General features: G+C 39.3%; 1 protein-coding gene across 1 annotated transcript; it reads right to left on the bottom strand.

The window, feature by feature from the left end:
* Positions 1-61,738: 61,738 nt before the first annotated feature.
* Positions 61,739-66,777, bottom strand: LOC122801390 (C-C motif chemokine 20-like). The gene is made up of 4 exons (XM_044070914.1): positions 66,416-66,777; positions 65,841-65,955; positions 63,063-63,140; positions 61,739-62,266 (listed from the first exon to the last, which is right to left on the bottom strand). The coding sequence occupies exons 1-4, from the start codon at positions 66,498-66,500 to the stop codon at positions 62,209-62,211; spliced, it is 336 nt and encodes a 111-aa protein (XP_043926849.1). The 5' UTR covers positions 66,501-66,777; the 3' UTR covers positions 61,739-62,208.
* Positions 66,778-72,089: the final 5,312 nt, after the last annotated feature.

Genomic DNA, 72,089 nt, shown 5'->3' with positions numbered 1-72,089 from the left:
GACTGCATTCACGTTGGCCGGATGCTGTAACCACTATACTTTTGGTGTTCTGACTCATTTATATGCATACCCATAGTACATAGCTATATTAACATATGCCTGACCGCTTCACTTACGACACAGGCATCCATTCTCCTGTTGGGAAAAAATGCAGTACTACATGTTACACATTCCCTATTCCCTACTGCTCTGGACCCAAGCTGCATATTTAATCACTGCAGGGATATTCAGAACCCCAAGGCTTATAGTCCTGACACATACAGGTCTTTAATTGTCTGGGTGTTCATGTGGTGATCTGGGTTTAGGCTTGTCCGCCTGGTGAACGGAACTGCCCTGACCGTGTTCAAATGTCAGACAAAACACATGGACAGGGTTTGTCCATTTTGAACATTTTATCTGTGTTTACAGACACAGATGTTTGGGCACCTGTCAGCAGCTTTTAATGCTGGCAATACATAATATGGGTGGGGGTGGTTACAATACATAATCCACGGTGAGTGGTGTTCCCATTCACATTTGACTATTTCCTGTATTCATTCATATGAGGGTTATTATTTTCCCCATGACTTAACTATGAATTAACTACAGGTATGCAGTAGTACAGTCAACATATGTGAAGGTTTGTTACAGTATAAATGTACGGACCTCTGTAATACTTGGGGACTACCCCACATCCTTCACAACATTTCATGCTAATGTACATACTATTATTCTGTGAACTTTCGAAGTTTGTGAGAGCAGTAATTACATCTGTCCCTATTTGTCCACCCATCCTTTTAGGCTTTGTCCAGATTTTGTTGCTGTAATAGGTTGAGAGGTGGTGTCGGTATGTGATTGAGTTGAATATATACTGTCGATAATTCAGTGGGGAGTAGGTTTACCACCTGTTCCTCTTTGCGAGGGGAAGTCCCACTTTGGACAGTTGTGTCCTGCACGAAACCTAAGACATGGCAAATGTCCTGTGATTTTACGACAACAGTATATTTCTTATTTTCTTTACTAGTTGCATGATACAGGTATTTTGTATCTGGAACACATAACTATTATTTGGGATAGCATAAGCTATTCAAATGCTTTGAAATAAGCTTTTATCTTGGCATACAAGTGTAAGTCTGTCCTTTGCACTGGCCGGGGGTATGTTTTATCCTGCAAATTCTCACATTTCTACAACGGATGTCCCACCTTGGGCATCTGAACAGGTGGCAACCCTAGTGGGGAGACCTGCATGGTGGACAGCTGTTCCATCCTGCGTAGTATGTTTTGCATGTCTGTCTAGAAACTGAACAGTACTGTGACTACACATACATGTTTTGTCCAGATGTGTACAGTACTAGACACAGTGGCGTGTAAACAACTCTGAGGTTTCAACAGGTTACTTATCCCACGCGGGATGTATGCACATTTGGCCAAAACATGAACGCGTGGGCATTTGGATTTACGTAACTGTGATGGGATGTTTACAAATGTGGGATACATATTTGCAATCCTGACACTGCCTAGGACGATACTTCCTACTACATATGGGGAATACCCGCTATGTGTAGGTGTACGGATGCGCAAGGCTGGTAGCTGGATTTGGTGGACATTCGGACATGGGTGCGGGTTATGTGCTATACAGGGGTTGTTGCGTATTGCATTTGCATGCATGGGTTCTGCTTTTGGATATCCCGGTTCCGTATATAGCATCCTATGTGTATGTGCCGGTTACGTTCCTGTTCATGTGTATAGCACATTTTAATATACATATGTTTGTGTGTGTTTGGTATACAATTTGGACTGTCAGGTTTCTTTACGGTTGTTTTATAGCCACAACTGCCCAGCTGTGTACTATCACTACCACTGTGGGTCTGCTGGTGACCCTGCCCATGGGGCTAGACATGTGTATTGGCGGCGCGATGACATGATGCGCTTCACTTCCACTGGGTATACTTACTTACAGTGCAGTACATTACGGACACACGATTTTAAATATAATTTGTTCCATGGACGGAAACTCATATTGTGTTGCATGCATTTCTGTTTGGTTCTCCATTTTGTATGGCCGGGAACTGTCTTGCATGCTTTGCATACGTTTCATTATCCACGGACAATGATAGGTGTGATTACTATTGCAGGCAGACTATAATATTCAGCAGTTTAGGTTGCTCATCGACAGCCGACATTGACATGCCTCCGGGCGCAGCTTAGTAACACCCCATGCACTCGTGCACATGTCCTATGCACGTGGATGTGGTGGCAGCACACCTTCATTAATATGCATATGGCGCTACTACACCATATATACGCCGCACGGCCGGCGCAGGCCTTACACCGGCCTTGCGCCGAGCTTCATGAATCCGGGGGGATATCTCTTGTTATGATGTTTAAGCTTGTGTAATCAAACTTTTTAGGGTAGATAGTTTATTTATGCCATCTGGATGGCTTGAGTAGATTGTGAACTAGCCATTTAACATCTTCTCTTCATGACATAGCAAAGGATATAGAGATTAAAATGTTTATGTTATGGGAAAGGAATTGTAAGGTAATATTTATCTGAGCATTAACACTGAGTGTAGCACTCATGGATTCCATTTATGTTGTTGAAATGGCTGTTCATCAAACGCCCTTTCATCGACAAATAAATGGCAAACTACCAAAACTTTGAATGGCTAAATAAGCAAATTTTTTCCCAAGGGAAAAAATCTTGTGGCCGTTGTCGGGAATTTGTTCTTTCCTCCACTGTAGTGCGATCCCGGAGTTTGTATATTTAGTTGGGGGGTTGCACAGCCCCCCCCCACATTGGGGGTGCGGGGGGTGAAGCTCCCCATATCATAGGGTGTGATAGTTTGTTTTTATTTGTTGATGGCTAAGTGATTTTTTTTCCCTGGGAAGAAAATCACTTATGTGGCCATTTGAAGTTTTGATATTTTGGTGTTTACATGTCGATGAAAGGGCATTTGATGAACAGCCGTTTTGACAACATAACATAGAGTCGTACTCATTTGGGCTGGTCCTGCTTTCTAAATAGTGGTTTCTGTTTCCTCTGAATGTTTCTGCTTACTGTTGGGGTTGTGATGTAGAAAATGAGTACAGATTTTTAGATACATGACATAAGCAGGATGTTCTTTTGATATTTTAATTGCAGAAGGGTCATCTTTCAGTTGCTGTGACTGATTACATAGTATCATGGTAAGGTTGACTGTGGACTTGCTGATGAGTGCAGTGCTGAAGCTTTGTGACTGCATTATCACATAATGTTGTTTGATTGCTTGCTATATTGTATGAAATGTGGTTCTATTCTTAATATTAATTAAGAATGTAATATATCTGAATTATTTTTGTTTTGTGACAACATCACACAAGTTTTTTATATGTGGATAATCATCTCTGGGAGATACTTCTTTCTATCAGGCAAATGATATGTGACTCCTGGAGATATTCTTGGTCACAAAACAAAATCATTTTTATTGTTTAATGCTTCAATATTAAATAGAAGCATAATTGTTGTAAAATAAACAGTTGTCTGAAATGCTTTTCTTAAGACATACTTTTTGACATCCTCAATGCAACAGATTGCTAGACAGAATAAGTCATTTTGGTTGCATGCATTTATTTTCAATAGAATGCAAATTTAAACATTTTCCATTGTATCATTCTATTAGCCAAAAGTTTAAAAAGTGTGTGTGTGTGTGTGTGTGTGTGTGTGTGTGTGTGTGTGTGTGTGTGTGTGTGTGTCTATATATATATATATATATATATATATATATATATATATTTTTTTTTTTTTGGGAAGAATGAGTTTTGGGTTGTTATGGTCTGTACTGAGTGATATAAACAATCTCTTATTTACAAATGGTGAGATATGTTTTGGTCAAAGGTTTTTTATTTTGTGGGGAATGTTTCACAAGTGTTATATCTACTGTAGCAAATATATTTTTAAATAAAAAAATCACATATTTAATGATATGGTACATTTTTAGTATAGTTATTGTTTTTATATGCATTTTAGTAAGTTTTTATTTAATCTTTTATAAACAGCTCTTATGGTTTTATATTGTGGGCTAGTGAGAAGAAAATGGTGTTTATAAATTAGTACTAAGCTAACTGCCATTGTGGGCCATTTTAAGCTCAGTCATTTACCCAATGTGAGAATCAAACCCTGCACCTTGTGTTCGTAAAGTAAACACCTTAACCATTATGCCAACCTCCCATTACTAATGTAAGACATAAGAACTTTTTTTACGACATACAACTGGAAGATATTGTCAAATTTAACCTTTCTAGCTTTGTCGTATTTATTGAGTAACCTCATTAAACTTTTTGGACTGTTCATAAATGGTATAAACTCTTTGAACAGGTTGTGATGTCTTTCAGTCTACATGACTGCATGGAACTGTATCTGGTAAATATAAGTAGTAGAGTTAATAAAAAGTTGCTTAAACATACCTTTGGTAAATTGTTTGTTTAAACAGGTATCCCAGCTTGAAATGCAGTATAAATATAAAATATATTTAATTATATGAATGTTTTAGGACTAGGAATAAACATTGAATAAGATATGATACCCACAGAGTAAAATGTAATATTAGGCAACTAAAACTGAGTTATAACTCTTAGTAAGAATGAAGTAATCACTTATATCAGAATATAGTAATACATTGTATTTATTCAAATACGCTACAGATGGACAATAAACATAAAATAGAAGCAGTAAGAAATCTGGCCTTATCAATCATTTCTCTTTTGAGATTACTGCATTTAAAGTAAGCTACTCAACTCCTTTTGTAACTACACTTTCCAAATGAAGTTAGAGTAATAGAGAATTTAATGGCTAATGTGTTTTATTACTTTGTCATATGTTTATTTAATAGTGAAGCGCTTTTCACTTGCATAAAATAGTAAACTTCATCAGACATAAGAAAGAAGCATTCATTAACTCTTTAAATACATTTTAAAATTGGTGCCATTCTAAAAACAGGAAATTATGTCATCAGCAATTCGAAATTTCATTCTATTATCATAAAAAATGTATGCATGAAAATATAAAAAACATAATTAAACCATTTAAATACTAGCCTTTATGTACTAAAAATATATGCAATTAAGCTTAAATATTATGAATGCATATACTGATGAAAATTGGAACCAGCATTTAAAAATATATATATGTATGCAAAAATGTATATAAAATATAATTATAAATGCAAGATGGTCTGAATTAACTACATATATCTATTATTCTTAATACAATTCAAATTGATTGTTACTATCTGCTTAATGTCTTTAATTTAAGAATACTATTAATACTGCAAAGATCATTTAATCCTGGTCTAATCACAGCTATTATTTAGTAGTATTTTTGTGTTGGCGGCCCATATAATATGGAAAGTCGATCGCAATCGTTATATAGTCAAGATCTGCAGCAACAGTTTGATAAGCTTATAGGCCTTATAGAAGGACTTACTCAACGTGTGGAAGGTTTGGCTGTTATGGTGGATGAAATGAGAAGTGGCAGCAATTTAGTGCCATTACAACAGAATATGAGTAGCTCACATACCACGCAGCAACCTCAGCATATTGAACAGCTGGAAGCAGCTGTTATTTATGAGCACGAGACCGGTTCGCATTCGGATAGCAACACAGCAGCTTTATGTTTGGTGGAACAACAACAGGGTGCTTTATCCTACAGTAAGCACAATGATGGCAACCAGCGTCTGGTTTTGGACACAGTTAACATGGATACTAATCCCTCTTACCCATGTAATAACATGCAGCAAACTGATGAAGCTGATCCTATTATGAATGGACACCAACAACTCTCACTCCCTGGTTTTAATGAGAATGCGGTAGCCGGTACGGCAACAACTATTTCATTTAATCCTATCATGGTTCACAATGAAAATAATGGTTTTAATGGCAATTCCCCTGTTAATAATATCAATTATTCTCAGCACAAAGCACAAGTTAGTAGTGTTTTTTGGAAACCACCACCCTTGAATGAATGGTTGGTGGAGGGACAAACTAACATGGAGACTAACTTAAATAGTCAGAATGAGGAGCCAGCTATTAAAACCTTGCTTGAACAACTTGATATAAAACTGTTTAAACTAAAAAAATTACAAGTGGAAAATATTTATTTAAAGGACTGCATTAATAGTAAAGTTGTTCCTAAGGGCCTAAGCACATGGCGTTATCCTTCAGGACTTATAGAGAATTCACCCTTGCATGCAGAACTTTTGGCAATGTATGACTGACATGGTTTTGAATTATTAGAGATGCTGATTAAATATAATACAAAGGAGGTGGATGTATTGCTCATAAAATGTAATAACTTAGAGAAACAACTGCAATCAGAAACCAAGCATAATAGATATAAATATGAACATCAGAGAATTTATGCAAACATAGAACAAGTCTTGTATGAACTTTAATGAAAGAAGCATAATAAACTGCAGAGGGACAGACAGCAATATAGTAAGGGTCAGGCATATCCAAAACCACAGAGAGTTAAACTTAATATGGAAAATGCTACAAATATTGACAGGAACAGTGACCATGGTCAGGTACAGCAGCAGCACATAGTATCTGATGATGTGCTGCAGGAGGATAATCAAGGGCCAGATTTTAACCCATATGATGAACATTTTCCACCTCGTAGAATATCTGAGAGAATAAGAAATTGTAATAATCAGAATTTGAACAATAATAATAATTAGACTGGTAATCCGGATTTTTAGACACCTTCGAGGTGGTATCAACACTGAGGCAGAGGGAGGAAATGCAGTTAAATATTTCAAATGAGGACATTGTTTATGATGCTAATCCTTTTGAATTTATCAATGTTAGCAATCAATCTGATAAAGCACCAGTGATTGTTTATAATACTATGAAGGACTTTAAAGTTTATAATTTTTCTGGAACCAGTATTAATGAAGAGATGGCTGATTTACTGAGTAAGAGGTTTACCTTTGTTCCAGTAAAATGGCCAAATTTGGCAGAGGTGTTAATTGATCTGAAAATATTTCTAAGAAAGCTTAATTTCAGAATTTTTTTTTTGGTGATAGCACTGACACATATGATTACTCTCATGATACATTATGCCTCCATAGCACATTCAACCCTCCATTGCATCCATTGCTTCTAATTTATGAGAAAATGTGAGAATTGGACATTAGGCATATTTTTAACAACTACAGAAAACATTGTAATGATAATTTAACGATAGATGAAAGAGACAATTTGTCATTTCTCACTCAATAGTCATTAAGAATAATGAAACCGGATAAGGGAGGGGGACTGATGATTATTGATATGTTCGATTATAATGAGAGAATTTTTTGTATTTTGGACACAGACACATACCATGGGGTTAATAACAATGAATTAAATACAGCTTATAGGAGAATACACGTGATTTTTAATGATATGTTCCTTGAAAACAGGATAGAATAGACATCAATACTTACAATTATTTAAATATTATCTCTCCTACTATTTTGGAGCACCAAAGGTGCATAAGAATAAGAAAAATCCTCCACTACGTCTGATAGTGGATGGACGTAATTCCATTACTTATACATGTGCAAAATTTCTTGATAACAGGTTAAAGAAATATTTAACTAAATGCCCCCAGATTTGTAAAGACTCATGGCATTTTCTGGAGTTAATTAGTAAAAAAGAATATTTTGAACAGTGTTTGTTTTTGACAGTGGATATCAAATATTTATTCTCGGTCATTCCCCATGAAGAAGGGATACAGGCCACAGAAAATGTTTTAATGGATCAAGGGATCAGTCAGTAAATCAGAGATTAATTTATACACTGATCTGTTTGAAATAATTCTTAAAAATAATTACATTCAATTTAATGGTAGATATTTTCTTCAGCAAGTGGGAGTTGCCATGGATTCACAATGCAGCACTATTTTTGCCAACGTTGTTATGGCAGTTTGGGAGGAGCAATTTATTTTTAATAGTGACTTCAGTCAACATATTAGTTTATATTTACATTACCTGGATAATATTTACATCCTATGGAAGGGTAACAAATCCGTTTTGCAGCATTTTGTCATTTATATCAATGGTACAACTTCTTATTTAAAATTTACACATGAGGTTAATGATAATGAGATCAATTTCTTGGATGTTAATTTGAGTAAGGATAGGGTGAATAATAGAGTCAAGGCCAAAATACATAGAAAGCCTACTTACTCAAATTAATTTCTACATTTCACCAGCACACATCCAACAATTAACAAAAAAGCTGTGGTCAAAGGACAGTTTGTCCGGGTCACCAAAATGGTGAGCTTGGACATGGATTTTGACATAGAATGTAATGAGTTGATTAATATGTTTAGAAAAAGAGGATATCCTGACCACATATTATATGAATTATATGAAGAAGTAAAATCAAAAAGGCTTAATGGTCATTTTGCACCTATCCTAAATTATGAATAAGTTGACCCAATGATAGCAACAAAAATTGAGCAATTTGATAGTTCCACAGTGTTTATAACAACTTTCAATGCACATTTTTATGAGATAAAAACTATAATGTTGAAAAACTGGACCAGTCATGCTTTCCATGCACATTGGATAGGAATACAGACATATATTTGTAGAATATAGAATTTGTAGTTATTGGCCATATGGGCAGTCTTCCATCTCTCTCAACTTTCCAATTTGAAGGCCTGCATTTGCACTTGTTTCTGTCCTGTAACTCCTGGGCCCATCTCATTCGCTCACTCAAAAAAAAAAAATGTATCTGCTTTTACTGTATTTGTGTTTTTTCCTACTTTATTTTGCTTTTGCGTCATCTTAAAAGTACTCATACTCAATTGTATTTATTACTGCTTGATGTAACTCATTCTAAGCCTTTTAGTTTTAGCACGTGGGCTTTAGACCAGTTGTTTTACATTAAGAAGGTTTGTGGTCTGCACTGTAGTGGCAGAACAGGTAGCTTACATCCTTCTAAGTTGGGAACTTCTGATTGAGGGCTCAGTGTCTGTTATTTTAAAAGTGTATTAATTCTGGTTTAAGCACTTAGGCTTCAGGCCAGTTATTTTACATTAAGAGGGCTCGTGGTCTGCACTCTTGTGGGAGGAGAGGCTGGACTCTGCCCTTCTGAGCTGGGAATTTCTGGTTAAAGGCTTATAGTGCCTGCATATTTGAACTGCTTCTTACTGAAATTGGTACACCTTGTTTGCTGTAGCATAGACTAGATCCAGGCCTGCTGAATCTAGCTTTGTTTGTATAACTTGAGCACTAATCCAGGCATTCTTTAAAGTATTCAATTGTATTTATTACTGCTTGGTAGTAACTTGATTAAAGTGTAGCTATCATTCTAAGTCTTTTGGATTAAGCACTTGGGCTTCAGACCAGTTGTTTTACATTAGGAAGGTTTGTGGCCTGCACTGTGGTGGCAGGACAGGTAGCTTACATCCTTTTAAGTTGGGAACTGCTGATTGAGGGCTCAGTGTCTGTTATTCTAAAAGTGTATTAGTTCTGGTTTAAGCACTTGGGCTTCAGGCCAGTTATTTTACATTAAGAAGATTCGTGGCCTGCACTCTTGTGGGAGGAGAGGCTGGACTCTGCTCTTCTGAACTGGGAATTTCTGGTTAAAGGCTTATAGTGCCTGCATATTTGAACTGTTTCTTACTGAAATTGGTACACCTTGTTTGCTGTAGCATAGACTAGATCCAGGCCTGCTGAATCTAGCTTTGTTTGTATGCTTGTTGTTTGTTTGCTTGTTATTTCCCTGAAATGCTAATTCCACCTAAAATGCGGCTTTTCAGCGCTTCTGTGGATCACTAGTGATATCTGCATTGCTTACTGTACTTATTTCCTTGTTTCACTTGAAAGAAAGTTACTGTTTGTCGTTTTTGCATTTAAGGTACCTGTAACACATTGCATTTAAGTTACCTGGCACTTGCTCACTAAAGCAATTATATAAGTCAGCACTAAAAAATTAAAAGCACTACACCCTCACAAACTCCCCTTGAGTACCTTGTTCCCCATTGGCCCTTTTTTTCAATTATAAAGGAATTCCCAATACTATTCTAGCATGCCCAAAGGTCAGTTGTCAATCTACTCTCTGGTCCAGCTGGTGAATCTGGGAATCTTGAGGCAATGTTACAACTGCCTCATGTACACAGACAACCCTCTCCTCCTCCCAACAAATTCCAACACATGTGAGAGATGCAACCATATAGCCAAACTGGAGGCTAAGCTCTCTCAACTCAGTACTGGCGTAACCAGTCAGGAGAAGGAAACCACACTCACTACAATTCCAGTGTCACATAGACCTACCACGACAGCAAACCAAACACATAAACACACAAAAACATACTCGGAGGCTCTAAATAAAAATCTGCCTAAGCAGCAGAGACCTCCAAAGCAGACACCCAAGCAACCGCTACCCCAAAACAAAACACGTGCAACACATAGCTCACAAAGCCAGTGTGCCAAACAGTCACAGTCCTTAAGGCTAAACAACACACCTGATACACTTGTAATAGGTGACTTTATCGTCAGGCACACTGACGTCCCGCTCACCAGGCTGAACAAGGAGAAGGTCATGGTGAGCTGCCCTGTCGGGCGCTAGGATCCGCCACATAACACAAGCACTCAGGCCACTCTAAGGCAAGTACAAATATGACTCAGTCATTGTCCATGCTGGTGTGAATGACCTGAGACGTACCTCCCTGGACTACATGAAAAGAGACATAGAGGAGCTCTCTGAGCATGTAGCCCAGGCCGGTATGACCCTGACCTTGAGTAGCATCTTACCCTCACCAAGAATGATGCCACAATATGAAGACAAGATGATCAATTTCAACAATTGGCTTAAGTATTGGTGTCATTCAAAGGGGATCCAGTGCCTGTCAGCCTGGGATGACATGCTCGACAAGCCACGATGCTTCGCTAGGGACGGCTTGCACCTGTCACCCCTGGGCTTTCGGATATTGGCAAAGGCTCCTGCTACTCCCCCCTAGTGCCTTTTTTAGGCAAGGCTCAAAAGACAAACCCACCTCCATAGGTATCACAAGGGTTAAGAAACTAAGAGTAATGTTACTCAATGCCAGAAGTCTAAACCTTAAGATGCATGCACTGGAAACTCTCCTTAGCATGGAGAACATTAATATCTGTGCAGTAACAAAAACCTGGTTTAAGGCTTCTGAGAGCACCCCAGCACTATTAGGTTATACCTCATACCATGCTTTTCGGCCCCAAAACTTGGACCAAACCAGAAAAGGAGGGGGGGGGGAGTATCAATATTCGTCAAAGATACCCACACCTCCAGGTTGGTGGCACAGCACGAAGCATCAGAGAGTATCCATGTGCAACTAACAGTGGGTAAAACTGCCTTCCAGTTTATAGCCTGCTACAGACCACCCTCGCAAACCCAGGAACCCCACTCAGCCTTCCTGAGAACACGGGAAAATATGAAGGTCTCTCCAAACACCATTATATTGGGCAACTTCAACTACCCAAACATAGACTGGGAGCATTACTCTAGCTCCAACACCCTAGCCCAAAGGTTCCTAGAATTTATAAACTCAAATGCTATGGAACAACTTGTTACCACTCCCACAAGAGGGGAAAACATACTGGACCTGATCATCACCAACATGGGGACTCTATGCTCCAGACCAGAAGTGTATCCCTCACTGGTAAGTTCAGACCATAAACTAATCTCACTGGATATTCACATCCCGACCCCACCACCTGCCCAGAAAACCACAGTGAAAAACTTTTCTAAAGCAAATTTCACACTCCTCAAAACCGAGGTGGAATCCTCAAAGCCCCCGGGCCTGTGGAAAATATGGCCCAGACCGCAGAATCCTTTATAAACCCATTCTATGAACACCTTCAGGAATGCATGGATTATGCAATCCCAAATAAAACCAAGACCCAATCCTCCAAAGGCAGACGTCCTGTCTGGTGGACTCCAGCCATAAACAAACTATACAATAGAAGGAGGAAGCTACTACATGATAGAGCAAAATCCCAAAAAGGGAAGGCATCTCTGATCAGTATTAGCAAAAAACTATGGGCATTCAGGATAATCGCAAGGCTTTCTTTAGTTATGTTAGGAACCTGAGTGGGAATTCCCAGATATGCTCAGAATTAGTCCAAAATGACCAAAAATACACCGACCCCACAGACATTGCCAACATCCTAGCTGACAGATTCAGTGCAAACTTCTCGCCCCCCCCTCCCCACCAAAAGGGAAAATATCTATCCCAGCAGAGTGCTGTCCCCCTGACATCTCAGATGCTCAGGTAAGAGCCGCCCTCTCCAAAGCAAAAAACACAGCATCAATGGGACCAGACGGTGTCCCGGGCTGTGTCCTAAATGAACTCCAAGAAGAGCTAAACCCAAACATAAAACTACTGTTCAATCTCAGCCTTACTACAGGATATGTACCCAAAGAGTGGCGTACAGCAACAGTAGTCCCTCTCCACAAAGGTGGTGCCTCTACGGATCCTGGAAACTATCGCCCCATAAACCTGACTAGCTTGGTCTGCAAAGCTATGGAAAGGATCATCATAGACCTCATAAATAAAGATACTGGGGACCTACAAACACTGGATCCTACTCAGTTTGGCTTTGTTAAGGGCAGATCCTGCCTCTTAAACCTGGTCGATTTTTTTGAAACAGTCACCAAGGCCATTGATGAGGGGAAGGTGGTCCATACAGCCTACCTGGACCTCGCAAAAGCCTTCGATACAATACCCCACTTGGGCATTATAGATAAGCTCACCAGCTTAAATATAAACCCCTATGTCACTAGAATGGTTGCAAACTGGCTCAAGGACAGAACCCACATGGTTAGAATTGCTGGAGCCATGTCAGACTCCAAACCAGTTACAAGTGGTGTCCCACAAGGCTCAGTCCTGGGACCTCTCTTGTTTGGTATATATTTCTCGGAGGTACAGGCCAACACGGAAGGACTGTGGCTGACCAAGTTCGCAGATGACTGCAAACTGGGTGCCATAATCAACTCTCCAGCCGACACAAGCATCCTCCAGAAGGGCCTCATAGAAACAGACAACTGGTGCCAGAGCCATGGCCTCAAGCTAAACCCAAAAAGTGTATAGTCATCCCCTTTGGCAAAAACAAAGTGCCCACAAATTACCACATAGGTGGTAATCCATTAAGTACAGAAGAAGTAATTAGGGACCTGGGGACCCAAGTTGATAGCAATCTCTCATTTGACAACCACGTGGCCAAATTGGTTAGAAAAACATTTTATATAACCCACCTAATCATGAAGGGATTCACATCTAGATCAGGGGAGGTCATCATGCCTCTTTACTCATCCCTCATCAGGCCCATAATTGAGTACAATGCCCCTTTTGGGATGTACCTTACCAGACACCTGCAGCAACTGGAAAGACCCCAAAAGTACCTCACCAAGAGGATCAAAGGGCTCAAACAGATGCCATATGCTGTCCAGTTAAAGAAACTCCAGCTCTACTCAGTGGCATACCGCCTGCTCAGAGGTGATCTGTGCCTGACGTATAAAGCCATGTCCAACCTGGAATTAATGGACCTGCTGCACCTCAGAAAATCCAAATCCCATCGAGCTACGTGCTCGAGAGACTTGAACCTCAGCACTGAAATAAATAGGACAAGCTGGAGGGACAGATTCATAACCCAGAGGCTCCCTTCACTCTGGAATAAAATCCCAGTCCAGGTTAGGCAGAGTCCCTCATTGACTCTCTTCAAGAGGAATCTTGATGAGTGGATGTAAGATCGTAGGTTTACCCCGGGTATCACTTCTGTGTCACTGTTAGATAGAGGCACAGTATACTAACCTCAAAAAAGGGCATAACAAAATTAATTTAAAATGGGTGGCAAAAGCCAAACACACTCTGGCTAGGCTTATAAATGCCCTAGGGCAGATAGCCTAGTATGAACCTATGAACCTATAAACCTATATCCAAGGACAACACACTATAATATGCCAAAAATAGACATACATAGATTTGTGGAAGAGAGTGACTGTAACAAAGAGCCATCCAACATGAGGTGTGTCTCACCCAGCACACAGCCAAATGGCTACAACCACATGATGTGTAAATGTCACTCACTGTAAGAAGTAGCCACTGGTATCCATCAGCATTACAGACTATGTGGTGCAAGTGCTAACTGTGCAACATGACTGTACAAGGCAGTAGTCATCTAGCAGCTGTATACACGTACCTGTAGAATATAACCCTGTGTGTGCCTGCATGTGGTGTGTCAACCTCTAGATGAATGGGTTATGGCCCATGCACACACACTGCCCTCCCCATCGCCCTACTATGACAAGCCTAATGTCATCCACTTTGAAATACACCTTCGGGAATGGAGTAGCCCAGTTTTCTCTGTGTAATGCTGTAGTATGATAAACTAGTTAGGTAAGAGTTCTAATCCCAGACATGACAAGTGTGTGTGTGTGTGTGTGTGTGTGTGTGTGTGTGTGTGTGTGTGTGTGTGTGTGTGTGTGTGTGTGTGTGTGTGTGTGTCTGTCTGTGTAGGGGGCAATGCTTTTTAGGCTAGACACACTCACTACAATTCAAATGCTCTACTTTTACAAGGCTGCTGATGTCATTCACTGCGAAATGCACCTTTGGGAAAATGTAGCCCAGTAATCTCCGTGGCATGTCCTATAATTGTGTAATGCTGTAATATGATAAACTAGTTAGGTAGGAGTTCTAATCCCAGACATGGCCACTGTGTGCCCGTGTCTGTGTAGGGCACAATGCTTTTTAGGCTAGTCACACACACTACATTTCAAATGCCCCACTTAGGCAAGGCTGCTGACGTCATTCACTGTGAAATACACCTTTGTGGAAGGTGTAGCCCAGTAATCTCTGTGGTGTATCTTATAACAGCGTAATGCTGTAGTGTGATATAGTAATTTGGTAGGGGTTCTAGTCCCACACATAGCAAATGTGGATGTTTGTGTGTGTGTGTGTTTCTTTGTCTGTGAAGGGAGCAATGCTTTTTAGGCTAGTCACACTCACTACAAATCAAATGCCCTACTTTGGCAAGGCTGCTGATGTCATTCACTGTGAAATACACCTTTGGGAAAGATGGAACCCAGTAATCTCTGTGGCGCATCCTATAACTGCATAATGCTGTAGTTTGATAAACTAGTTAGGTAGGAGTTCTAATCCCAGACATGGCAAATGTGTGTGTGTTTGTGTGTGTGTGTCTCTGTCTGTGTAGGGAGCAATGCTTTTTAGGCCAGTCACACTCACTACAAATCAAATGCCCTACTTTGGCAAGGCTGCTGATGTCATTCACTATGAAATACACCTTTGGGAAAGGTGTAGCCCAGTAATCTCTGTGGTGCATCCTATAACAGCATAATGCTGTAGTGTGATACAGTACTTTGGTAGGGGTTCTATTCCCATACATGACAAGTGTGGATGTGTGTGTTACTTTGTCTGTGTAGGGAGCAATGCTTTTTAGGCTAGTCACACTCATTACAAATCAAATGCCCTACTTTGGCAAGGCTGCTGATGTAATTCACTGTGAAATATACCATTGGGAAAAGTGTAGCCCAGTAATCTATGTGGTGCGTCCTATATCTGTGTAATGCTGCACTGTGATAAACTAGTTAGGTAGAATTTCTAATCCCAGACATGGCAACTGTGAGTGTTTGTGTGTGTGTGTGTGTGTGTGTGTGTGTGTGTGTGTGTGTGTGTGTGTGTGTGTGTGTGTGTGTGTGTGTGTGTGTGTGTGTGTGTGTGTGTGCGTGTGTGTGCGTGTGTGTGTGTGCATGTGTGTGTGTGTCTGTCTTTGTGGGGAACAATGCATTTTAGGCTAGTCACACTCACTACAAATCAAATGGTCTACTTTGGCAAGCCTGCTGATGTCAGTCACTGTGAAATACACCTTTGGGAAAGAGATAGCCCAGTAATCTCTGTGGTGTGTCCTATAACAGTGTAATGCTGTAGTGTGATATAGTACTTTGGTAGAGGTTCTATTCCCACACATGGTAAGTGTGGATGTTTGTGTGTGTGTTATCTTGTCTGTGTAAGGGGCAATGCTGTTTAGGCTAGTCACACTCACTACAAATCAAATGCCCTACTTTGGCAAGGCTGTTGGTGTCATTCACTGTGAAATATACCTTTGGTAAAGGTGTTGACCTGTAGTCCACAGGATCATTACTGATAACAAGCCAGTAAGATATTAGGTAGGAGTTGTAGTCCCAGACATGGCAGGTGTGTGTGTGTGTGTGTGTGTGTGTGTGTGTGTGTGTGTGTGTGTGTGTGTGTGTGTGTGTGTGTGTGTGTGTGTGTGCATGCATGTGCATGTGTGTGTGTGTTTGTCATTTGTGTCCTGTGTGGAGGTGGCTATGAGTGTGTAACAACTGGACTCATTGTGCTGCGGGTTTTGCAAATTTCTTATATGGTGGCCCTATTATATGTCACAATGTCCACCTTACAAGGATAACAGACGTGAAATAGCCGAGAGGCTTGGGTGTCAATCCATACCCCTACATGTGACATCAAGGCCTGGCGAACAAATTTAGCAACCCTTGTACTACACAGAGAACATTCTCAACCCATATCTCATACACAAACACACTTGCCTAGGCAAAAACTGCTATGTTGGTAGTACCCTGCATATTGCCCACAGATAGTAACAATGGTGTGATTGCAGTGGACTACAGTGGGCATGGCACCCTGTCCATCAGTACAGTATGCACGTACATCATGAAGACAGTGTGCCTTCACTATGCTCCTCACTGGATGCCTGCAACACCTGTGGTGCCATCAAATGTGACCCACAAAGGACATACCATGCCTTATACACATGCCCTGTATGGACAGATGCCAGTGACATGAGGGAATACCTGTATCATGCTATCAGTGTAGGTGCAGGGTCAACCTGCTGTCCATTACCTGTTCCCAGCACATGAGGCCAGGACAGGCACATCTGATTATAACAGTCTGTGTACATAACATGGCCTAGACACCCCAGGTACAGTTCCACATGTCACTGTACATGTATGTGGGACATGTGCCCATCCCAGACAGCATCCATGTCATGGACTAAAGAACACATACATGGCAAGTATTAAACAGCAATGGCCACACACAATAGTTACCCAGGTGACTGGATGGTGAATACAATACCCACCTGTGTGGGCCAATCCAGACACTACAACCCTGAGCCACACTGCATACCATTGTCATTGGCCTGATGCCAAGGTATACCCTTCACCTAGCCTTGTATAGCCTTCTGGCACAGTCAACCACTACACATCCATGAAGCAATGAATGCATGCATGTCAGTACTGGCACCCTGTGTTTGTGTGTGGTGTATGATGCTTTTGACCACATTCACACTCACTACATCCCCCATTGGCATACTGCAGCATGTTGTCTGATGTCAGACACCTCCACATACCCTTTTCCCATATAACCTCCGGAAAACCCCTGTGGTGCATGTGATACCTGCACAGTACTGTATTGCGGCAAACTAACTAGTGAGGAAGTGTATTTCTGACCCTGCCAAGTGTGTCAATGTGTGTGAGTCCCTGAGAAACTGCGGCTGTGTTGACACTGACACCTGTTCATGTGGACAGGCAAGTGTACTACACCTACCGTATCTCAACCATATCACTGTTGCAGATGTCACTCACCATCACATATGCATTTGGAGAGCTCCTCAACATGTAAGCTATGCGGTGCATCCAATAACTGCATAGACATGTGATAGCAATACATAGTCAGGGGTTTGGTACCTTATACTGGTAGGTGTTTGACACAAACATGCTTATGTATTACTCTCCCACCCCCTCCCTGACTTACTTTGTCCCTGTCTGCCTCTCTCACTCCCTCTCTGTTGGATGTGGAGAACTGCACCTGCTTTGCTTAGACAGCAGCATGTGTTTTGTAAGTGATGCTCATGATCAGCTGATGGCCTCTGCCCGAATTGCAGCCCACCTCTAGCTGATTGCATGTGGAACAGCTGTGGTAACATTCCAATAGCCAATTGCATGGAAACACACTCCAGTATCTAGGAACATCATGTTGGTGTTGGGCCTTTTCATTCACTGTGAGCAAGACCTAGATCTGGTGTTTGGCAAACAGCATCACAGATGGATTGGATATTTACATCTAACAACATACACTGTGGAAACAGGCCAACACACAGGAGGGGGATGTGGCTAACATGACTACAGAATGTAAGTGTTTCTGTTCTGCATTTGGAGTAATGTTGGTTTAACAGGGTGTATGTAGATATGGGTGGTCTACATGTTTTAATACCTGTCATGATAGTGCTATGTTTCTGAGGAAACTCCCATCTGTAGGGTCATCTGCAGACTGGGCAGTGTGTGTTGCCTTTTGTTTCTTGTGTTATTCACAGAGCATCTATCTGTGAACTGCAGAAGCATAGTGTGAGGATTGCAGTCAGCACATGGTGATAGCCATGAGAGTTACTGACTTCATATCCCTCATAGGACATGTGTCACAACAAACCCAGTTACAACAGTAAATGTATGAGGTTATCACAGTAGCATGTCAATATTGGCCCTGTGTTTGTGCCTCCAGCTGCAACTATGTCAACCTTTGTACATATGTCATGCAGTAAGAGGTGCATATGTTCTGTACACCATAATTTATGGACATCATATCTGATAACAAGCCAGTGAGATATCAGACTACTACACATGTTATGTATAGTAGGGGTTATATTTGTGTACAGTACTGAGGTCTGTGTACCTATGGTGATTTTCGACAGTGTGTGTAGTGTGAATATGTACTTTGGCCTGTGTACAGACTGTGGTAGATGCCTTTGTTCTTGGTCCTGTTCTATCTGATGTTACATGCTGCTCCAGTGTATGTTACCTTATCGGCTTACATGTTTGTAGGGCCAACCACACACATGTCCCATACCACAGACAGGTATCGAACCACACTGTGTAGTGGTCCAGTATATGTAGGGTTAGTGTGTGAGTGGCACATATGAGGATGGTGTTGATCAGATAGTCCATATACTGTAATATTATGCTAGCTTACCATATGTGGCTGTGGCTGTGTTCACATTGGTTGTGGTTATGCACTTTCACACAGGTGTCTGTTACCCTGTACTGTGACATGCCTGTAGAGCCTGCTATATATGCAGGTACATGTGCATTCCCTCATAAGAAATGCAGGCCAGTGTTGTGGCAGTCTGCCTGTAGGCTGCACAGTGCTTTGTTACATGCCTAACAGCTTAATGTACTTACCCAGTGTGATGTTATGTCCAGATACTTGCCAGATGTACTGCTGCCAGGCCACCATAACAGTCATGTATTTCAGACAAAGCAGTGGGATGCTGTACAGATGAATGTCACTAACTAGTGGGTAGTATGTGGCCATGTCACCTCTGTATCAGTGGTTATTATGTGTCAGGACAGACAGGGGTGTGTGAATGCATAACCTATGGGGGCAAATGTATACCAGTATTTACGTGATATACCCATCTACATGGCTGTTAACATCCACATTGTCAGGCTTGGTCCACATGTCTTGCACTAAGGGGTTCTGTGTATACCTCTGGACTGACCAGAATGTTTCAGATTGTTCACAATTATTGGCCATATCTCTGCTGTAGTCCACAGGATTATTACTGTGCTAGCAGTGGTACTATACTATGATGTCCTTACAATGTCTGTCAGTAGCCAATGGTTCACATGTTTAAAGCAGATGTGACCTCCCACACACAACACGTCTGTGAAGACAACCCCTATCACAGTAGCAATAGTCCACATATATACCTGCAATACATACCTAACATCCCCTTGCACTAAGAGGTTGGGACTATTGGGGGATGAAGTAAGTCTCCACTCCATGTTCTGGACATATGGTGAACATATATGCATATATAATTATCCATATATCTATACAGATATATACACATATACATATCGACATACATAGATGTATATGTATATGTGCATATATATATATATATATATATATATATATATATATATATATATATATATATATATTCATATAAACACTCAGATATATACATATACACAGCAATCTATGTCTACACATATACAAATAGAGATACATATGCACATATACTTATGGATATCTACATATATATTGTCAGTAATAGGTATATCAGAATAGATATGTATACACACATAGTTATAGATATCTACATATATATCTACATAAATAGGCATATCTGTACACATAGGATGTGCGTATATATATATATATATATATATATATATATATATATATATTTTTTTTTTTTTTTTTTATTTATATACATACATATATATATATATATATATATATATATATATATATATATATGCACATATATGTATATACGAAGAGATGTACACATGGTCATATATATGTTGCACTATACAGATGTGTATATAGACATATGTATGAATATACATGTGTATACACATGTAGACATATATCAACCTATTATATGTATCTATCCATATTCCTGTCATGTGTAAACCTGATGGTTGTGTATGCCCTCCCAGATGTATCTCACCATATGTATCTGCTATGTGTACATTATGATAAAACAACATATGTGATGCAACAGTCATATTAATAACAAGTAGTACACAATTGAGGAAGTAAAGGCAATTGTTCAATACTAATCAATATGTATACTGACAGATATATTACAAAAACAACAGCTGTCTTCACAGTGGCTATGGTGTAGTGGTTAAGTGTTGTGAATATAGTGTACAGGGTCCTGGGTTCAAGACCTGCAAGGGCTGTTCATTTGGTTGCTGGGCAGAACAAGGGCTGTCAGATACAGAGTGGTTAAGGCAGTTTTGAGCAGCTTTAAGCACATTTGCATGGGTTTGCATGCAGCTAAGTGGTGCTAAGCTACGGATAAACATACAGGTGCTTACACAGTGTAGGCTTCGCCTACCAGTGCACAAATCAGCTTAGCTGTTATATTGAAGCAATGCTGACACCTGCTAAGCATGGCTTAGCCCTGGTAACCAGTTCACGCCACCCAGTCTGATAACATAACAGGGTAATCAAAACCAAAAACGAGAAGGAGTCACCACGAAAAAAAGCCTCCGTTGAAATGATGTTATAAAATATTTAATAAGGTAAAACACAGTGAATAAGCGCTTTCGCATAGCTAGGCTATGCTTCTTCAGATAATCACATTTCTAATACAGTGAACGCTTATTTAAATACAATAAAAACATTTAGGCGGGAACATTAAAACAATCAACCAATTAAGCATATATCCATGGTTACTTATGAAATGCTTGCAGAAGTTCAAATACCAAAGCTCCTAAAAATGCAGAATACTCTCACTATTTAAAAGAATTAAACCATCTACAAACATGTATTGGGGAGACGGTATTTTAAACAATTATAGTACACATAATGTATAGCGAATAATTCATAAGTACAACCTGATTTAACCATACTAAACAATGTTGTTAAAATAACAGTCAGGCTTCCTTCTCATTCATTGAATGAAGTATCACTAAGCCGATGTATTTATTTTGCATTTCTACTAGTATCCAACAGGAGGCTACTCCTGACGATGCAGCAAGCGGCAACACATTCGCAATGACATTTGCTTAAATAATGCCTACACCATGCAAAAACCATAACATACAGTAATGAAACATCTGACTAAATCAATTTTGCATAGCAAAAACAGTGTCAAAATCATCATGAATAAAATGTCTAAACTAAATAAAATGAGATAACGAACTGTACTGCGAATGCATAAATCACTCAAACAGTTGAGAAATAGACGTGTACAAATACGTAAGCTTGAAAACACAATTCCTGACATCTGACAGTGTTTTTTTAGACCCCTTGCCAAACAGATATAGGCATAACTACAAAAATGTGTGTAATGACCTTAATAAAAAATTTTTTTATGTCTCCATCAACTATAGAGCTCTAAGAAGAATAGTAAGAGGGTAAACTGAAACAAACAACCCTCTTAGAAAGCATCACAACAGATCTGATATAAATGTGGGGAAAGAAATATTCTTACCCGTGATAGCGTCTCCGTTGTGGAAACTGATAGCTCCTCTCTCAGTGTGTCATGTTCCTTATCTATTGCTATATAGCGTATAGTTAGGCCTCTCTTAAACGGCCATCTATCCTTAAAATATAAGGTCTGCTGAAGTATCCTGTGAGAGGCATGTGAACTAACTCAAATCATTCCTCAAAATAAGAAGACTAAAGATAGAGTATTAAATCTAAGGCAAGAAAGCCAATAGAGAATTGTAGGAATAGTGAACCAGTGCAAATGTAAACAGCCAGACATATGTAAGAACATAAACATGAACAAAGATAAAGTCTAGTACCACTAAAACAAATTCTCTAAAAAGATTAGCATCCTAACTCTGTAAGCTATATCAGTGTGAATGCAATAGTAATAACAATGATGTTTAACATTATAGTGCCTAACATGTGGGATTATTCATAAATAATATCTAAAAAACTCAATTGTCACATTATAGAGGTCTGCTATTCAAAACGGGTTTAATGGACAAAAACTGATTTATCCCGGGGTCAGTTTGGGCTCTCAATAAGAGTATCCATTTTAACTCCAAGCATGCTAGATTGTTAACAGTATCTCCTCCTCTAGAATTGTCCCTCATCACTTGTAGCACCTTGAATGTAAAATAATGAGAATCATGTTCAATAATATGTTTTGCAAGTGCATTTTGGTCATTTCTTTTCCTGATGTCATAGAGATGGTTATATAGTCTGTCCCTAAGTCTCCTTTTGGTAAGTCCCACTTAAAACGCAGGACAACATTCACATGTGGCCAGATATACCAAGTTTGTACTATTACAGTTATAGAAGTGGTTTGGATGGAACACATATAAACCATGAGGATGTTCAAAGGTTTGTTCCGTGGAAATGTGAGGACACATATGACATTTCCCACAGGGAAATGTTCCCCTTTTATTAGATGTCACGACATTACCAGTAGGATTGTACTTATCTATACATAGTATCTGTTTGAGGTTGCTGCAGTTCCTGTAACTGAAGGTCGGGTGATTACCAACTATCCGTGTGGTATCTGGATCCATATTTAAAATATTCCAATTTTTCTTGATCAAATTCTGAATATTGGTAACATCACTCGTATATTTCAATAAAAAAGATACACTAGCTGAACTATCGTGTTTCCTACTGCTATTACATATTGATCGATGTAGGTGGTACTTAGGAATGTACACGTTAGGGGATGTGCCTAATACCTTCTGTTTACAGTCTCTTAACAGATTTTTGTTGTAGCCTCTATCTCTTAGGAGATGCTCTAGAAAGGTTACCTCTCTCAAACGATCAGTTTCATTAGTACATATCCTAGATATTCTATTCAACTGACTGGTTACAATACCTGAGAAAGTGTGTCTGGGGTGCATGCTTTCAAATCTAAGGAGAGAGTTCTTCCAAGTGGGTTTCCTGTAGAGTGATGTGCTGATGTCACTGCCTCTATTGAGCTTTAAAGTCAGGTCTAAAAAATTAACTTCTGAGCTCGAAGTTTCAACAGTAAACTTGAGGAAAGAGCTCGTAGATTCTACATCTCTGATGAACTTGACACATTCACTATGGCTACCTTCCCAGATAAAAAGTACATCATCTACAAACCTCTTGTAGAGTTTGACATTACTAAACTGGGTATGTTTAAATAGATGGTTACTTTCCCATTCAAAAACTACCAGGTTTGCATAACTGTTGGCGCAGGGGGTGCCCATGGCAACCCCCCACTTTTGCAAATAGATGTTATCTTTAAACAGGAAGATGTTATTATTAAGTACTAACTCAAGTAAGTAATTAATCAGTGTCTGTCTATTGTTGGTGTATCGAGACCTACTATGTAGCAACTCACTGACAGCTTGCTGACCTAATTCATTAGGTATACTTGTAAAAAGATTGACCACATCCATGGTTACCAGTAGGTAATTAGATGCATCTTTATCAAGTCTAAAATTTCTTAGAAACTCAATCAGCTGATAGGAGTCCGATAATATATTTGGGATATCATTCACAATCGGTCTCAACATGCTTTCTAAAAAAGAAGAAATGGTATATGTGCACCATCTCTCACTTGCCACTATTGGCCTCATGGGTACAGGAGTAACATTTTTATGAATCTTGGGCAAACCTTTTATTACCGGTAACGTGGGATACTCAATCATGAAGTACTCATATGTTTCACAGCTGATTTGCCCACAGAGTAGTAAATCATATAAGTCTGCTTGTATTCTTTTTACTACATTGTCAACAAAGGTCTTAGGTACTAAAGAATAAGTGTTAGTGTCTGCTAGCATACATGTCATGGTGGTATCATATTCAACAGTATTAAGTAAAACCACCGCCCCGCCCTTATCTGCAGGTTTGATTGTTATGGCAGGGTCACTTTTCAGTTGTTTAAGTGAACTCTGTTCTAATTCTGTCAGATTAAAAAATCTACATTTTTTCTGGTTATTTGCAAAATATTCATAAATATCCTTCTCACATAGTTTGCAGAAACATTCCACATCATGTGGGATAGGTGGCATGAAATTACTTTTGCGTTTAAAGAACTGTTTGACAGCATCTGTTTTTATAGCAGAATTATCTTTAAAAAACAGTTTTAAAGCTAAATTACGGCAGAACAGTCTGAGATCTATTAAAGTCTCATTCAAACTGCTGAGTTGGGAGGGTATAAAATTTAAACCTTTGTTGAGAAGTGTAACCGCAGATTCTGACAAAGGGGTATCAGAAAGATTACAGACTAAGTCATTCAATTCCTTTGTTTCCTCGTCTGACCGTATCTTTCTTCTGACCCCTTCCTCTTGCGGGGCCCCCTGCTGTTGGAGCGGCCTCTCCATGCCGTCTGTTGTTTGACGGGAAACGGTAAAAAATGGGTAGACGTGCTGGCAGTGTCTTTGGATCTGGCTCCAGAAACCATGTGAATTTTATCAGCTTGTTGGTTAGGAAGGGGAGTATTGCTAACAGAATTGCCTCCCATGAGACTGTTGTTCTGTGCTGATATAGCTGGAATGTCATTGAACTGAGAGTTCTCATTGGGAACAAGGTGTGTGACATTAGCTTCTGCTGTTATAGGTTGAGTAGTGGTAGTCTGTAAAGGTGCCCCACTATTTATCACAGCTGAAGATCGAGTAGCTCTAGGCCAGACAAATATCTGACCATTAGCAAAATCATTAGAGTCTCTTATGAGTTTCCGCTGTTTCACTTGCCTGAGTCTTTCGCTAAACAGATGCACTTGTGAACGGATATTATCTAGCCTCTGTTGAAAATAGGCTGTATTATAGGAGTCATTAAAATGACGCTGCTGTAAGTCAACCTTGTTTCTAAGCTCCGTCTCCAATGGAGCAAAATAGTCCAGTAACAGTTTGATGTAATTAAAACCTAGACCTATATTTAGGTCTTGCCATTTTCGTAATAATGTTGGGTGGCTGTCCCCATATGTCGGCATGCAAAACACTCGCATGCCGCGAGGTATGACTTTAAAGTGGAGGCATGCCTCAAGGTGTAAGCGCTGCCAGGCATACCTCTGTAGTTTAAACAAGTCATCTTGAAAAGTTCTACTTAAAGCATTAAACTCAGTTAGTACCTCATAACAGGTACTAACATAACATAACAGGGTAATGACATCTGTAATAAGTGTATGCAATGCCATGTACAATACATACACCTATGTGCTGTCATTACAATAGCAAGGGGTGTGAGTGTCATGTCTGGGACAGAGATGTATATAAGGCTTGTACAGCATTGTTATCCATGTGAATGTGTTACATATAGGGGTAGTAGCCCAGGGTACGTGCTGTCACACTGGTATGTAGTGTTTCATGGCAGTACTACTGTTGACAATGCTTACCCAGGCAAGAGTAAAGTGCTAAATGTAGTACTGACAACAGGCACACCTGCAGGCATAGCTGGACTCTGAGGCCTTCCTGTTGTATCCCTGGTGTGTGAGCTGTGTCACAGTATATAACCGAGGATACCACTGTACTCACATCCCCTACACAACCCATCTCTCCTTGGACAATAGCTAGGTACATAGCTATGACCACCTGCAGTGATTCACCCCAGTACTGACACATGTGTATGTGTGCATTACTGAGTATAGCAGTGTCTGTGTGTTAACACACCTGTACTTGGGAATTCCATGAGGATCTTCACAACCACCGCAACACCCATTGCCATAGTCAGTTGTGACTGCTGCTGTATGGGACATTACATGTACCTGTTAAGCACCTCTCCATACCGGCTACACGAGCCTTGCAGTACCAGCACAACAGTGTTGTGTTGTACAAATGGGTTGATAGGCATGGGATACCCACTGAGTTCTGGCAAGTGTGTGTATGTGTGCATGTCTGTATATCTGTAGGGTACAGCATTCCGAGGCCACATACTCCTATTACAATACCCATTGCCACACAGTAGTACAGATAGTGTTGTTGCTGCCCATAGGTGAGGCATGACAATGCAACATCCTACTATGCCTGTGGCATGTGCATTAGATGCATATCCCTGTAGTACCACTGTTGGGATATACAATGGGTTGTATCACAGTCATGGGTAATGTGTGATGGTGGGTATGTCAGAGTGTCATCATGGGTTTCAGGGAGTACAATATCCACTGGGGGATGTGGGTGCTGTGTACACAGTCTTTACACCAAGGTACACCCGGTATATGCCCCATGTATCACGTAATGGTTACCGCTATCACCATCAACCATACAGGTAACTGATACCACAATCCAGGCCAGTTATGCATGTGCTGTGTGCACCCTACCTGTAACACATTGGACACATGGTCAAGTTAGTTATCAGCAATAGGCCTAGGTCTCTCAGATGTGTGTCTGCCTGTTATGTGTCTGTTAATGTGTATATGAAAGTATGTCACACTATGTATTGTCCATATACACCCATTTCATCCCCCATTAGCATACTGTACATGTCTGGGGATGTTCTGCATGTAACATGTAACCTGGAACGCACCTCACCCTAAACGCTGTATGGTGTGTGCAATGAAAGGCACACACTTCAGTATCATTATATACCTAAGTAGGGGTCTAGTCCCAGTTTTGCCAAGTAAGAGTGTGAGTGTATGTGGATGGGTCTACATCAGGTTGCAGATTATACATGTCCCAGTGGGTCACCTGTCCATGTGGCACAGGCAATAACTGTTATACAAACCAGTGACGTGTTCAGCTGTACCACAGATATGTCACAGCCGTGGTGTCACCACAATGCCATACCCTGCTGTGGAATATAACTGCAGACCATCCTCGTGCTGACACATGTACACCTGCAACACAAATGGATAACATTATAGAGACCACAATCAACCAGTGTTACTAACAGCTATAATGCATCATTGCTGGACGTCTACACTACCTGACATATATGCATTACACTTTACTCCTGACAAAATGTTACACTGCAATACTTTGGTACACTGTAGTACAGTCACTGTGTGCATCAGAACCATATTAGCCTGGTTGTGGCAGAGGTATCATCATATGCACAGGGTGTGTTGTTTGTTTGCCAGAGGCCGAGGGTGGGCCATACATTTGACACCATGTGTGTGGGTGAGGGGTGTAATGAGGTGAACTGGGCAGGGTGATGTGATGTGTGTAGGTATGGGAGTTGCCCTAGGTGTTATTGTATAGTATGTGGGTATGCATGCACACAGTTCTGCCATATGGCTGCCTTACACGGATGTTTATAGACAGCTGCAGACCATACCTGGCAGGGTGTGCAGTTCACTGCCTCCAGCCTTGGACACATGGACTGTGCTTGCCAGGAGTTCCATGAGCACGTCCACATACAGGCCTTGATGTGCTACTCTCACCTGATGATAAGTGTCTGCTTGAACCAGGGCCCTCCTGGGGCTGGCCAGGACCACGTGCTTGTGGCCAGCTGTGGTGTGGTGTGGACAGCGCCCCCCCCCTGCAGTTCCAGGGCTGGTACTGCCACTACGGTAGCCCCTTGCCCTAGCATGTCCACGTTGACTGGCATTGCTGATCTATATCCACACAGCCATCACTGCACTCCCACCATATGTTCAACCATGGACAAATCATGGTCGATGAGGGCCATCATCTCACCAGACCATCTATCCATGAGCTCAGTACACCCACGGATGGCACCAGACAGTTCACGGAAGTTGTCAATTGCAGATGTGAGAGCAGCCCTCTGCAGCCTCAGGCCCTGTCTGGTGTAACATTCCATACATGCCTGCACTGCCATGACAGCCTGAAACATGCACCTGCTGGTACCAGCTGTGTCACATCTGCCAGGGGCATGATGACTAGTGGCCCTACAATGAGCACCCTGGGACATCTGCCTATGTGGTGCCCTGCTGGACATCTGGCTATGCCTGCTGTGACCAGACACAGTAGACATGGTTACCACACTTTCCTGTGCATTGCTACCAAATGCCAGCTGTCCCTCCGCTATGACCACTGGTGGTGGGGTATGTATCGGCATGGAAACTTTGTGCGGGGTTGGGGTGGCTAAAAGGGGGATGTCAAATGATGGTGCTGTTTCAGCCCCTGACAACCCCACCTGTGACTCAACAGTACTATCATCATCTTCGGTGTCTGTATGGACACCAACATCCGATTGCATGCAGGAGGGACCCTGACCCACCTCGCCACCTATGGGGGAAAACAATAAATGCACTTTAAGACCTGTACAGCATTGCATAACAGTACACAAATACACACACACACACACACACACACACACACACACACACACACACACACACACACACACCACCTTAATACCTACCTGTCCATGACTTTATAGACAGTCCCACGTATATTCCCATGCATTCCCCATCCTGCATCAAACTTGGTAACATACACTCATTGATACCACTCATTAATGTATCAGTCCTCTAAATGCCTAGACAAGTGATCACAACACAAGACCTGTTACTTCATTACCTGCCTGACCTGAGTGGAGTGGTTTTACATGGCCTCACTGCTGTCATTCAGTGTTCACCCTGTGTATGTCCGGACATCATGAGCATGGCCCCTATATGTGAGGGCTACTATGCTCACTCCATAATATCACGCACTGGAGTGTCATGTGTACGTATTGCTCAGTACATGCCAGATATGCTGCTCAATCAGCCTGTCATGTGACAACTGTAATATATAGATACATTTCCTGGTGTTGACTAGTAATTCCCCAGTGCATCTGTAGTGCTGCATACATGGGCTATCAGTCACCTCTCTGCTGAATGTGATATTAAGGGTATACCTGGTGTCTACCTTTCCTCTCAATGCCTGTTCCATACTACAGACCTTATTACACTATCAGCTGTCCTGTGATTACATACATGACAAGTATTCCTGGTGTGTAATGTGGCAGTCCATGTCCATGTACTGCACGATCCCAAAGGGAGGTGCTGCTGTATGAACAACCCCACAATCACACATTTGGATACATGGACACCTACACAAACACACACACATGCACATATGCATCCTACATGCATCAACCTCCCCCCACTTCACCAGAGTGACCCTACAGACAAAATAACCACCCACCAGGATGCACACACACACACGCACACACGCACACACGCACACACGCACACACACACACACACACACACACACACACACACACACACACACACACAGGTGAGGTTGCACAATGATAGTACACACAGTCCTCCTATTACCCATCTGTCAACATGCATAACATATGGTACACAACAGCATGCAGTGCAGCCATAGTCAATCCATGCTAGAAACAGTATACATGTGTGTGATTAATGTGCTGTGTTGCTAGGTGATGCCCCTTCTCCTGGATACCAATGTACCCATGTACACAGTATTGCTGTACACCTGTTCTGCACCCTGCCATGTACTGTACACCACACCTCACAGATGTACAACCCAATGCTGAATGTGCAGTACTGTGTCCGTTATGTCAGCTTTAATGCTCACAGCCCCTATGTTTTTCAGCAACACATATCTGGGATGATATGTGGACAGATGTAATTTGTGAATGCCTGATGTCTGATTTACAGCTCTGAACATCAGCGGACCATGTATGACCAATTCAATACTATTACACTGACAACTGTCAAAGCATACTGTGGCTATGGGGAGTGTACACTCCCTTATTGATATGACACACCCTTCCTTGATCTGCCATGGGACCACATTACCGCATATATTAACAATACATGAGCCCGATATGTGACATATGTCCTGTACTTTCACATGCAGTGTCTACAGAATGTGTTAGGAGTGCGGATGCTGACCTCGATGCATACACTCTGTGTGGGCATATGTGTGCACACCCTTATCATGACAGTTTGTTGCACCTATTGTTATGTGTACTACAGCAGTCACTACTCCTGGCAGGGGTATACTAGCATGGGCCATCTGCATTTGCCAGTGTATGTTCAGTCTGCCCTACACATGTCCCCACAATCTGCATGATTGCAAGGTCTACTCATGTGCACATCCCTTGGTGTTCACACACTGCTGTCACTATTGCTATGGGGGTAGGGTTATGTCTGCCACAGTTCCTGAACCTGATTATGTGCAGATACAGCCATTCATAGCATCATTAGGATCCCTGCTGCAGTGCACTGGTGTGTAATGCTGACACCCCCCACCTTCAGCCTTTTTGCAGATGCTTGACAAGTAAGGCCTACACGTGTGTATCAGTTTGCAGTGTCCCATACGCTGAACATCACATGTTACAGCCTAGTCCAAGCTGATAATGTGGACCACAGTACTACGTTATGTCATAGTGTTACTCTGGAATGGTTGCCATTGTCCTGTAAGTATATACATTGGTGTTGCCCTGTATACGGGTGATGTTTCAAACATGTCCCTACTGTAGGCCCTGTATCCCATCATTATGTTACTCCCTGTGGACACATTCCACAATGACAGGATGTTAGTTATCTTGCAGGTGTCTGACATACCCTTCCAATACCCCATCATGGTCACCACTGTGATGCCATGCATTTAACAGCAACAATATGTGCACATGTACAGCATGCATTCTAGGTAGGTGTGTTAGATGTGTACATGGAATATACCATAGCCATTACATGCCCAGTGTATTGGCAAGCATCAACATAAACCGTACTCACCAGCTATAGGCTGCTGCCTTGGTGGTATACCTGAGGGACCTACATAAGGGGGTAAGAAATGCAAAGTCAGTGGCCACACCTGTTGCATTGCTACAGGGTTGGTGCAGCATTACAATACATCAACAGTACATGTCCACATTACTACCACATATGCACATCTGTTTATCACTACTATGCAGCAACAAACTATATCTATGACATGTCAGATATGCATGATCTACCTGTACAGATGCAGATGTATTAGTAACGGTGGTCTACTGATGTGCCCTGTGGCCTTACCTGCATGCTCCTCAGCTGGTGTGTGGGTAGCACCCACCTCCACAATGGTGTCTGGCAGTTGTTGGCTATGCGGACGGGCAGCTGCCATGAGGCTGGCTAGGAGCTCCTCCACATGTGTCGGGGGGATGGATGGCATGGCACCCCCTGTTGTGAGGTGATCCCCGTGCACTGCAGCAGCATGCCGATGGGCATTACAAAGCAGGTCAGAACAATGATGCCAGACCTGCTCACAACTGCGGTCGTTCCACAGGGTGGTCTGCTTCTGCTGATCATGGGTGGCCCGGCCAAACAAGATAGAGTAGTGCTGGATTAGGTGGTTTACCACAATGTCATTCTCAGCTGCTGAGTAAGCCAGAATACTTCCATGTGACATCTTTCCTGAAATACATAAAGATGGACACAAGTGTTAGTAAGTCATGCAGCAAGGTTACCACAGTTCTTAATACACATCACTGTCACTTACACACCATATCAGTGACAACAAACTATACACACATCTCAATAGGTATGGCTACAGCTTACCTACCAGTGGGGCAGATATTGTATTGTACCACACTTTGTACAATGTGTTTGTAGCCATGTTCCCTGGGTGGACACTATCATTGCTGGCCTGTTACAGACTATTCACCTGAATGCTATTGTCAGGGCCACTATGGTTCCATCTATGCCTGTGGTATGCTTGCTATGTGGTTGCTGCACATCTGACATTCTGTGTTATTGTGGATATCTATGCATGCTGTTGGACATGTTCCAGGATTGTGTAGACTATTACGACCCACATATGTTCTATAACAGTGACACAATAGCATGTTTATGTACTATTGGCCAGCAGAACCACCTTTCCAAACTCATATGCCCATGTTACCAGGCCACATAACATTTGGGACCCACCCTGGGGTCTCCTCATGTACTGGTCCAGCAATACCTTCAGGTGGAACCAACTCAGGAGATTTTGCCCCCCCCCCCCGGGGGCACACACAGACATGATCTTGTCGCCCAAGGTCAGGTCCAGGGTCTGTTCCATTACAGGCTCCACAGACACATGTGGGATGTGCTACATCACTTTGAGGCACCCAGTACACATTCACAGGGTCCACATGCTCCTCTTCCTCAGCCTCCAGGCCAGGCAACATTGGGACGTGGACTGCTGTTGTAAGTAGCAGTGGGTGGGAGGCTTGTTCCGTTTGTGTACATATTGAGGCCCACGGGGCTTCCATATCACAGACCGCACACACCATCCAGGGTGTTTACCCACCACATGTGTCATATACCACCCTTGTAGGCTGTCCTCTATATCTACCAACCCTGACCACCTCCACAACTATACCTGCCATACTTCCCCATATTCCCATTCCATACTTCACAGACAAGGGCAATGTGGTCCCAACAAGGGGATTCACATGTGACATACCTGTATGTGTTGCACACCCTGACAGCTGTTCCTCCCCCATAGCATGCAACACTGTGGTGGTAATATAGGGGACATGTATTTACATGCATATATGTTTGTGTGTGTATATATGTAGATATGTGCATATAGGTATATATCTATATATGTGTAGACATATATGTTGTCTGTATGTGTTTATATATATATATATATGTCTACACATGGGTATATGTATATTTGTGGACATACATGTATATATATGTATGTATGTGTGTGTGTATACATATATATATATATATATATATATATATATATATATATATATATATATATATATATATATAGATATTATATATGTATATATATATATATATATATATATATATATATATATATATATATATATATAAAATATATATATATATATATATATATATATATATATATATATATGTACACATATGCATACCTGTATTTGGGGTACATTCAGACATCAGGTCCACAATCTCACAACACCTTCCTGCACAGCTGCACTGTTCTGCCTTCCTACAACACTGACAGGTGCCACATATGGACACAGCCTGACATTAGGGGGGTATATTTAGAGCCAGATTGCAGGTAACCCTATTACACACATATGGCATTCCTGCATGCTACAATGCAGGTTAACCTTAGTATCATGCAAGAGGTGGGCTGTGGAACCCACGTGTCCATCATTATGGTATTACTTCCACCACCAGCTATTGGCCACAGTAATATACATACTTCCCATTACACAACACGCACTATGATGGCATACATCATATCAGTCAGTGCTGCTCTGCATTGTTGACAGGTATGGCCAACTACCCACAGGGACAGGCTCTATTGTCCTTAGCAGTTGTTCAGCTGAACATCATTACAACAACACCTGATGGCACATATAAATCATTCCACATCATCTATCCCATTATTATGAACCAAGTACTACAGTCAATTAAATGCATATATACTTCACATACCTGCTGTGGGAATGATGTCTCTTCGGGATAGTTTGCTGGATTTTTTTATTTTTATTTTTTGCCTTTCAATCACTCTCTCTCTCTCTCTCTCTCTCTCTCTCTCTCTCTCTCTCTCAGTCTCCCTCCAGTAAATGGATTGAGCTGCTTGGAATATATTGCAGCATGGCTTTTGTAGGTGATGCACATGATCAGTGTCTTCCACTTGCTATCTGCATGCAGCATGCTGTGTAGTACTTCCAATTACCACTTTCATGGCAGCCAGCTACTATAAATCCCTACATCATGTGGGCGTGGTCCCTTTACCTTTCCTGTATGGTGGACATCCTTCCTGTGTGTGGGCAGCAGTGTTACAGACAGCAGGTAGCAATACCTCTTACAAGAGAACCTGCACACTCAGGTCAGCTACATATTTGTATGAGGTTCCAGAACTACAGACAGAGTGTGAGTAGTGTTGTTGTATGCATTGTATAGCACCAGTGTTAGACAGTTTGTGTGTACATACTAGTTTAACTTGGAATGCAGTCTGTCAACAGCTCTCAATTGTGGGTCTATCCACTTGATGGCCAGATGTGTGTCTATTGTGTTTTGTCTGTCTACCACACAGGTCTTATGTTAGATATATCACTGACAGTGTGTGCGTTGAGTGCTATCAGTACATGGCTACATCCATGTCTGTTTCTAACATCATATTCCTGACTAAGGGTATGTTGCAGACTATCCTGTAACACCAGTGACTTGCTTAGTGTATGACAACAGTATTTCACATATGGTCTTGTGTTCTAGCCTCTGAGCTCCACCTACATACCAGGCATTGTACATATGACATGCTGTCAGGGGTTGTTATGTAGTGGGCTGTGAGTATGTCATGCTGCCATTCCTGCCATCAGTCCACTGCTGTTGTGTCCCCCACACATACTGTGGGGTTGGGTCCATATATGTGTGGGCTTCATCTGCACAATACATGTGTGCCCTTATGCACTCCAGAGGCCAGTGTATGTAACAGTGGTATATGTACCTGTATTATACAGTCTATAGGGGGATGCACCATAACTAACCTAGGCTGTTACAACATGTGGGAGTATCAGGGGTAAGCTGCCTTAAGGTATCTGGATGTACATTACCATACAATTCACCTTGGTTAAATGCAGCCCTACTGCTTCCTGCCATACAGACAGTTATGTTTGTCAGTGTGATTGTGATGGTGTCAGTTATGCCTTGTTACGTAACAGATACATCCCATTGTGTCAACTGAGGTCTTTATCCCCTAGGGATTGTGTACAGAGTGTAGTTAGAGGCTGCTGGACTATACATCTGCATTACTTACTGTTCATTAATTGTTATCCTGTGGCCCAGTCTGGCTTTACTATTGTACTACTTGAAGGCCTCAGGCTGGACAGCAACATATGTAAACCTTTCCAGACTAATGTATTAATATAACTGTTTCAAAGTTGCATTACTCTGTTTATATGTATGTCAGGGTTTGAACAGTTATATGACACGGCATGACATGGCATATACATGTGTAATAGTACACAAATAAAGCTTTCCCATGTATACAAACATGTGTGTGGTGTTATATCCTTTGACCTCTCTGTGGGTATATGTTGCAGGCAACAATTGTCATTTGTATGGGTAGCTCATACAGTGTCCAGTTGGTAATATGGCAACTGTATGCATAGTGGCTGTTCCATATTGTTCGTCCCTTCTGCATATGTATCTTCCTATACATATCTCTGTGTGTGTATGTGTAGTTACACATATATGTATATATATATATATATATATATATATATATATATATATATATATATATATATTATGCATATATATATATATATATATATATATATATATATATATATATATACATATATTCATGAATTATTTATTTAACACTTGTTAACTGGGAAAGTCCGACTTGGAACAAAGCCAATTTGCAGTTGAGGCCCAGGGAGAAATGCTCCAGATGCATGTCTTTGTAATGTGTGAGGAAACCGAAGCACTCAAAGAAAACCCACACAAATACAGGGAGGACATGCAGACTCTGCACAGAAGGCACTCCAGCCAAGAATCAAACTGGGGAACCTCTTGCTGTGAGGCAACAACACTACTGCTGCATCAATGCGCCATCTGATATCAAGGCCTTTGTCAGATAAACATGTGATGGGATCTTACTGCTTGACTTGCTTATTCTTTAATGAGTTGCATCCAACTCCTGGAGTTACTCTGCATCCAGCCACTGCTACCCATGGAGTATACATGGCAAAGGGGGGGGGGAATGGAAGTAGGTTGCTATGTCTTTCTTCTGTCTCACACATGCACACATTCACACTTATGGACAATTTATTATCCACAGTTAACCTTACAGCATATATTTGGAATGTGTGATGAAAATGGAGCATCCAGAAAAAAACATGAACATAGTAAGGACAAGCAGACTCTACCCAGAAACTGAAGAGCTTTTTATGATGAGGCTGTTGCCAAATTAATCTGGTGTCTATCCCTGAATCCATGCAAGGATTTGTATAGTAGATGATACTAATTAGACGCTGCATTATCTGCATCTGTGCAATTGTCTCTAAAGCTTTGTAAGTTCAGTATGCTTCCTGACTGACTGTTCTACTATGTGGCCACCACCCTTTAGTAGTGAAATGAGTTTGCTGTATTTCCACAAGCTGTATACTCTTCCTTTTCCTAGACTGTATTTTCTTGTCAATGTTAGTAGATAAGCAACAAAGGGGCAATCTGTTTTTTTAATGCTTGCATATAATATATTGTCAGTGAAGGCAACATCATGACTTTTAACTCAGCTGAGAATGCACATGACAGCCCCAACTGTAATTAACTTAATTGTAAATAGCAGAGCATGAGATAACATTACATTAAATAAATTAATAGCCCTCCTGGATGTTTCTGTTGTTACATTTTATTTACTATAGACAAGTGTTCTGTGATGGAATTATCAGTCTCCTGATGTGCTTCTAGGGAGAATGGTTTTTGGTTATTACTTTTTTCCTGTTATTCTTTTAGTGCATTTCCAGAAGGTTGATGGATTATTGGACTGAGTGATAGCATATTTATTTATTGGCTTGTTGCCTATGTAACTGATCTTTATTCTTAAGTGCTCAATATATGATTTTTGATGACTATTGCCACACTTTTGTAGACAGCTCATTTCAACTTTAAGCCATCTGACAGAACTGCTAATCTAATCTACAGAGTTATTCTTTATTTTAATGTGTCTAGAATGTACAAAAAAGTCTAAAATTCATAGAAGAATGCAGAGTAAGAATTCAGCTGCTAAATCAGCACTAGACAAGTTACAAAATAATAATCTTTCCTAATTGCATCCAAGCAGAGTTCTTAAGGGTCATTACATGTTCAGTGATTGTTTTATAAGAGAGATGGACTGATGATTTTAGGTGTAAAGAACTGCAAAGGGATATATCCATGCACTGTGAGTCATTGCAAATGAGTCTAAATTTGAGGAGGCTAACCTAAAGTCAGTAGTGGTTTCATTGTTCTGGGAAAATATATATGACTTTTGATGGTGATTTAATGTCAAACAATTAACCATGCATTTCACAGCTGAACAAAAGTTATATAAACTTTGGTGAGGGAAAATGATTGATTATAGTGCATCACGGGAGATTGCCACTGCATTTGGTACTTACATTTAACAGGCTATGCTTCAGTCTGATTTTTGACAGTTTTAATAAATCTTTCAAATAAATTTTCTTGAATATGTGTACATAAAAAAGCCCTTAAGATTGCCATTCCATCTTTAAAGATTTAAAGGTGGTTCAGGACTTAAGTTGACTCAGCCATATTGCCATGATTAGTGTAAAGACTGTTGATGGTTCATCCGTCCAATGAATGCAAAAAAAAAATATATATATATATATATATATATATATATATATATATATATATACCCGCTTCTAAATCTTGAAAGCTCATAATCTTGAAATTCAAAATACTGAAGACAAAATCCTGAAAGTTCAAAATACTGAATTTCTTAATATTGAAAAAAACAGAGTACACCAGCACTTGCAATATTCCAGCACAACGACTTAACAAAACATATTACTCTTCTCCAACTATAAGCAGGGGGCAAGACCCCCTGCAGCCCCCATGTGGGTCATGTTCCCTTTTAATTTGCTATATGACAATATAACTCATCTTAGTGTAGTAAAGTGTGATGCCTACAGATGCATCTGTAGTTTTTTTCAGTATTATGAAATTCAGTATTTTGAGTTTTCAGTATTTTGAACTTTCAAGATTTTGGCTTCAGTATTTTGAATTTCAAGATTATGAGCTTTCAAGATTTAGAAGCGGATCCACACACACACACACACACACACACACATATATATATATATAAATATATATACAAATATATATATATATATATATATATATATATATATAATAGTTCAATTAGATTGAATCAATGTTTGGTCAACATCTTTAATTGGGATAATTTGGTCGTCTAAGTAGAATGTTGACAGGTGTGTGAAACTGCAAAATTCTTGCGGTTCAGGAGTATGTCCCTTCCTTGATAATATGCAGTCTTGGAGATAGTATTTATAATTACCAGGGGGTGTGGGAAGCAGAGGGGCATACCCCCTCACAAAAATGATGTTTCAATTGTTTCTAACTTTAAGGTTTTGCATGCACTAAGGTTGCTGCTCAGTATGTGTGTAGAAGTCTTTTGAAGTTTGTGTTGTCAACGATTTGACAGTCACCAGTTGTGTGTTTTCAGTACACCCATGTGTATAAATAGACAGAAAGATAGATATAGATGTAGATATAGATATAAATATATGATACAGATATAGCTATAGATATATAGATATAAATAGATAGATATGACCTTGAATGTAATGTGATATTACTATAGTTGTGAACATGTATTTCAGATAGATATAACCTTGGATGTGATGTGATATCACTGTAGTTGTGGACATGTATTGCATCCCCTACCATGAAAAGGAGTTAGCTGACCACCCATAATGGAAACAGAATTTAATGTAACACGCCAGATTATCACTGTGAAATACCTTTAGAATCATGTATTTGGTAGTTTTTATAACATCCTGTATCTCCGCTTTAGCAGTTTTTAATAAAACATTTCAGGAAATTATATATGAATGCTAATGTGTAAAATGCACTTAAAATTACTATACCTCCTTTAACAACATAATTGCCATTTGATACTGATGTTGGTTTAGACTTATCTCAGCAGTTTTTAGAGATAGTATTGGCATTTTGCATTTTTCAAGTGACAGAAATGGTCACTATGATTGAGACATATGTTTGTTTTAACTTTTGATATAATTCCAGCTCAGTACAGACATTTTCTGGACTACTGACAAAACAATACTAGATATATAAAATAATAAAATACCAAAAGGATCAGTCAGTCAATGCAACTGTATTTAAACTCTAGCACCTTCACAAAATGACTTCTATGAAGTTAATTACTGAAAATGTATTAGCTTTCTTTATCATGATAATCATGATAAGAAGTCACACCCCATCCAACAGGAATAATATAATATTTCAGACTGTCATTGTTAAATTCCTATAGTGAACTGTTTTGTACCTACGTACCTATTTATAATAGGCCATGACTCATGCCTGTTTGATAGTTCTGCATAAAATTTTCATGGAACTCCATTGAGATGTTTAGGTTTAAAATGCAGTTAAGCTTGCCATTTTATTCATAAGAACTTAAAAATGCAACATAGTGCTGAAAGTGGCTTAGCCATATAGCCACTTTTGGTATAGTGAATTTTGTTGGAGGCATCTTCAAAGTATCAAAAAATGTTAGTACTCTAAATAAGATGTAAGATGTTAACTTCTGATGTAATTTAAACTCAATATGGATGTGTTGCATTTCTCAGCCATGTTATGTCATACACCTACCTCAGCAGAAACTGAGTACAGTTCAACATAGCATACTGTGACAATGAAATGATGGCACACACCTTTGTAGAGATGAAAAGTCATTGCCTGCCTTTCACAATTCTTAGCAAACATTTCAGAGAATTATATATGGGTATTTGGGTAGAACTTTCAGCTGTAGTAAAATTTGTTTATATTTTCTTGCATTTTATTTTGCTTTTGTTTACCTGGTTTGTCCAACTAGATTTAGTCAAAAACCCATTTCCAGCAGAGGACCAGGTAGAAAAGCTCCAAAAAGTTCAACGACTAAGGAATTACACAGAGCTCAGCACCAAATTTAGCTGTATCATTTTGACTTGATCCGTTGTTTAGTGGTAACATACTTGTAGGGGCTAAATGCTACTTTTCTGGGGAAGTGCATCTGATGTTTACTTTTGTAAATTTCTGTCAGTATGGATATACTATAGACACATACTGCATTCTCCACCCTCAGACGAAGTCATAAAGCTACAGCTTACGCAAACCAACTCACTGCATATTTGCAGCCTGGTACATTTTAATGGACATTTATGAATTCTGGTATTACTTGCTGAAACAGGCTTATGTATGTAAATAGTCTGATTTTTTCCCTAGTGAATTATCTGGAGAATATATCTGAATATTTATTTATTTACTATTTGCTAACTGGATAGGGGGACTGATCCAGAGATCATTTTCAGACTGGGAAGGCTCACACAGACTCTGCTACAGTTTGCTGTGAGGGAAAGGTTAGTTTGCTTTTTATTTGTTGTATTTTGTATTACTTTATTGCCTTTCTCTATTTTGTATACTGTGGTTTGTTTTCTTTACACTGTGTTTTACTTGTATTCTGCTTTTAACTGCATATTAAAACTTGAAAAGAGACCACATCTCTGTTTCTTGTGAGACAGACAGAAATTTTTCCCACCCTGCCACCTGGTTAATGTTATGTTCTTAAACACTATTGTCGTTCTAGTTGCCTGCCCCTTATGTTAATTTGACCATATATCTCATTTCCTCTCTACATTTACTGGCTGGTGTGAGTAAGCACAAAATTATCATTTTGTGAACTCACTTTCCTTCAACTATTTAAATTTATTGGCCATCCTGCTATATTCCATAGTACCAGAATACAAAAGTAACCACCCCATTTCAATCTGTCTTGCTGTTTTAAAAATAGTGACTCTCCACTAACACCTAACTTTTAGACAGGTAAAACTTAAGTTACCAACTTTCACATCTAACTCCTCTAGTGCACACTGCAATGTTTAGGATAAACCATTTTTTCATCTTACCTTTAACCATCTATTGCAAGACCACCAGTTATTGTAGTGCCCACATTCTGCCTCTCAGTAGTCATCTTGGGATTAGTGCTTCTCGTTTCTCCTGGTGAGAGAAGGAGTGCAGTTACATTATTTCCAAGAGACTGCTGATCACCAGAAAGCTTAATAACTGCTTTATAGGTGACAGCTTGGAATCTGCACTTATATTCTGATCCTGGTGAGAGTAGGAGCAGAGTGCATTGATTCCTGATTCTTTCTGGTTGGAGAGTGAGTATCTGTGCTTAACGTACCTGATTGGTCTGGTTGCTATTGAAGACATCTACCAGAAAAAAGTTACAAGCCTGCAGACCCTTGCATCATCTGGGACAAGACTGTGGATCACCAAACAGGCCGTGGCCTGCTTCTCTTCTTGGGATTGGTGCTAACATTTTGCTTCTGGTGAGAGAAGAAGCAAAGGAGTATCGTATCCCAACAGAGTGAAGCTGTGCTGAGACCAGCATTAGTAGTAGCCAGGCAGTAGCTATTCATGCGACTCGCCTCTTTTAATCATTCTTGACAAGCTAATTATTTATTTTTCAGTAAGTACTGCTTGATTTCTTTCTAACTTTAGAATATCGTCCTAAATACTTCATCCTTAAATTTTCAGGGTCTACATATTAGTTTTGCCCCAAGTGTTTGGCAGTGTTGTGTACAGACTCAGACATCTTGAGGGACATTTTTTCTGTAAAAGGAATATATAAGGAAATAGCTCCAGTACTTAGTAACAATGACCATCCCTCTTGGCATGTCTAAAGGTCAGTTCCCTGTGCTTTTTCCTGTTAACCTGGTGAACTTGGGCATTCTGAGGCAGTGTAGCAACTGCCTCATGTGCACAGGCAACCCTCTTGTCTTATCTCCCAACACTCAGACTTGTGAGATATGCACTTATATATCCAAACTGGAAGCCATAAACTCTCAAGCCAAGATCGGAATAGCTGGTCAACAGGAGAAGGTCAACACCTGCACCACACCACATGCAACACATAGCCCTCCAGAACACCCACCATTACAGCTCCCACATAAAAACACAAACCACACACCCACCTTTGCTGAGATTGACAAGAGAAATCTACCCAAACAGCAGAGACCTCCAAGGCAGAAATGCACTTGACCACCACAACACAGCACAAACCACAAGACATATAGCTCACCTACACAGTGTGCCCCTCAATCTAAGCCCCTAAGGTAAAACAGCTTGCCCAATACACTAATCATAGGTGACTCATTAGTGAGGTACACTGATGTCCCACTCACTAGATTGAATAAGGAGAAGGTAACAGTCAGCTATCAAGTGCTAGAATCTGACATATAACACACACACTCAGGTCACTCCATAAGAAGTACAAGTATGACTCTGTCACTGTCCATGTGGGTGTGAATGACCTGAGACACACCTCCCTGGTCTAAATGAAAAGAGACACGGAAGAGCTGTCAGATTATGTGGCCCAGCCAGGTATGACTCTAGCCCTGAGCAGCATCTTACCATCACCCAGAATGTTACCACAGTACAAGCAGAAAATGATTGACTTCAACAATTGGCTAAGTTTCTGGTGTCATTCTAAGGGTATTCAGCATCTGTCTGCTTGGGATGACATGACTGACAGATCTCGATGCTTTGCCAGAGATGGCCTGCATCTGTCATCCCTGGGTTTCCAGAAACTGGCTAAGGCTCTTGCCACCCCTATAGTGCCTTTTTAGGCGATGTTCCAAAGAACAAATTACCATCATAACAGTTATAAATAAATGCAGTCTCAGGGTCATACTGCTCAATACTAGAAGTCTAAATCTCAAGATGCACTTGCTCAAAGCACTCCTCAAATGGAGAATATCGACATTTGTGCTGTAACGGAGACCTGGTTTAAAGCAGCAGAAAGCACCCCCTGCACTACCAGGCTATAACGCATTCCACACCTTTCGGCCTCAGAACATGGACCGAAGCTCCAAAGGCAGTGGTGTCTCCATATTCATAAAAGATATGCACACCTTCAGACTAGTAGCCCAGCATAATGCATCTGAGATATTTCAAGTACAACTAACATTGGGTAAGATGGCGATTCAGGTCGTAGCCTGCTATAGGTCCCTAACCATGTCCCAAGACTCTCACTCCACCTTCCTAAGCACCCTGGAAACTATTAGGGTCCAACCCAACACTTTCATACTAGGTGACTTCAACTACCCCTCCATCAGCTGGGAAAACTACTCATGCATCAATACACTGGCCCAACACTTCCTGGAATTCATCAATTCAAATGCCTTGGATAAGCTTATTCTTACCCCAACTAGAAGAAGCAACATCTTTGACCTGGTTATTATTAACATGGGCAACTGTTGCTCTACACCAATAGTCAATTCCTCCCTGGTTAGATCCAACCACAAACTAATCACCGTGGAAATTCACATCTCACCCACAACCCCCACAAAGGTGACCAGAATGAAAAAATTCTCCAAAGCTGACTTTGGGCTCCTAGAAACAGAGGTGGCTAACTTCATGGCACCCATGTCAACGGAAAATAGATGCATGACTGCTGAATCACACACCAATGCAATGTACGAACACATACATGAATGCATGGAACTAGGCATACCCAACAGAACCACGACACACTCCTCCAAAAAAAGGAAGCCAATCTGGTGGTCCCCTGCCATTAATCAATTCTAAACAGAAAGTAGAAACTGTTGCCTAAAAGGGTGAAGTCCCAAGACTGGAAAAACTCCCTTATTAGCCTCAACAAAAAGTTGAGATCCCTCATCAAAACTTCCAAAGCCAGATATGAAGGCAGAATTGTGTCAGACACTAAAAACAACCACAAAGCTTTATGTAGTTATATCAAGAATCACCATGGCAATACCCAGGTATGCTCTGTTACTGCACAATGGTACCTTCTATACTGGCCAACAGATATTGCCAACATACTAGCCGACAGATTCAGTGCCAACTTTACCCTTGTCTCCCCCCCCCCCCCAAAGGACCAACCACAATACTGGAGGAATGCCAGGAACCTAGCATTATTGCAGCACAGGTTAAAGCTGCATTGTCCAAGACCAAGAATACAGCTTCCATGGGACCTAGCAATATCCTTGGATGTGTTCTACATGAACTACAAAGTGAACTGGCACCACATCTGTGTGCCATGTTCAATCAGAGCCTCACCTCAGGCTTTGTCCTTACCGAATGTTCTACTGCTGCAGTCATCCCTCTCCATAAAGGGGAGTGACTCAGACCCTGGGAAATATCGCCCCCTTTAGCCTGACAAGTCTGATATGTAAGGCTATAGAGCACATCATCATGGACCTAATTAAAAGGGATATAGGGAATCTCCAAACTCTAGATCCCACACAATTTTGTTTTGTGAAATGTAGATCATGCCTGCTCAACCTGGTTGACTTCTTTGAGCCAGTCACCAGAGCTGTGGATAAGGGCAAGGCAGTTCATACAGCCTACCTCGATCTGGCCAAGGCCCTTGGTACCATTTCCCACTCAGGAATTATTTATAACTCACCAAACTAGGCATTAGCCCCTATGTCACTAGGTGGGTTGCAAATTGGCTCACAGATAGAACCCACAGTGTGAAAGTAGCAGACTCCAAGTCAGACTGCTGACCAGTGACAAGTGGAGTCCCACAGGGATCAGTCCTGGGTCCTCTCTTGTTTGACATGTACTTCTCAGAAGTCCAGGCCAACATAGAGGGACTCTGGCTGACCAAGTCTGCAGACGACTGCAAGCTGGGAGCCATTATTAACTCTCCAAGTGATGTAGACATCCTAAAGAAAGGCCTCACTGAGACCAATGACTGGTGTCGAAACCATGGCCTTAAGCTTAATGACAAAAAAATGAGTCATCATCCCCTTTGGGAAAAACTCAGTTCCCACTATTTGCCACATCGATGGGAGCCCATTGAACACTTAAGGCATTATAAGAGATCTAGGGATACAGGTTGACAGCAACATGTCTTTCAGCCACCATATTGCCACTGTGATCAGAAAGTCCTTCTATGTGACACATCTCATTACCAAGGATTTTGCATCCAGGAAGAAAGAGGTCATTGTCTCTCTCTACTCTTCCCTCATTGTTATTCAAAGCTTTCTTCTGAGCTGTATCTACTAACTATGGAACCTCTTTTCTATAACTTCCTTCCTTATACACAACTGGGAGAATGCGCAGTGAATCAGAAGCAGTCGTTCATTTGATTGCTTTTCTTCTGGTTTTTATACTGGTGCTAGTAATAAGCAATTAACATAGTCTTAATATGCTCATCAGCTTCCCATAATCCAAACTGGGCAAGCAAATAGATTTACGGTTTAAATACTTAAGTTCCTATTTTAAGTGCATAAACTGTCTTTAAATTCTTCCTCTGCCTTCTCTTCCATTACAGTCTCAAACATTTCCAGTAGGTCCACTCTCACTCACTGCACACAATAACCTTATACATGTCATTCCATGTAGCAACCTGTGTATTTCTAATATTTTCTGTTCTCACTTTTTATTGTGTTTTGCACTCCCCATACCTCTAGTTTACCAGCTAGTCTTATGCCTTTTTCTTCTTCCACAACCTTTTTATTGTCTGTTTATGTTATTTTAACTTTAAACAAATTCTCTGTATAACTGAAAACTACTTCACACATGTCTAGTAACTTTCTCCCTACTTCACACCTGTCTAGTAACTTTCTCCCTACCTCACACCTGTCTAGTAACTTTCTCCCTACCTCACACCTGTCTAGTAACTTTCTCCCTACTTCACACCTGTCTAGTAACTTTCTCCCTACTTCACACCTGTCTAGTAACTTTCTCCCTACTTCACACCTGTCTAGTAACTTTCTCCCTACTTCACACCTGTCTAGTAACTTTCTTCCTACTTCACACCTGTCTAGTAACTTTCGTTCTACTTCACACCTGTCTAGTAACTTTCTCCCTACTTCACACCTGTCTAGTAACTTTCTTCCTACTTCACACCTGTCTAGTAACTTTCTCCAGTGGCGGCTGGTGACTTCAAATCACAGGGGGGCTGCAGGAGACGCTGAATGGGCGGGGTCAAAGGGAAGGGGTGTGGTCAACCATAAAGGGGAGGAGCTATGCACAAAACCACAAAAAAACTAACTTTAATTAAATACGCTGCCCTGGGTGGCAAACCATCATTATGAAAGTCCAATCAAGACAAAAATAAGTGTAGAAGAATAAAAATATTTCAATGCATTGGCTGCATGACAGCTTACTTAATATCTAGATGGAAACAAAAGGTTGTGAGGCATGAAAAAATAAATTACTTTTTAAATACATTACTGGAATGCCAGTCAAAATCAAGTATAAGAAAAACCAGAAGCACTCAACTCAAACTACTTCTCCTTGCACTGCAGTTCTAATTATAATATATTCAGCTTTATTAAAGTACCAAGCAACATGCTGAAAGTAGAAATCTATGTGATGCCCCCACTTGTAAAAATGTTTCTTATCCAAAAAGACCTGCTGCCTGACAACGTTTCATGGGGAAAACATGATAAAAGTAAAAATGAAAAGCAAACAAGAAACAAGCTCAAGATACATTGCTTAAAGGATTACTGTACAGGTTATGGACCACACATGATTGGCATTCTGTTTAGTTTACGGGTAAAGCCTGTAGAGATGACTGGAAGTCTCCAACAAGTGTAATGAGCTTTTAAAATAATGGAATCCTGTCCTTTAATACCCAAGGCTTATACATTATCTAGTCAAGTATTCTCTGCATGGCAACAACAGAAAGGCTTTCAATGTTGGCAATTCTTTAACAGTATGCTTATTAAAGCTTACTTGCATCTTACGATGTCAGACAAGCTTACCTTATGGTCATTAAAGCATTGCTACTTAAACACAGAGCAACAGGCACTTTGAGTAATAAGCATAAATCAACAGTACAAAATATGACAGAAACCAGACCATTCTGCAAAATCAAGGACAGATGAAAAGCCACTGTAGTACTTATGCAGTGTGTCCTCCCCATCCAAGGTAGATACAACTACTCCTTGCCTTGCTTGGACACATCCAGAGTCACTACATGGGGAGTGGGGTGCAACAAGCATGTCACAATTTGAAATCTCTCTGGCTGACTGTGATGGCCCTGACACATTTGTCATACCTCTCAACTTCACTTCAAGAGCAAGAAATCTGGACAAAGCCATACACAGAAGTGGGACAAAGGCACAACAAGAAGGACAATTTTAAATATTGCTCTAATAAACTTAGAAAGATAATAGAATAGGTCTTGCATTAGTATGAATTTTCTGAAGGGTATAAAATCTGAAACTCAAATGTCTGTCATTTTCTAACTTCAGTCTTTAGTGATTTGTCACTAATTTGCCAAAAACACAATTTTATGAAAAATGGACCAAAAATGTGATGCAAAATATAAAATAGACACACAATACAGCTTCTACCTGTCAAAGAAGGGACACTTTAATATTAGTACTGCTACCTTGAGCAGCTGACAAAATAAAAGAATCTACATGCATTTCAAGTAATCTATAACTTTGATTATTACAGTTATTTCTTAATTGTAAACCCTCCATGTTTTCTTCCAAAATTGCTATTTTTGGAGGGATTATTAGGGGAAGAGCAACATTTTGAGCCAAAATTGGGGACAGTTGAGAGGTTGGCTATGCCTAATTCTATAAAGCAATTTATTTGCATGTACCTCTCAACCTGTTAATGCAGTAAATCTGAACAAGGCCAAATATATTGGGGCACATATAAACAGTACTAAAATTGCTCTTGTATAAATTGAGACAGTTGATAGAACGGCTCTTACTTTAACATGCATTTTTATGAAGGTTATGAAGTCTGAAACTTATTATTTAGTGACTTCTGGCAAATCATTTAGGAATTAAAACTACAAATTTTATGAACAACAAACCAAAAATAAGAAGCAAAAATCTATTCATTCTTTGAAAATCTGGACAGTTGGGAGGTATAGTTCAGCTGGGCCTGTCTGAGTTTGCTGCCCTTCCCCTGACAAAATAATGGTTGAACTGGAGCCTCTGCAGCCATTCCAATTAACCATTACTTGGCTATTTCACTCCATTTACCATAAACACTAATGTGCATACTGCTTTACTTCAATGATTGGACTTCATTTGAAAGTTTTATTTTGTATTTTACAGCACAAACATTAAGTAATCTGTTAAACAAAGCAATGCAGTCTCACAATGAAAACTTAGCATTAAAACTTCTCTGCCCTTGAAACTCACATTCATTGAAACAGCATTGAAACCCACATTCAAAGAAAATACATTTTGCCAGTGGCAGATAAAGATTAATTTTGGGCTGTTTTCGAATCATAGACCCTTGCATATGAAACATACATGTGCTCTTTGATACACCTTCCTCATTGTACTAAAAATTATATTCCTTGTACAATACAGTACACTTGTTAGAGGGTGTTTTAAATTTGTTTTGAACATTTTTCCAGTAAGCAATGAAACAAAACATATGCACCCATAATGGCAAAACTGCCCAGTTGAGAACATTTATCATAAAAAAGTCTACTCAGACTTCCACAGTCCACCATTATTAGTAAATATACACAATTCTACAGTCCACCATTATTAGTAAATATGCACAATTCCACAGTCCACCATTATTAGTAAATATGCACAATTCTACAGTCCACCATTATCAGTAAATATGCACAATTCTACAGTGCACCTTTATCAGTAAATATGCACAATTCTACAGTCCATATTCAGTGAATTCAGTTCTTGCCATAGCTGTCAACCTTAGCACAAAAACCTGGAAGCCAATAATGGGGAATACAGTCCCAAAAATAGGGACAAATTTAAAATATTCATCTTATAAACTTAGAAAATTGCTAGAAAAAAGGTTGTGCTACTATGTATTCTGAAGAACATGAAGTTTGAAATTCAAATGCCGGTCAATTCTACTGCGGACAGAACAAAAACAATTTTCAGCAGAGACACAGGGATTAATACTGCAGACACGTCTTTGTAAAATGGCAGGGCATCAGAGCAAATCCACACAAACACAGGCAGGAGATGCAGACTCAAACAGAAGCCACCCCAACCAAGAATCAAACCAGAAAACCTATAGCTGTGAGGCAACAATACTACCACCGCACCATCAATTATGCAAGGAATTAAACATTCAGAAACCTGAAGTCTGAAATTCAAATGCCTGTCAATTTTACTGCGGACAGAACAAAACCAATTTTCAGCAGGATTAAAACTGCAGACACGTCTTTGTAAAATGGCAGGGCACCAGAGCAAATCCACACAAACACATGGAGGAGATGCAGACTCCACACAGAAGCCACCCCAACCAAGAATCAAACCAGAAAACCTATAGCTGTGAGGCAACAATACTACCACTGCACCATCAAATCTGCAAGGAATCAAACATTCAGAAACCTGAAGTCTGAAATTCAAATGCCTGTCAATTTTACTGCGGACAGAACAAAAACAATTTTCAGCAGAGATGCAGGGATTAATACTGCAGACACGTCTTTGCAAAATGGCAGGGCACCAGAGCAAATCCACACAAATACAGGGAGGAGATGCAGACAGAAGCCACCCCAACCAAGAATCAAACCAGAAAACCTATAGTTGTGAGGTAACAATACTATCACTGCACCATCAATTATACAAGGAATTAAACATTCAGAAACCTGAAGTCTGAAATTCAAATGCCTGTCAATTTTACTGCGGACAGAACAAAAACAATTTTCAGCAGAGACGAGGGATTAAAACTGCAGACACATCTTTGTAAAATGGCAGGGCACCAGAGCAAATCCACACAAACACAGGCAGGAGATGCAGACTCCACACAGAAGCCACCCCAACCAAGAATCAAACCAGAAAACCTATAGCTGTGAGGCAACAATACTACCACTGCACCATCAAATCTGCAAGGAATTAAACATTCAGAAACCTGAAGTCTGAAATTCAAATGCCTGTCAAATTTACTGCGGACAGAACAAAAACAATTTTCAGCAGAGGCGAGGGATTAAAACTGCAGACACATCTTTGTAAAATGGCAGGGCACCAGAGCAAATCCACACAAACACAGGCAGGAGATGCAGACTCCACACAGAAGCCACCCCAACCAAGAATCAAACCAGAAAACCTATAGCTGTGAGGCAACAATACTACCACTGCACCATCAAATAAGGGAATTAAACATTCAGAAACCCTTAAGTCTGAAATTCAAATGCCTATCAATTTTATTTAACATTTTTAATCAGGACAGTCTGACTTGGAACAAATAAACAAATTTTCAGCGAGGCCCAGGAAGAAATAATGCAGACATGTCTTTGTAACATGGGAGGGCACAAAAGCAAACCCACACAAACACAGGGAGAAGATACAGACCCCACAAAGAAGGAACCCCAGCCAAGAATCAAACCCAGAACCTGCAGCTGTGAGGCAACAATGCTACTACTACACCATCAAATATCAAGCATTGCAACATTTACAAACCACAGATATTATGAGGAACAGATCAGATCAAATATGAGGTAAAAATCTGAAATTTTTACAAATGGTGGTGGGTAGGGAACTCAAGTCTTTAACACCTGCATACAGGGTACAGGGTTCAAGCCTGAGGCATTCCCTACCACACCACCATAAGCACCTGGGGCATTCACACACACACACACACACACACACACACACACACACACACACACACACTAGTAAAGCACAAGCACCATACACAAACTAAACTCCAGTAAAGCACAAGCACCATACACAAACTAAACTCCAGTAAAGCACAAGCACCATACACAAACTAAACTCCAGTAAAGCACAAGCACCATACACAAACTAAACTCCAGTAAAGCACAAGCACCATACACAAACTAAACTCCAGTAAAGCACAAGCACCATACACAAACTAAACTCCAGTAAAGCACAAGCACCATACACAAACTAAACTCCAGTAAAGCACAAGCACCATACACAAACTAAACTCCAGTAAAGCACAAGCACCATACACAAATAAAAAGAAAATAAACATTGTAAATTGAAAGGCACCTTACCTGAATACATCCAGAGTTAACGTCCGTACATACATCCTTCCCGCGCAATACTGAAGACCGCGAGATCCACATGCTCCTTCCAGCCCGGCCAGATCCCTAAGGCACTGTCCAGTCCCTGCTGCTCCTCTTGCAGTCCGGACGCGTCCCATAATCCTGTCGGGTCTGTGCACTGTAAAAGTGCACAGACGCTCCTTGTGTCCCCCTATGGGGACGGCCGGGCTGCCTTGAGCATGCGCATAGACCGATAAGCCGGGACTCGGTCTATCTTGCATGCTTGAGAATCCTGAATTTTAAAAAATTTTTTTTTATTTTTCATTTCTTTTTCTTTCTTTTTTTCTTTTTGAGGGGGCTGCAGTCCGGCAGCCCTATGCCACGAGCCGCCCCTGACTTTCTCCCTACTTCACACCTGTCTAGTAACTCTCCCGCCTTTTAAATTGTCGCCATTCTCTGTTATATACTTCAGGTTTTTATAATTTTTTGCATACCTTAGAGTCTTCTGATTAACTTATTTCCCTTCTGTTTCTACTTGCACCAAAATTATTATAATCTCATATTTGCCAAAATATGACTTCCGGTGATTATTTTTTATCCTTTGTATCATTCTTATAATGTTTGGCAATATTTTACTATAGCTATCCCTCATCTAAACTGATTTGAGAATATGGCTGCCATGTCATCAGAATGGAGTGTTTGTCTTTTGAGTGAACGCTGGAAGAATGAATCACAGCTGACATTATGTTCAGAATGATCAAGTAAAGATGGACTGATTTACTCTGTGAACCAGATTGCAGAATATTGAAGCCCAGAATCCCCTACATGTCAGAAGAGCTGCATATAATCACATTACAATAAAAAATTACAACAGTCTATGGCCAGAAAACCCCCAAACCCCCTTGTATTTAGCACTGTTAATATATAATAAAATGTATTGCACTGTCAGGACAATGATGCTACAATCCCTGCAGGTGTATAGTCTACTTAACTCTTTCATTCTGACAGTGTCATTTAAATGACTGTTCAAGCAGTGTAAAGACTAAATTAGTGGAAATATAGCAGTTTATCATATACATCTACGATAGCAATAGTTTTTTCTGAAGCTGTCATAACACTAGTGGGTATTGTGGTACTGTGGGGTAAATAAATTCTAAATCTGTTTTCATGATCAACATTTTAGTAACAAACACAATGAACACTTACTTTACAGTACCGTAAGACTTGAGGAGAACAAAACTGTAAATTTAAATAAATAAATGACACATTCACATATTTATGTTTGGTATGAAGTCCTTGTCCCTTAGGATGGGTCTTCCTGATTGCTTAAATTGACAAACTCTATTTTCCCTTAATTATGTGTGTAAGTGGGGGAAGGCACCCCCTTTAACCCCTACATGGCAAGTTCTAATGGGGAAGGGGGATGTGGAGATGGCATCTCACCTTACATTGGAATTAATAGAAGTTACAGTCTGCAGAACTGTCATGAAGTGACAGGAATCTTAAATGTCACTGCCTGTTTCAGGAGATAGTTATTGTAAAACATTTACTTTTTTTACTATCTCTAATGTATATTTTGCAGCATCTCACTTTATAACCATATACCTTGCATGATTCCTGTTGATCTTTCTTATAATCTCTTGGTAGTAAACATAAAAAGTATTCCTTTAAAAGAGTTCTGAAAAGAAGTTGAACCACAAATGTTTGTTTTATACATTTCCCACTGTGTTTTCCTTTTTTGTAGTAATACTGTTATTTTCTGTTCCATGTTTGTTATCCTCACATACCTCAGCATTACAGTTCCAATAATGTCCTACTTCTTGAGTTTTCTTATGTCTGCTTAACCTCGTACATCTGTGCACATGTGAATAGCTGCACAGATGCAGCTGTCCCCCTCTGATACAAATACAATGCTACATTTATAAATAACCGCTACAATAAAAGAAATAAAATCTCCCTGTATGCAATAAGTGTTACTATCGATATGTCAAAAATGCTGCTGCTAAACTTAACAAGAAAGTCCGGCACCTAATTGTATCAAATCAAGCATAGGTATAAGGTAAAAATAGACACCCAGGCAAAAGACAAACATAAAGCATTCTTTGTCTAAGTTTAAAACCTCGGAAACAATGCCTAATTGTAAAGAGATAAACAGCAAAGAGACAAACAGTAAATTATATCACATAATCAGACCCTGAGGTCATAGCCAGTCTGCTAGAGGATAAATGTACCTCTATCTTCACCTTCCTTCTCAACCTGTACATTTGTACATCACATTCTTGTATCTACACCCCATCAAATTTCCACAGAAGTAGTCATCACATCACTTTCCAGGACCAGGAACACTGCTTTTATGGATCTGAATAACATACCAGCCTAAAACAGAACCAGTGAAACCTTCCACAGAGGCTATTCAGTTCCAGTAGTCAAACAGGTTTTGTGCCGGATGAATGGAGGGCAGCAACAATCATCCCTCTGCACACAGATGGGGCTTCAACAGACCTGAGTAATTATAGAGCCATAGGTCTGATCAGTCTTATCTGTAAGGCTATGGATAAGATCGTTAACAACATAACTAAGGTAACTTACAATATTCGATATAAGCCAGTTTGGTTCTGTCGGAGTAGATCCTGCCTGTTTAAACTTGTTGAATTCTAGAAGAAGGTTACCGAAGCAATGGATGAGGGAAAATCAGTACACACCATAAATCTATAAATTGCAAGGGTGTTCAACACTGTCCCAGACTTAGATATTGTTGATAAACATTTCCAGCTAAATATTAATCCCTGTGTAACTCATTGGATAGCAAATTGGCTCATAAATAGAACCAAGAAAATGAGGATAGGCAGCTCTAATTCTCCAAAAGATTTGTCAATGGTGATGTATCTCAGGGGTCAATCCTTGTGCCACTCCTCTTTGGCGTTTAATTGTTGGTGGCCAAGGCTAATGCAAAGAGTTTCTGGTTGACCAAGTTTGCAGATGATATAAACTTGGTGTCATCATAAATTCATCAGAGACACCAAAAGCCTCCAAGAGGGCGTTCCACAAACAAATAGCTGGTGTTATAACCATAGACTAAACCTAAATGCCAGAAAATGTGTAATAGTCTCCTTTGGGGAGCATGACATCTCCTGTGGTTATCACATCAGTGGCACATCCATGAAAATTGATTTGGTAGTTAGGGACCTGGGAACCTATGTGGACAACAAACTGTCCTTTGATCACCATGTATCCACTATTGTAAGAAAGTTATTTAGGTTGCACAGCTTAGTAGTAAGGGCATGGCATCTAGGACCATGTATGTGATCATTCCACTGTATATAACACTTATTAGGCTGATCATTATGTATAATGGCCCCCTTTAGTATGTACCTGTCCCAACACAACACAACTTAAAAAACTACAATGCTTTCTCGAAAAAAAAACAAGGGCCTAAATCATAAAAAAAAACTGTACTGACCATCTGAAAACCTTGTCCTTCATCCCAGTATCATATGGGCTACTTGAGGGCAATCTATGCCTCTCAGACAGACCCTATCCTCTCTGATCTACTGCATAGCCACAAGTCCAGTGGTGGAATAAACATCAGCTCAAGAGATCTTAATATCTTTTGCAACATAAACAGAATATGTTGGAGTGACAGATATGTATTGGAGAGAGCACCATTTCTTTAGAATCATCTTCATTTCTACATTAGGCAAAGTACTTCCCTTACTCTATTCAAATGTAATCTGGACAAATGGGTGGGATACTGCAAATTCACCCATGTTTTAGCACCCTTGTCTCTTATGGAGAAGTTCTACGTGGATCTGAGTCACTCATGCTCATATTACAAGGGCTAAAAATGTCATGGGAATTCAGAATTAGGCTTCTAAATATCCTCACAGATCAATAGCTTAATACAATACAGCATGTACAATAAAAACTAGATCAAATACAGCACCATGGCTCACAAAAGATACCAAAGCAAAAATCAAAACTAGAAACAGAGCCTGGGCCAGCTGGAGAACAATCAAAGCCCCACCTGACCATCTAAAGTATCGTCAACTCAGGAATGATACAAAAAAATATATTTTACTGGATAAAAAAAGCTTCTACCAAAATCTCCTACAAAAACACCACAACAACCCTCAAATGTTCTGGGCAGGCTTAAATCAATTACTTTGTCCATGTCACTCCACCACCCTAACCCCGGCTAACTATACCCATAGCTCCCCAGAGACAATAGCTAGTGCCTTTAATAACTTTTTCACTGAAACAATCCAATCCCTAGCAAATCAACTAACCCCCTCTAACTTAAACCACATGCCTAATCTACCTAATAATCACCCAGAATTTGGCTTCCAACCAATATCCACTAGTTTTATCAAAACACTTCTAAAAAATCTAAAACCTATCACCCTTGCTGCTGACCTCCTCCCTGCAGAGTACCTGCAAATAGCTGCAGATGCCATTGCATATCCCATATCTATCCTCATCAACAGAACCTTATCCGAAAATGCTATCCCCTCCCTCTGGAAAATATCTCATGTCATCCCACTATATAAAGGTGGTAGCTCCTCAGACATTTCCAAATACAGACCCATTGCCATTTTTTCCCCACTAGCCAAAATAAAAGGGAAATGTGTACACAAGCAACTATTGCAATACCTTTCACAGAATAACTTACTATCCAACTTCCAGCATGGTTTCAGGCCATACCACAGCACCACCACAGCCCTCCTTTCCTTTACTACTGCCATAAACCAAAACAGGAATGACAATAGGCTAACCTCTGCCGTCTTTCTTGACCTATCAAAAGTCTTTGACATGGTCAACCATGAACTTCTCATTCTTTCACTAAAATCTATTTCCCTCAACAAGCCTGCTATCCAGTGGTTCCAGTCCTACCTGACTGGTAGACAGCAGGCGGTACTATGGCAGGGCAAACTCTCCAGCCAGTTACCTCTCACACTTGCTGTCCCACAAGTGTCCATACTAGGTTCACTACTCTTCTCTATTTTTATCAACAACCTCCACACTGCTATCCCTAAAGCCACCTGCATCCAATATGCAGATGATTCCACTCTCATCTGCTCAGCCACCTCCCCATCCGACTTGCAAATCTTAACCCAAAATACATTTAACACTATCGAGAACTGGCTCACCAATCAATGCCTACTTCTGAACCCCAATAAAACTAAACATCTACTCTTGTCTCCCACTAGTAGATCCACCACACTTTCATTCTCTGTCACATCTAACAATTGTACCACTATTTCCCCAGATAATCACACCAAACTGCTAGGGGTTATCATAGACAATAATCTTAAATTTGACCTACAGGTCAACAAAACCATACAGACCATCAGTAAGAAGCTTGGATCACTGTATAGAAACAAGACATTTTTAACCCCACTGGCTAGGACTGCAATTGCTCAATCACACCTACTCTCTACTCTCTTATATACCTCGCCTGTACTCTCAAACCTCAACAAATCCGAACTAGGAAGGCTGTCCCATAGCTACAATCATATTGCCAGATTCGCCACTGGCTCCACCTATAGAACCCACCACTGCCAAAACCTTAAACAACTAGAGTGGCTAGAACTGCACAGCTTAATTCACTTCAATCAGCTCTTAATAGCTCACAAAATTTTGTACCACCCTGAGGATACCCCCCTCACTTAAAAATATTATTAAGCCATATAGCAATCTAAGATCCCTATGGTCAGCCGATAAACTACTGGTCCAAACCCACAAAGCTAATAACTCTGCTGGTGAATCCCTGTTTGCCAACTTCATTGGCAAAACCTGGAATTTGTTGCCAAACTATATAACCCTACAATCCTCCAAAGGTCTCTTCAAAAAAAAACCTCAAACAGTATCTCAAAGTGAATTGCCTATGCCCATGTACCAACCCTGATTAAGTTATAAACTAAAAGCATATTCTGCAATTATCATAACTTGTAACTACATCACCAAGCTCTGCTTCCAATCTGATGTCTCTTACTTTTAATTGTCTGTCCATGACAATTGTGAGTCCCTACTAGGGAACACTACTAACCCATTGTATATAATCACTTTGTTTTTATAATTGTTTGCTAACTTCTGTGTAATCTATGTAAGTTTGTCTTTGTGGAGCATTTCTCCTCGGGCCTCCGCTGAAAATGGACATGTATCCAGTCGGACTATCCCGGTAAACAAATGTAAAATAAACTAAATAAATAAATAAATAAAATAATAATTGTCTGAAAACCTAAGCTAAGATAAACCATACAGTCATATATCTGCTTGGGTCTACTTTACATGGTCGACTTTTCACAAAGTCGACTTTCATATAGCCGAGACCAAATGATCGACTTTTAGATAGCCGACCATGTAAAATAAACACAAAAAAACACAACAAACACTTACCTTAAAACTGTTAGCAGGGGGTCAAGTCCCCCTGCACCCCCCTGGGGGGCTCTGCCCCACACACCCCCATAACTTAAATATACCAACTCTGAGATGGCACTACAGTGCAGAAGAGGGAAATTTTCCCATTCTGCACTGTACGGAGATAACAGTTCCCCATGGTTGGCTTTTCAAAAGTCGATCATATGGTCTCAGCCACATGAATTTCGACTTTGTGAAAAGTCGATCATGTGAAGGCTTTGTCTGCTTTGATTGCCTTTTAGTTGCTAAACAAAAAAAATCTATTTTCTGTCCCTCGCTTTCTACTTTCATATATTATTTCTTATTTGTAAAAATTTAACTAGGTGGGATTTTTTAAGGCCTCTCTTTATTTTTTATACATGTACATGTTGTGATAGCCTTAATTTCAAAGTTACAGTTTTCCATCCAAATCAAAGAAAAAAACTTAGTTTTCCATAATGCTGTTCTTTCTGTTTTACTCAAAGGTCCATTCACCCCAGAAATTTTCAAAAGCTTTCACTCTTCTTGTCTACATCCACCCCTCCTCTTACCTGTCAGATTTGTTATTTTTTGTACTCATAATTTCTTAAATCAAATCCATTTCTAGAACAACATTCCTCCCATGTAAAGAGAATCAACGAACAGATCGCTGTCTCCTGTTTCTTAAAAGCATTAGAATGCTAATTGATATTATTTTTAATAATTATACAAGATGTCAAGACAAATTGGTTATTTGTACTTTACATGTTGTGTATGCACATACATACATATATATTTTTATAATCTTATAATGTTATTATTTTTATGTTTTTTGTATATACATATACATATTTTTAAAGAAATGTTATGTATTTTTAAATTGATATCGTAATATATTTAGTAGCTTGATTATGCTATGTTTATACATTCTTTCTTACATATTTGTATATACATATAAATGTATTTAAAATTTAAATATTTTAAGTTAATTTATCTTATAGTTATGTTTATTGTATTTTTTTATCAGCTGTTCATTATGGTTTAATTTCTACAATCCATTTAAGGGATGTTTTGTGTGCATGGGACTTTAAGTACAGCTGAATGTAATAATTTCGCTGGTGGACTTAAATGATTGCATTTATTTAGGCTTGTGGTGGATATTAAGTATTATCTGATGATGTTTCTAGAGAGGGATGTTTCTAGAGATGAATGAAAGCGCTTATCAGTATTACATTTTATTTTAAATCAGTGCCTAATAAAGCTTTGGATTTACATCCCAGGTTTGTGTTATTTAGCCGTACTATCCAGAGTTCCATGTAGCCACTTGTTTATTCTGTTTTTAAAATATTTGGTATGAAAAACATGATTTCAGTAGTAAGAACTTTGACAAAATTTACATATTATTCCCCAAGGTACAATAAATAGGCTAGACTAGACAGACATTTTATTTCACAGGAACATGTGCATTTAATTTAGAACTTTGACACACATCCAATAACTATTTCAGATCATGAGTCAATAATTAAATTAAAGATAAAAATGCACAGTAATTAAGTAAAGATGAGAGACTGGTGCCACCCACCTGTTAAAAAGAGTGCAATTTAAGGAATGGGTAGTTGAAATTATTTGGGAGATTATTTATTACAGAAGATAAAAAGTACTCCAGAAGTTATAGCTAATCAGTAGGATAAAATGAAAGTGGAGTTTAAAAATAAGGTAGAAATTAAAAACAAAGGTTAAAGTATTACAAAATAAAGGGATTTTCACAGAACAACAGGAGAATATTATAAAGTGCTAAAGAGAAAATAAGGGAATACCTGGATAACATATACAGGTTTCAAAAGATTGATGTTAAGCAAATTTTTGATGATCATAACTATAAAGCACAAAAACTTTTGGCACAATGACTTAGTCAAAAGAAATTAGAAAGGGTTGTTGCCAAACTTAGGGAGCCAATAACAAATAAAATAACCACAGATCATGTGTAGGTATTATAGATATTTTGGAAATTTTATGAAAATTTGCACAAAGCATTGAAGTGGGGAAAATCAAGAAAAAGTACAAACAGAAAAATGTATAGAGACTTAAATATGCCAATGTTAGAGGTAGATGAGGTTCAACAATTGACAGTTAAGCTAGAATGAGATTAGATAAAAATTGAGTTGTATAACCAATCTACAGAAAAGTCTCCTAGAATATGCAGTATTCCAGTAGAACTCTAGAAATTAGGAGGGAAGAAAATGATAAAGATCTAGAAGATTTTGTTTAACAGTATTTAAAATTAGAGGAGGCAGCAACATTCTGGAAAAAAGCTTTGGTGGCTGTAAAGACCCATCAGATCCAGCTTCATATAGGCTCATTTCAATTTCAGACCATGATTATAAAGTGTTTATGTCTTTAATGCTTAAAAGAAATGCAAAGACAATGCCAAAATTGATAGGTATGGATCATTTGGGTCTATATTACAAGATCAAAATTTTAGTTAAATAGCTAAAGATTGATCTTGTAATATCAAAACTTAAAAATGTCAAACAGCCAGTTTAACCCAGGAAAACACTTCCCTTGGCCGTTATGTGGATTATGCCCTTTTCTCCAATTTGGAGTGATCTCGGAGTTGGTATATTTAGTTAGGGGGTGTGGGGAGCATTTAGGAGTATGGATTCAAAAGGATTCTGTTATGGCAGCTAAGAATATGTAGAAAGAAACTAAACAAAAGGTAATACAAAAATTGAGAAGCTGGAAGAACCTCCCTATGGATATGGTTAGCAAGATACAAGCAGCAAAAATGTTTTAGTCCATTAAGTTTTATACACAGGTCAGACATATTTTTATCAACCAATGGAGAAGTTCTGGATAGTAATTAAAAAGGGGCTGAAGGATTTTATCTGAGAGAGGAAGAGGGCAACAGTCAAGTGGGATAAGTTGATCCTTCCAAAAGAACAAGGTGGTTTAGGATTACCTGATTTGAATGGATATTTTGAGCTACACAGTTATAGCTCTTACACATAACCCAAGCAGAAAGTGTCAATTCAAAGTGGAAAGGGATGATGATGAAGCTGGGGGTAATTCAAAAAATAAGGAAAGACTGGGAATTTAGATGCAAATCCTTAAGGAGAATAATAAAATAAGAAAATATGAAAATGGAAATCAAAGTCTAAGCCAGCTACACTTGAAATACTAAATGCTATAACAGAGGTAAAAGAACAGGAAGTGGAATCTTAAGAAAAGGGTAGTGGTAAATCAAATAGAAAAAAATTGAACTTATCGGAACAATACATGTAGAAACATATTTTGTAGGAGGAATGAACAATATACGTGGTATACAATGTTTGTAAATTTAAACTTGTTAATAGGGTTTGATTACATTTATATAAAAGTAAGTTTTCCTATATCATGAGTGATAATTCAGTAAAGTTTAAAAAAATATATAATGCCAGACATATGGAAAACTGCTCTTGTTAAACCCCTTCCCAAACAGCCTAAGCCAGGAAATTCCTCCCACTTCTGCCCTTTCTCAATCCTCTCTACACTTGGAAAAATACTTGAAAAAATAATCTACAACCCAGTGTTCACTTGCATCTAGCAGTACCACCTTCTCAGTCTTAATCAGTATGGATTCTGGACTGCAGAGACAAATCATCACATGAAACTTTAAGTAAATGACAGTGGATTTACAGCCTGCTTTCTTTCAGACCATAGCTGCTTGGTATGTCTCTGCAGTCCAGAATCCATACCCTCAAGGCTGGCATACTGCAGGGGCAGGCTTTGTCCATGCCCTATTCCCCAATCCCAGTGCCCAATATTCAACCATGTTACTGTCAAAAGAATGCTTATGCATCTACACATCTGTTTTGATGCAGGTGTGTGTCTATTCCCCTGTCTGTTTAGTATCTGCATTCTGTAAGTATTATAGTCTCCACTGGGGAGGCTAACTGGCAGAAAACTAACCAATTGTGTATCTCTCAGAGTACACACCGGCCATTGGTCAGTGTAATCAGCCCCACTACATTGGCAGACCAGCAACTGGATCTCCAGAAGAACTTAGGTCGCAGGCACCACACATATAGAAGTTCACCCTCTATGCCACTAGGATGGTCAGATATCTTTTTTATGTGTGAGCCTAACAACTCATTTAAATGGGGCCTAAAACGTATTTTACAGCACTACAAAATATCTTGGTCTGCACTAGTCTCATGAGCTGCATTTATTATGAATTACAGAATTTGAAGTCTTGTTTTAATAAACTAAAGCTGAATGTGATAGCTTACATTTAAAGTACTACAAATAAGCAATGCAAAACAATTTAGAAACAGTCCTTTTATTGCACAAGTATGTACTAAAAGTATTTTTTACATTATTTGAAATCAGTGTTTATTCTTTTTTAACAGTTCTGTTTAATATGTTGTCTGCAACAGATTTTGAGCTGAAGAGAATTCATATTTTACCTCAAAATGCTTTTAATCTGATGTGAAAATCACTCCCTAAGTAATGCTGTTTGCTTACAATGCACATTATAAAATGTAGTCAGAAAACAAAGTATGAGAACTGCCACATATAGCACTTATTATGCAGCATATTTGGTAAAAAAGTGCCACATATAGCACTTATTATGCAGCATATTTGGTAAACAAAAGACTCAATAGCTTACTAAAATAGAACTTGACATAAAACAGGTCATAAATGTAACTTTGCATCCCCATCAATAATGCAGAGTCAGTTGTGAATTTTCTTGGAAAATAGTAATTTAGACCACAAATTAACTTTAATAAATAAGTATCAGTCCATCGATATTTATTTTGGAGCTGGTGATGTTCCTTCTGTCATCTCAGAGATCTTCTGAAGTTGTTTGCTGTTGGAAGTGAAAAGAACTGTAAGACGTAATCATGAGTGCAGTGAAAAAAACAGCTATAAGATGTAATCTTGAATTCATGTTCTAAACAATACAAAGTTTGTGTGAGACATTCTCTTGGTATTAACCAATAATATCCACTAATGTTTATTGATACAGTAGCAATGATAGCCTGGTAAATGAGCCACAAGGGTAAGAGGGTAATTGGGTAAAAGGAGAAACTTCCGTCTATAAGAAAAATAAGCAGAGACTGGCCCCTGACTCGAGAGAGACGAGGCACATACCTGTAAAAGGTAAAACTACCATATTTAAATGCAGCCGACTGAATTTACAGCTCAACAGAATATGAGAAATTACAAAATTAAAAAGAGTTCAGACTCCTAGACAAAGCTACAGCATAGTTCCCCTTACTGCAGTTTTATTTAAACAGGTCAGAAGGCCATCCTTGGCACACATGTGGTGACAGCATATTATATGCAGCAGTGCTGTCATACAGCAGCTACTACATTAACTTCTGACATGATGCTTATTATTATGTATGAGTTTATCCAATAACAAACAGCTCCATGTATGCCCACTGTGTCTGTAATTCACACAATTGAATATTAACTTAATGGAGAAGTGCTCTTCCTCAGTGCCAGTCTGTCGTCTTGTTAACAAAACAGGAGCATAGTTAATCAGGGTGTGATATTTAAAGCATATTAAACTTATAGTTTTAACTGATGTCTGTTTTCATCTTTAGACATAATAGAACACTAGGCATTTAGAACATAACAGGCAGAAAGCGATGTCCTACCTCAGATAGTGAAGATTCCTTCTTACCCAGTTGTCTTTGGGGTTTGAGCAGACACGGATGCCTCTAATAGTATGAAATCTGTAATTACACATAATTATAAATATTTACATAGACAAATATTAAGTAACTTGTAGCAGATTTACTGCAATATACAGACATAATCAAAAGTTTTTTTTTTTTCTTCAGAGCAGACAAACTGATGTTTCATAAAAGTAATGTAACTGACATCCTTTATTTAACATTTCATTCAAGGTCATATTTAATTATATTGCTTTGCTTTCTTATCAGAGATGTAGAAGCTCTTCTGGATCATGGGCAGGGATGAAGCAATTCTCTGTTTTCTTTGTTAGTGAAATTATGGTGCATTATGATTAATATTCCGCATAATTTTTGGTTCTAAGTTAAACATGCATTATTTTTTATTTGATGAATTCACTAGTTATGTCATAATAACTAGGAAGTGTGGAAATGTACTTGGTGACTACACTGTTACCCGGTATATGATGTAGCATTCATCTTCCCTGAGCTATCACCTATGAAAAGTATTTTTTTTTATATTTTGCTTTTAACTAATAAGAAATTATGCAGTATTTACATTTCATTTCATTTAGCTAATTGAAATATATTGGTTTCAATTATATTTGTCCAGTAAAAGCCATGATTTAGTTTTCCATTCACAGATAAGGTCTGTCTAAAGAATGGAGTTTATATCTGGCAAATACCATTCCTGGCTCATTTATTTGGCTAACCTCAGGCTCCATAAAGAATGCATAAAATTCAGTATTTTAAAATATTCATCAATGATGGAATACAGTTTTCAGTCAAAATATACTACATGCTCAGATGTTGAGAAATGTTATCTGTTTTAACTCCATCTGCCAATGTAGCTTGAGGTAGGTTTTCCTCAGCTAACGTATTTCAATCTGTCATTTATTTTTGCTGTTGTTGAAATTACATTATTTACACTGTCCATCTCACTACTCTGATTAAATAAGTTTTCATTTTTTATGTTATCAGAACATTGTGGTATTAGCAGGTACTCAATGTCTCCCTTTTCTTAACATATTCCTTCTGCCTCCTACACACACATTACAGTTATCAGTTCCCTGCTTTCTAATGCAGAGAGGCCTACCTGTCTTTTCTTGTTGGTGTTTTACAACACCCCCAGTATTTCCCATCATGTGTTTTGCTTTAGACGTTGTCACATTTCTAGTCATATTTCTCACCTCCATCCTTTAGATTTCTCGGCTACTTCTATCAAAACGTAATTAGTGGTGTATGCAAAACTCACTAGTTATGAAGTTGTGATACCCCCTACTGTTCCTGTTTTTATCAGTTCCATATTTAGTCTATGAAGATAATACAAATCAAAGTAATTGTTTTGCTACTAATACAGCACAATGAATCACATACTTTATTACTTTTGGTCCATCACCTCTGTACTCACTTGTTGTGCATAATGCTGAGTCTGTAGATGCTAACCACAAGACAAACTCGATAACAGGAAAGGAAGAGAAATTGTAACCCATGACCAAGAATATTTTATGTTTTTTTTCATGTGTTAGCATGTGTAATCAGGTCTGATATTTTTATTTAAGGGTGTCTTTATCTATTAAATTATGTAATGTTGTCAGCTAGACCATAAGAACTGCAATGTATATACAGAGCTCAGTCAAAGAACATAGCTAATGAAGCTGGATTGAGCTCCAAGAAAATAGTTAAGGCATTCCAAACCACATTAATTTACCTAGGGATATGTTACATAACCATAATGTGCACTTTTTAAAGAATTATTTATTTTATACAATGAGTTGTTCAGGAAATTTTTAAAAACTCTGTGTTTATCATGTTTTATGGTTAAATATTTTAAAGTGTGTGTGTGTGTGTGTGTGTGTGTGTGTGTGTGTGTGTGTGTGTGTGTGTGTGTGTGTGTGTGTGTGTGTGTGTGCGTGTGTATAACAATGAGACATACAGCTTCAAAAATCTTTGATATGCCCATGCAAGACAACAGTTGTAGATCTTGTTTCTGTCACAAGCAGATGACCGATACTAAACATCATTCATCCTTTATTATATGTAAATTTCAGGTAATACTTCCTGAAGCTAGATCTATAATAATGATTGGTCCTAGATGTGCAAAGTCTTTAATTTTAGCATTTTTATTCGTCTAAGAAACATTATACCACTGACTATATTGATTAGATTTTCCAGTCCATTTCAATATTTATACAGTTTATACAGGATTTGTGGATCCAGTCTTAGATGAGCTGTGGTCTGTGCAGTCCACATGTCTTTATTCTGTCCTTGTGGATTTACACTGAGTTTACCAGTTTCCTCCTATATCCTAAAACCATGGAAAAGGACAACTTATGACTCTCAAAATTACCCAAAGGTGTGCATTGTGCACAAGCTTATTTCCAATGATATCTTAAATAAGTTAGTACTCTCATAACCATTGCCTCCCCTACATTTTCCCTTATTTTCTCAAAACACTTTCTAATATACTCCCAATCTTTCAATAGCTTTAGTCTGTTGCATGTATATGAATTCCTTCTGAATTCCCTAATGCTCATTTTCCATGACATATTAAGCAAAACCAAAGTTCATTTGATATTCATATTGGGTTTGTATTAATATACTTAATGACTGTTACCAAATATTGACCAATACTGAAATGTTCAAACTCAAAAGTGATTACATATATTAGAATACCATTCATTGTTCAGAAATTTATGCTTTATCTAAAATATGAGTTAGTGTAAACAGTGAAATACTTACATAACTGCATCAATATCACAGACTTCATTTGCCTTCTGCTCAGTGAAACCTCGTATGTATTTCATGGGCAGTGGTCTGTTTGAGTATGAAATACAGCAGTCCAGATCAGCCGCAGCTGAAATTAAGAAATAACACAGAACTGATGAGTTAATTAGCAGTAATATTCATTTTTGTTTAATAAATCCCTTCAAATATTTATTAGAATAATGTGTAGGGAGGCATTAGTTATGGCTAAAGAAGTAATACATTTTCAGTATATATGCATGGTGCCTTTCTAAACTGCAAAAAATGTCTTAACAGTACCATTCTGTGTGACTTAAATATTAACCATAAATTAAAATTAGTTAACTACTAGTTTCTGCTGTTCCTTTAATGTGGTTTGCTAATTGCAAAATAGAAGAAAAGAAAATGTAATTTGCTGCTTGTACTCCTCTCAGTATCCAAATCTTCTTCTCACAGTCTGTCACAATGAATATTTTAAACTTCTGACTTCAGACCTGGTTCTCATAAAAGACTGACTACAATAAATCATCGTAGAGCTTGTACATGTTTCCTATGAGTAAAAATATACTTACATACTACAGGCACTCTGCACAGCATGTTAACTATGATGAAGAGGATTACAGCAGCCAACATTGTATTCTTGATAAAATGGCACATCTTGCTTTGAGTGTCCAGAAATCTTGATACTAAGTTACGTTCATGCAATAATGAGATTGCTTTTTCTCAACTATATAAAGAGTAAAGTTCTTACAATGCGTTTTTCCCCTCCAGAATGGGAAATTTTTAGGCAGCTATGACATTTATTAAAATGTTCCAGACGTAGGAAGCAGCAATTATATTTCCCATTTACAACATTTTTTCCAAGTATTGCACTCTTTTGTTCATACCCCTGAATAAATTTAAAATTATAATTATGGTTATAAGCATGATTTGTAATCCCTTATTCTTAGAAATGCAAAAGTAAAAAGTTACTTCAATTATAGATATCTAGGTCATAGAGCTTTGATGAAGATTTGCTTACTTCAGAGAGAGACCAACGTAACCACATTGTCTGATAACATGAAATAATCTCTATACACTTACACTGTTACTTGCAATGAAGCACAACATGTGGTCAGACCACAAAGAAAAGTGCCATAATAAATGGATGAAAGTACTGGAAAACAAATTTTATATTATTAAATTTAGGTATTATGGTTATGCAAAAAGTAGTCTGTTTTTCATTTTGCTTCAGTACACTTCATTATGGCCCTAAGGCAAATATTAAGAAGGAGAGCTCATTTGGGGTGTACTAAATTCCTAACTTTCCAGGTATCCATGAACTGCTTAACCGTTTAATCTGAGAGCAGCACTTTGAATGTTTTATTCATTTTCACATACTGCTGCCTTGTCATGTAGACAGTGGCTGTTGAACAGTGGTATTAATCTCTTCTCTTGCAATATGTTAATGTATTTTATTATGGACTGAATGTTTAATTGTTTTGACTGTTTAAATTATTACAGATACACAGTGTTGGCCTTTAGTCCACATCACTGCCCAACCTGTTAAACTCATTATCAGCTTATTGGTGATGTTACTTTATTCTAGCATATTTTAAAGCAGATTTACATTATTTTTTTAGAATTTTCCTGCCTTCTCCTTCAGCTTTCATCAGTGACATGACACTTTTAATTAACATTTTATTGTATTCTTGGCTTGATTTCATCTGGCAGCATAATGCCATATTAGGAGACATTCCTTTCAGTCTTATCAAGGCTATTATCATTATTATCAATAACTTATGTTATAATATGATATATGTTATGTTATAATATGTTATGATAATGTTATTATGAATAACTTGTGCAGATTTCTTTTTTCAACCTATTCAGGGGTGTTTTAGCTTTTCAGCAAATTAGTCTTATTTGTGAAAGATTGAGAGATACACATATATATATATTTACAGAAGAAAATCTGGGTCTATATTAAATAACCGAAGAGGCATTTCAGCGAACACCTCTTCAGCAACACATACACAGCGAACGCACAAAACTGCGAATGCTGACATCAGTGATTTCTTTCCCTGGGAAAGTAATCGCTTGCCTAAAATAAAAAAAAAGACCATTGCAAACATAACAAAGTGGGGGGCTTTGCCCCTCCTACACCCCCCAATGTGGGGTGCTGTGCCCCCCCCACACCCCCTAACTAAATATACCAACTCTGATTGCACTACAGTGGGGAAAATGGCATATTTACACTGATGGCCAAGCAATTTCTGTCTCAGGGAAGGAAATCGCTGATGTCAGCATTCACAGTTTTGTGCATTCGCTCTTTATGTGTCGCTGAAGAGGTGTTCGCTGCAATGCCTCTGGTTTTATGATATATACCTGAAACTCTTAGGTTTTGGCCCCACTCTAACTTTTGTCTAAGATGGCTTTACTTGTTTGTGCATGGTCTAAAATCCTGTCTGGTTTCTATCTGAGAATTAGAACCATATTTATTTATTTTATTCTTAATTTTTTATGTGAGTTTTTTTTTACCAGGATAGTACACTGAACACAAATGACCAATATCAGTTTTGTCCCTTTCAGTTTCAAATCGATCTGTACATGTAGCTTTATTTCATGCAAGGACTACTAAAAGTTAAGTCCCTTATATCTGGATGACAGTTACTCAGTGGTTGCTAGGTCTGTCCACTGGATTTCTTAAATAATGTTATCTTTTTTCTGGTCTCTCTAAAGTCAGTCCAGTTGATTATTAACTAGAGATGGCTCAGACTCTGGACCTAGTGATACTTCCAGTATTATGTCATGGAAGGATTATATAATAGGAGGCATGGCTAATGACCACCTGCTCTACCTTCTGAAGCTGAGTATACCTGTTTATGGGAAACACAATTTTCTGATAGATGATTGGAAGTCCTCCTTTATTAAATGATTTTCTCTGCATGACTAATGCTTATGTGCGGTACCCAAGGAGACTGATTCCTCATTATCCTCATCTGTGTTGAATCCTTTTTGTGATGAGACTCTGTTTGAGTAGGCTAGATCATTGTGCTTTTTATTCACAATGAGCAGATGGGAAGGAGTAGATCACTTTTCTTTTCTTCAAAGGGTGAGATCCTGCAATTAAAGGTTTCACTTCGCCTTCCAAATGTTTAGCTTCCTTCTAAACTAGAGTAATGTGATCTTAAGCATTTCCTGTATAATCTATGAAGGCATGAGCCTTTGTCACTACCTTGTAGTAATACAGTGGGACCTACCCAGCTGGCAAAAGGACCCGTGCAAACTACCCTTACAACAGATACTTAATTGAAAGTCTTTCATTGTCCTGTAAAAGATCCCTTTTACCTAAAGAGGCAAGAAAGTACATGCTGTCTAAACCTGAACACTTGCCTAACAATTTGTATATGCTTTCTAGCATGCTACCTAGCTAGGATACCTAGCAGCCATACCCTCCCTCTACCCCTAAAGGTTTTCTCTTATACCTATCCTATCCCTCTACCCCTTACACCATCTATTTATTTTTATCCTTGTACTGTCTCCTGCAACTGTTTCTTGAGCTTCACATACCTTCTACCCACCATCTCTGCTCATCAGCTTCAGCTGCAATTTCATTATTTGCCCACTAAATGGCACCATAACCTAGGCTGATTCCTAGCACTGTTTGCCCTCACATTAACTGATGTAAGGCGCAGACCCTACACTAATTTAGGATAGCCTAAGTATCTTTTCTCCTGCACAGTCCGAGAAGCTCTTTCCTATCCTGCTATTATCACTCTGTCTGAGACTCCCTCTCAATACCTGATATTCATCTCTCTACTGTCCCTTACCTTGCACTTCCCAGCTTCTACCCCTCCATACCTACCTGTATCTACTGAACTGTTCCTCAGAATTCACCTGCACACAGATAGGTTTTCTGTTAGTCCTTAGCCACTTGTTTCTTCCCCACTCCGTTCGCCCTGTGGGCTCACTCCACTCCCCTACCCTACCCCCAATTCCCACCCACCCTAGTGCTCCTACATTTATACCTCATAAGACACTCCCCTTCCCCTAATTATCCAATTAGCCCATTACCTTTACCTACACACTACATACAGACACTCCCTTTCTCACATTCCCCTCCTCACTACTTCCACTCATACTATCTATATCCTTCCTAGTTTTCTTATCTATCCTATTACTACTTTACTTACATTACTCCCCATTCCGCCATGCTTACATCACATCAGCCTAAACTTAAAAACTTACTCCTCTCTCTTACATCAATACACATACTACTCATATCACTCATACTTACATGGTATGAAAACTCACACATCACTACACCCCTCCATCCTCTAAAACAAACATCACCTACCAATCTACCTTCTACCCACAACCATGCAAACATCACCTCTACCTCAACCTACCTCTCCCCAAAGTATCATAGGCTAGCCCACATTAATCTCCAACAAACCAGAAGATCACTATATACTCTCTTCAAACTCGTGAAGCTCTCACATACATTACAACACCCTCTTCTTCATGGGGATATCCACCATAACCCAGCACCTAACAATACCCTACTAAACCCCCAACAGCCACAAACCACCACTCATATAACCCTGACCAAAACTGCTAACTCCTTATTGATAGCCCATCTTAATATACAGAGCTTAAACAATAAAATTAGCCAACTGCATACTCTATTGGACATACATTCCTTTGATGTCCTTTGCCTAACAGAAACCTGGCTCAAACTAGGAACAAAAGATAATGAGGTCATCCCACCAGGGTACAATATAATAAGGGCAGACAGAACAACAAAAAAAGGTGGAGGTGTAGCAATTTTGTATAAATCTGATCTAAATATATCTCTAGTAGACTTACAATTACCATTAGATAATCACGTAGAAATCCCTGTCTCTAAACTCCAGCTCAATTCTAGCAAAGCTATCTATATAATATGCTCCTACCTACCTCCAGGCAATAATATCAACACCCTGGAAAATATCCTATGCTTCCTCTCATCTTCCCTCCCTCAAGAAACCTTAGTACTTGGAGACTTCAATATAGACTGGAACTGCTGTACTTCCAATCAACCTTCAATCCATATAAACTTGTATGGCTTTTCTCAATTTATCACCACCCCAACAAGAATCCATAAGCCTACTAACAAAGAGAGTACATTAGATTGGATCCTAGTAAGAAACCATCCCCTCACTTATACTGCAGACACCCTACCTGATGACATTAGCGACCATTCACTCACCTATATAATTAGACATAAAACCTTCTTCCCTAAACAACCTATCTTTAAAACTATACGAAACAAAAAACACTTTAATGCTGTAAGTTTCCACGCTGAGCTACAAGCCTGTGACTGGTCTCCCTTAAAACAGCTCTCCCTTGAGGAAACAGTATCCTATTTTAACTCCAAATTCTTACAAGTACTGGAATATCATGCCCCTAGTCGATCCATTAGAACCAGAAGCAAAGCAGCACCAAGGCTCTCTAAAGAGACAAGACAAAACATCCTAGTAAGAAATAAGATCTGGTCTAAATGGAGATGTACTAAAAGCCCATCTGATCACCAGAACTACAAACAGCATAGAAACACCACAAAGAAAGCTATACTCCTTGATAAAAAAAACTACTACCTTAAACTCCAAGACAAGCATTAGCAAACCCCCCAAACATTTTGGACAGCTATTAACAGACTTTTGCACCCAGGACACTCCAAGACTCCAACTCCTACAGCACTTTCCCTAAGCACACCTAAGGAGATTGCTGACACCTTCAATACCTCCTTTACAGAAACTGTACAGTCTCTCGCAAATTCTTTACCTCTTGTTACCCCAACCCTCCCATTCTCCTTGACTAGCAAACCCCCTAACTTTCAACTAAATCCAGTCTCTACATCTTTCATCCACACTTTACTAATGAAACTTAAACCATGTAACCCATCCGATGATGTATTACCAGCGGAATACCTGCAAATTGCAGCTAAAGTTCTCTCCTATCCTATTTCCATACTAATCAATAGAACTATTACTGAAGGTTCTATCCCATCTCTCTGGAAAATCTCACACATAATTCCTCTTCATAAGGGTGGTAACTCAACCAAAATATCCAACTATCGCTCCATAGCCCTGCTCTCCCCTCTAGCCAAAATAATGGAAAAATGTATACACCGCCAACTACTTGATCACCTACTCCTACATAACCTTCTAGCAGACTGTCAACATGGTGTTAGGTCATACCACAGTACTACTTCTGCCCTAA

This window comes from Protopterus annectens, chromosome 4.part1 (genome assembly GCF_019279795.1).
Source record: "Protopterus annectens isolate FY-2018-M chromosome 4.part1, PAN1.0, whole genome shotgun sequence".
In the NCBI taxonomy this organism is placed as follows: domain Eukaryota; kingdom Metazoa; phylum Chordata; order Ceratodontiformes; family Protopteridae; genus Protopterus; species Protopterus annectens.
The sequence above is the reverse complement of the archived record's forward strand: the minus strand, read 5'-3'. Positions and strand labels throughout refer to the sequence as shown.

Excerpts from the sequence above, each read along its gene's own strand:
- LOC122801390 (XM_044070914.1), bottom strand. The coding sequence starts at position 66,500 with ATGTGCCATTTTATCAAGAATACAATGTTGGCTGCTGTAATCCTCTTC. Across the intron at positions 65,956-66,415 it reads GTGCAGAGTGCCTGTAGTAT|CTGCGGCTGATCTGGACTGC; the intron begins GTAAGTATATTT and ends TCTTAATTTCAG. Across the intron at positions 62,267-63,062 it reads AGGAATCTTCACTATCTGAG|CAAACAACTTCAGAAGATCT; the intron begins GTAGGACATCGC and ends CACTTCCAACAG.